Genomic DNA, 72,089 nt, shown 5'->3' on the forward strand with positions numbered 1-72,089 from the left:
ACACGTAATGTTTTTAAATGTTAATACAATCAAATGTGCTTAACTGATAAATGGACGTTTCGTTATGTTTCCTTTCTAATTGTTACATAATAACTGTACTATTTCACGTCTAATTCAATTCCTCAAGCAGAAGTGGATGCGTTAAACATCTAAACTGAAACCGTCGTAGGACGCAAACGGTATTTTTCCGGATATGGGCTCCTATTCAAAATATTATGTACTCACTCCCCTCTACAAGTCCTAGAAGTTTGTAACTGGAATTTTCGAACACCCTGTACACATAAATGACTTGATTGACAGGATTAACAACAATTTATGGCTTTTTCCTGATGACGCTATGGTGTACGGGAAGGTGCCGTCATCGAGTGACTGCAGGAATACGCAAGGTGACTCAGACAAAATTTCTAGTTGATATAATTTGTGTTAGTATTTGGTTCATTATAAGTTATCTACATCTACATCTACATCTACATGGATACACTGCAAATCACATTTAAGCGCCTCGCAGAGGGTTCATCGAACCACCTTCACAATTCTCTTTTATTCCAATCTCGTATAGCGCGCGGAAAAGAATGAACACCTATATCTTTCCGTACGAGCTCTGATTTCCATTATTTTATCTTGCTCTAAATACGGAAAAATGAGAGTTAGTACTGATGCGTACGAAAAACAGTCCTGTAACGTTCGAAAGCAGCACAGTAGGGTGAAACTTTACAGTCTCTTCGATTAAATACACTAACGGAAAAAAATCGAAACGCCAAAAAATAATTAATGCAGGGTAATGACATTTTGGGAATACGCTTGTCTAGGTAACATATTTAAGTAATTAACATTGCAAGATCACAGGTTAATGTAAGCGCGAAGTAAGCCATTGCTGCATTAATAACAGGTGGTAACCGCCAGAAAGTTGAATGGAAGCATGCAAACGTGCATGCACTGTGTTGTCAGGTGCCGGACATCAGTTTGTGGGGTGGAGTTCCATGCCTGTTGCTCTTTGTTGGTCAATATATGAACGGTTAATGCTGGTTGTGAATGACATTGGAGTTATCGTCCGATGTTGCCCCATGTGTGCTCGTTTGGAGACAGATCTGGTGGTCGAGCAGGCCAAGGCAGAATAACGACACTCTGTAGAGCACGTTGTATAACAAAAGCAGTCTGTGGTCGACCGTTATCCTGTTGGAAATCACCGCCTAAAATGCTCTTCATGAATGGCATCACGACAGGCCGAATAACCAGACTGGCGTACAAAATTGCTGTGCTCTTGTAGTCATAACAACATGCTCAGTTGCATTGATGTCTTCGGACTGTGCTGCCCAATGCATTCGGTTGATGTTGTATTTTTGAGGACACCGAGACACTGCTAGAGTGCGGTGTGGTCTTGCATTGTCATCAACTAGAATGAAGTTGTTACTGACTTCACGTCTCTAGGGCTTTAAAATGGTTGGTTGGACCTCTTAGAGGTACTGGGGACCAGTGAAATTGCTGCAGATGGGAATTAGAGGGATCCGCCGTCCCATCCTCATTGCCGCCCAGAACATTACACTTCCACTCACAAACTACCTGAACGTATCGGCGTTCATGGTGTCGTCTAGTGCTTCTCCATGCCCTAACACGTCTAGTGTCCGGTCGCAAACCAATCATGGTCTCGTCAGCAAACATATGACATTACTCCGTTCTGCAATGGTCCAATGCTGATGTTCAAGAACCCAGTTTCTCCGATTGCGTCAGTTCCGTTGGTGCAGTGCAAAACTTCTCATTGGTCTTTTGGAATGAAGACCACCCTTCTTCTGCGCACTATTTGGTCTGACAGACGAATCCCTGTTGCCCGGGAGAAGTCATTTCCAATATTTTTGTCAGCAGACGTTGGGCACCTGCGAGTCCACATTTGAGGAAACGACCCTGCATTAGTGTTGTCATACGACGACAACCACTGTGAGGTCTATCGTTCACATTTCAAGTCTCTATGTACTTTCTCCACAACTTAGACACGACGCTTTGAGTGACATGTAACCGATCGGCAACATCTTGCTTTGTATGACCTGTTGCAAGTAAAGCCACTATCCTGACTTTGTCAAAATGATGTATGCCTCTAGGTGGCGTGTTACTGCAGTGCTGAACACAGACTGAATGGAGCTGTTGTTGATAGCGATGTGCTCGGTGTGTGCCGCTATGGCACTGGGAAATGGTCACAAAGCATGTCAGTAGTAAACATCTTTCAGTATATGGGCTCTAACTGCATAATGCGTGAAATGACCAGGTCAATGAGGCCTCTAGTAACGTAGACCACACTACACGATAGTATTCCAAACTTTCGTAGAGCAGCGTAGATTAGAGAAACATTTGAGCAGCCCCATCTCTGAACATGGTTTTGAGTATAATTCAAAGGCACAGCAAATGTTTCTCTAATCTACACTGCCGGAAAAAAATTAGACACCTCAAAAGACGACGTCGATTTTGACCTGGTTACGGCATATGCCACCTGGGAGATAGTTGTTGTACTGGTAATGGATTCAACATCCTCCGCCAACAGGTAGCATAGTGGCTTAGCATCTAGAGCGCCATCTTTGTCTACAATTTATTAGGGAGTGTTCACAACCAGAAGGCTCAGTGTGCTGCAAACGCGTGAAGCAAGCATCGAGACGCGCATGAAAGTGCTTCCTACAGTCAACTAAATCACTTTGAATGACGTCAAATTGTTGCCTTCCGAGAGGGGGGGGGGGGCGGTCCTTTTGGATAACTGTTACATAAGTTGGACGTGCTGCGTCAGTTCTGCAACTATGCTGGTACCAGTCGCCACGTAAACATTCTCGCACCCATAGACAAGGTTCTGGACGTCCATGCAGCACAGACGCCCACCAGGATCTTTGTATTGTAAGGGCAGCATTGGATGATCATACAGCTACATCAGCAAATACAAGAGGGCTTGTGCACCCAAACACATCAACGCGAACTGTTTCGAACCGGTTAGCACTGGGACTACGGGCACGCACACCTCTATCTCGTCTTCCACTCACGCCACAGAATCAACGTATACGGCTCGACTGGCGGCGTCAGAGGATCACTTGGAAGACGGAATGGCGCGCCGTGGTCTTCAGTGATGAAAGCTGATTCTGCCTGTACGCAAGTGATGGTCGCATGCATGTACGATGTAGTACTGACCAGCACTATCCTGCAAAGAGCATTCATCCAGGACAAACTTACCCCACCCAAGGCATTATGGGCTGGGGTCTGATTAGCTACAACTCTCGTTCACGTTTGGTATACCTGGAGGGGACACTAACCAGCGCTCAGTAAGCGCAAAATATTGTTAGACTCGTTCTTTTGCCGTTATTGATATAGCAAAGTGCGATACTGTTTCAATAGGATAATGCTCGCCCATACATTGCCCATGAAACTCTACGTTCTCCGCAAGACGTGCAATGACTTCCCTGGCCAGCATGATCTCCGGAATTTTCTCCAATCGAGCACATGTGGGATACGATGAGACGAGAAATGACTAGTGTGACTCGTCGACCAATAACTCTTACAGAACTACGTGAGCAGGCCTAGCAGACGTGGAATAACGTATCCCAGTACTACACTCGCCATCTGTGCGATCGACTGGATACCAGAGTCGGCGCCTGTAGAGGCTACAACAAGTACTACTATGGGCGTTCCAGCATGGGTCGATACCTGGTACCTCAGAGCCGCTTGTACTATTAATCTTTAAATGTAGTCATTCCCTATAATCCAGATGCACTGTTGCAACAACAAATCTTGACTGAATAGGAAACCACTAAAAGGATGTACTAATTTTTTCTGGTAGTATATTTATTTCTTACTTTTAGACATATTATTTTACAAAATATTTGACCGTGTTTATTGATTTATTCCTTTTTGAAAAAGATGAACCACGGAAGCACCAGCCAAAATACGTACGCGTTTCTGCCATGTGTAATCGGAAAGTTGGGCACCTTTTTACGGGAGCAGCAGCGGCTAAAGATGCAGTTATTGGCTCAAAGACTGGGCGCCGACGGCGGAGGGAGCGGAAGTTGTCGGCTGCGGACGTGACCTGAAGCTGGCGCTGGTCCGAGAGTAACGCGAAGATTGGCCGGGGTGGCCGCGCGCCATACGTGCTCCGCTGCCGCCGCCGCCGCCGCCAGCTATGCCGCTCTGCGGTCGCCGTGGTGGGCCGTGCCGGAGCGGATACCGCCCGACGCTCGCTGTCGCGTCGGCACGCTCATTCACCACCTGCGCCGATGGAACAGCGGGGTGTTTGCTGCGAGCGAGCTAGGTCTCAGGTTCCGCAGCTTCCTCGATTTCGCTCTTTTCGACTTATCTTACACAGCGAACGTGCGAACACGTACACCGATGTATATTAGGTAGGAAGTCCCATAAGGTTCAGTTTTTGGTCCGCTCCTACTGCTTATACTGCGATGATTCAACTGCCCCTACCATCGCCGTTATATGCAACCCGCAATGGTACATCTATCCTTCGAAAACCACACCTGATATTCTCATACTCGAAAATGGTCAGCTGCTCTAATATGTTGTTCATGGAACTCCTACGACCGCACAAAAAATTGCGATTGCACGAATTATTTCGCACATTCACCCTTTTTCGGTCTCCATTGACTGACCTCATTATGTCACTGGCTTAGTCGAGCACATACAAATTGTAAAATTGACGTTTCTCTTAATTTTATCTAACAGTTTTGTGAATTTTATTAGCATAGAAGAAATAATTACAACGTTGCATTCGTCAGGCTTTCCGAATATAAAACTAATGTGCTTGTAAGCTTTAAGTTTGGATCGAACTGGCAACGTAAATAGTTTTAGCGTAACGTTTACAAAAGTCTCATTCCTTTCATTACCCCCACAGACACGTTTAAATTAATAATCTTAACGAAATAGCTGACTATGCTGGTGGGGTAATAATCCAATCAATAGAGGCCAAAAAAGGTCGAATATCAGGAATAGTTCGCATACTAAGAAATTTTTGTTTAGTAGTAGGAGGGGGTGTAAGGAACAACATACTAGAAATCCTGACTGCTGAGGAACGAGTGTTGGGATGGAAGTGCGTTTTAAGATCACTTCTGTACATTTTTATTGAATAACTCGAAAGTCGTGGATTTTCAAAGCCAGATATAACATTGAGGGCTGCGTAAAACGACAGCGGTATGGGCAGCTGAATCACCCTGTGTATACACCTTCCCCTTAACATTCAGCAAGCAGAGCTGGTGCTTTTTGCATACGATACTAGTGTTTTAATAAGTTCCATTTAAGAGAAAGCAGCAGAAGAGATTGTTGATGACGTTTTCAAAGAACTGTTAAGTAATTCTCGGAAGGTTGACTCTCCCTAAATGTAGGTAAAACACGCTGTTTCAGTTCGACACTACAAATAGTCGCACAAACAAACACAGTGTTTTAATAAGTTCTGTTAGAGAGAAAGTAGCAGAAGAGATTGTTAATGATGTTTTTCAAAGAACTGTTAAGTAATTGTCTGAAAATTGACTCTCCTTAAATGTAGATAAAACACACTGTTTCAGTTCTATACTACAAATAGTCGCACCAACAAACACAGTGTTTTAACAAGTTCCGTTAGAGAGAGCACAATATGAGAACATAGACGTCCATACTTATCCCAAAACAACTTCTGATTGATGGCTGCTTTGCTTAGTCATGACACTATAGTAAAAAAAGGTCATCATTTCTCATTATTAAAGCCGTCAATGGCTCACAAATGAGTTCAATATGCAGGAACAAAAGTTTCTGATTTTTTGCTCAACAATATAAAAAATCTGACAGGTAGCAAAGGAAGTTCTAAACTAAACCTAGAATCATTTCTGCTGGACAACTCGTATTCCATCGATACATTTGTATTTAAAATCTGGTAGCCTGTACAAAAACCTTGTTTTTTGCTTGTAGCTGCTTGAGTAGGACTAGAAAATATTTTCGTTATTGTTAATACTAATCATGTGTACATATCTCGAAAACTGACTCGTTTCATACTATTTCGATAAAAGAATTGTTCAAATTATCTGTAGAACATGCAGCTACCTAACTATACTGTATTTATTATTATGAAGCGAATGGCTGAGGATATTTTAGGTGGGATGGCCATAATGTTTTAACAATCACCTCGAAAAATTCAACTAACGTAAGTTTTCGTTAGTTAACACGTCCCGTAGTCCTGGTACGCGTCGAAATCCCGGTGCCACAGTACAGTGGAATGTCTGTACGGAAGCAAACCAAATTGTTTAATTAATGAATGCATGTTGCGACTGTATCTATAAACAAACTGTACCGTAATGTTTATCAATGTTCCAGTTCCTTCCACTCAAGGGTGTATCTGAACGGTTTTGTATGTCTCTTCTACTGGATGTTAATGCGACTATATCTTCTCAATAACTGAGAAATCCAAGCAAATTGTATTTTTGTTCCACAAAGGCCTATTTATTTATTTGCTAGCTTTGCACCCTCTGCTTTGCTCGCGCAGGCTGTATGGCCTGCCACAATTTTTTGTTTTGTTTTTGTTTTCATTTAAGGGGGGTAGAACGTCAGACTTGGAGCAGGAGAGGCACCACAGGACATTTCGATTTACACTGTCTATAATTTTTCAAATACATCCATAAAACTTTGCCAGAATGACCAGGAAGAATTCAGGATTCACACTCATAGCAGTAGAAGTTCAAAAACATAACAAAATAATTTTTTTCACAATTAAAATTTCATCATTTTTTTCACTTACTATTGGCTGCATTTATTGCTATAGGTATACTTTTCTTCATAAGTAAGAGAGATTCTTTGGCGAATTTTGCACAGCATACAAATCATTCTTACAGATGTATGAAACTAGAATTTATCTAATTTATGAAAAAATTAATGACCTGTTACATTTTAAACTTCATGTTTAGAAAAAACTCAAATTTTATAATTAATTAATTCAATTTTTACCACAGTTTTTAATAGATTTGGAAAATTCTAGAGTTCCATACACCTGTAACTATGTTTTATATGCTATGTAAAATTCATCGAAGTATCTATGTTACTTATAAAGAAAAGTGCACCTATAGCAACAAATGCAGCCAGTAAAAAGCGAAAAAATGATGAAATTTCACATTAAAAAAATTATTTTCTTATGTTTTTGAACTTCCACTGCTATGAAAATGAATCCTGAATCCTTCTTGGTCGTGCTGACAAAGTTTTATGAATTTATTTGTAAAAGTATAGACAGTGGAAATTAAAATGTCCTGTGGCGTCTCTCCTGCTCCAAGTCGGCCCGTTTCACGTCCTACTCCCCTTAATCGAATTTTTATGTCGTTCACAAACTGTAACATCTTCTAAGCTTTTCACACTAATTAAGGTCGTACAAGTTTTGTATTTCCCGAATGTACTTATGACCAAAAAGAGATTCTGGTAGCTGGAATGCAAATTTTTTGTTAATTACGCCTTTTGCGTTCATATGAAAATATTTCCGTAGGATCTTTCATACCCTAACAAATATTTATTTATGTCTAACTGAGAAGTGTAATACCAGTTTCCGTATATTTAGCTTTAAATTTTTTTTTAGTATAACGAAATATTTCATTAAAAAATTTCATCTCCTATTGCACTCCCTTTGAGGTTGAATTTCCAGTAACACTGAAACATTTTTTTTTATTTTTTAAATTTATAACCGAGTCGTCAAATACCAGCTGACACAGACGTAACCTTAACATTCGTTTAGTAATTCTTTAGCAATTATTCAATTTCAAGAAAAATTTCACCCAATATTTTACCCTCTTAGTGGTTGAATTTCCAAAAATGTTGAAAGTTGTACTTTTTATTTTATGACTGAGGAACCAAATACCAGTTTTCGTAGTTCTAGCTTCAAAATTCTTTTAACAGTGACATACTTTCAACAAGCCTTTTTCACCCCCTTATGAGTGGATTTCGGACAATCCCTTCTCAAACGATGGCTACAGTGCAAGATCCACACGCTCTCCACACTTCAAGTTTCTATCCTTAGCGGTTCGGGCTCGGCGATGATGATTCAGTGAATCAGGCTGACCCTCTTTCACCCCCTCAGGGGTTGATTTCCCAAAAACAATGAAAAACATACTTTTTTTTCTCCAACCGAGAAGTCAAACAGCATTTTTCAAAGATTTAACTTTAAAAATGCTTTCGAAATGAAATATTTTCGTAAAACTTTTCACTCCCTATTTCACGCCCTTAGGGGTTGAATTTCCAAAAACAGTGACATGCGTATGTTTTATTTCTAATAGAGAAGCCAAATACAAATTTTCATAGAGTTAGCTTCAAAAATGTTTGCACAATGAAATATTTCCATAAAAACCTTCATCTTCCTTTTCAGCGGCGTAGCGGATGAATTTACAAAAATAGTCAATCAGGACCTCGCCTTTTATGTATAGAGATTTGTCATCATATGTAACGTTTGCTGTCTACTGGCTGTGGCAAACGATACTAACCACGAACGAAAAATCAAAGATATACAACATTTTCATAATACAATCTTCTTGCATCTTTTGCAGCATAATATATCAGTGATCACCTAGAAGATACGCATTATAAATTCCTTATAAAAAATAAAAGTAAAGCCAAATACTAATTATGTATTTCCCTTATTAGCTCTAATGCGTCTTGGTGTTGACAGACTCAGACGTGAACGTGAAGGGAAATTACAGATGAAATGTTTTTAACAAATCTTATAAATTACATTACCTAATAATCTAATACGCTGCTAGCCACTAATTTTCGAACACCATGAAAACGGCAGATTAAAAATGTCAAACCACGAAGAGTGCTATATGTTCATATATATACATATAAACAATCAGTATTTCAGCGCAACTCCACAAAGTAGCTACAAGTAACGCCATCTACAACATGTATGTAAGGAAAGATTACGCAGCGAATTTCTCATTTAGTAGTCGCACTTGAATGCTAGTGTTTGCAAGAACACCGTGTTATGTCTGGTGTAAACAGGAGAAACGCCTACCAGTCATGCGAATATGCGATCGATGCGTTCAGGACGGTCATACCCAACGCCACACATGATCTCAACGGCGTCATGCTACTAGCGCCCGAAAGAACAGACATATTGTTTGCTCGGCCACGCAGATCGTGCACCCACGTCACGGGTCTTGAAACTATAAATGGACTCCTCTGCAGTGAGACACGTGTCCGCATGGACAGGGCGACGGCGTGACGAAGATCATACTCTGTCAGCACGACGACAACTGCAGCATCTTCCCTTGAGTCGACAGCAAAGAGCGGCCCGCCCAAAGACAACGCTAGACACGGAGTACCCTTTTATGACGAGTCCCGGTCCTACGTACAGCACCTTAATGGACGTATCCGTATGTGGAGGCTCCCAGCAGAACAAACTTTGCCGGATATGTATTCGTCACCTTCATACGCGACCAGTACGAGATATGATGCTATGGTGTGCCATTGGACACACTGGTGCCCTTAGGTGATAATCTGGAAGGCAGGCGTTACATTTCTGACGTGTTAAGGCCGATAGCTGTGCTCTGATTTCGAGGTCTCCATGTCGTTCGCTATCTTTCAACAAGATAATGCAACAACACGTGTTGACTGTCCTGTTCTCACCTACTTCGATGCGGAGTGTGTTCGATGGTCACATCGCGCTGGCCGGGACAATCTGCAGATCTCACAGGCACTGAAACCGTTTTGCTCCACCCTAAGCATTATAAATTGTGTGGATTCTCCTTGACTTGCTTTCCGCAAGGGGATCGAAGTGTTATTAAAAAATCTTTTCAACGGCGACCTTAGGCTACCAAGAGTAGGAGGAGCGTTTTAGGTACAATAGGACGTTCCATTCAGTCTGTTCCTGCCACCTGGGGGTATGTGTTTACGATGTCAGCGTGGTGTGCTCGTGCGTTACGAATCCCCACCTTCTACACACACTACAGTGCTGTCTTATGTAGGAGAACGAGGGGAGTCGTGCTGTAGTTCGCAATGGACGCACAGAGGACAAATTGGTCATTAAAAGAGAAATTATTTCCTCGGTAGAAACGAACCACCCAGTTACTTCCAAAGAAGCAGCGCAAACTGATGCTGCATTCACTTCGATGTGCCCACGAGTCATGGTCTGTGGACAGTAGTCATCAGCTGGTAGTGTTGACCACGGGCGACCATGAGGAGATAGATCACCAATAATCATCTTGAGGTTGAAGATCTTCTGTCCGTGTTTGCTTTAACAATATATGTCCTGCGAAGTATGTTGACAGACTGGATAGTTGACACATGACGCATTGTCTCACTCACGATTGCGTATTTAGAAAGGTGGAGCAACGCTCGCTGTGCGGCTTGCAGACAAACGTGCACTTCCTGCCCTGGCCGTGCCTAAAGCATTACATTTATTTCCTACAGCAGGCGTATTTTTCCCTCGCTTGCAGGATCACGAGGGAATAGATACGAAGTAATGATAACTTAAGGACAGAAGACGCTAGCACAATTCTGCAAAAATTATCGTCGACTACGTATTGTTTTAAACATGCGTAATTTAAAAAAAGGAACGATCACAATTACATCAATAACAGAATTCTACAAACAAAAAGGCACTGAAATCGGCTGCAAAACTGCGTTGATGCAAGACGGCGCTGTCAGGACCGAGAGACCATGCTCAGTTAGCCAAGAAAAAGCTGTACACATAAAATATTAACGTACACTTAAAAAAGAGATAAATGAATACGTAACTAAGGGTGAGCGGAGAGATACGGTGTAATAATGGAACAGGGCGGTAGAACAGTTTACCGTTAGCGGTTAAATAGAGACGTCTATGGCCCGTGGCGATTACAGATGCGAGTGGCCATCTTAACTTCAGATTGTCGCAACTAGACCAGGGGTTGACTTTCCATTTACCCTGTAGTTTTAGATCGACCTGCTGGTACCTGTAGCGCTCAGTTAACTACCTCCAAGTGACACCTAGACGGTAGGACCATGTGGTTTGGTCAGAGTGCACTAGCCTCAGAAACGCATACTGCAGAAGAACGCGAGTCCGAACGAGGGGATCTCTTCTGTGTAGGCTATTTAACAGCTCGGGTTTCGAAGAAATCGGCGACTGCGAAAAAACTCTTCATAACCACCCTAAGGGTGTCTATTTTCACACTATGAGACAGGTCACAAAGTCAAGTTTCCTTCCTCCAGCTGTTGGGATCTCCTTTCTGGCGCCCTAGGTGCATCCACGCGAAGACCATTCAAACGAGGCACAAAGCGCTCCCTTGAAACGGAAAACGCTGTCTTGTCGAAAATTAGTATTTATTGAATTGTTAACAACTGCAAGTCATAAGATTTACAGACAATTATCCTGCACCGTGGCATCGCAATATCTTATCAACTGCCCTCACAATACTCATGAAACTGCACAGAAATATCTTTGATAGCCATGCAGACTTGTAGGCTTGTTAGGCTATAATCCAACAGTGGCGATAATAGGTTGCCACTCTTGGAGACTGTAGCATAGATACACTGCGCGCTCTACTCATCTGCACTGGGACTGTGGATTTACTCGTATCTTTACTACACACATGACGACCTATATTGGCCAAAAGAGTATTTGGAACAAGCATAGAGATGTACATAGAGACTCTGTGGTATGGTTTTAGCGCTTCCTGAGGTGCCATGCTGTGCTATTATCGGAAGCCATTGTGAACGAGTGATTAAAATGAGAAAGTACCAACAGTGTGCAGTTGGTGTTCAGTTGAAACCGGAAATCGGTCACGTGGCGTCCATTGACATTGTTGGTTGTTTCACTCGCAGAAAGTCTTCTTTCGCTTTTTAATCACATTGAAGTCACTAAATCGATGAAACATATTCATGATAGAGTGCACTCTTTATGTACACAATTAGCACCGACCATTGCAGAACATATTTGTAGTACATGAATAACGAAGTCCCGGGACTTGTTACAAACGCGAAGATGAAAAAAAGAAAGAAATTAGCATGTACGAGAACGCGAACGTACTTCTTCAAGTCAGTAACCAGGAGTCTCCAACCATGCGACCACAGCGATCGTATACCGTTTCGCATTTCGCACTTTATTATCGTCCTTCTTAGAATCTCCTAAGCAGTTTTGCAGTTGCTGTGTCTTTAGCTGAAATTTAATTGTTACAAATTTTACCAAGAGTGACGTGTTTGTAATATGTCTTCAATGCTCCGTTGCCTTGAAATAACGTACTGTCACAACAAGCAAATTATAGTACGGAAACAACGAAATACTATGAATTCTCTCAAAAGCAGGTGAGAGGGACGTCACATGATCGATTTCCGACGCCAACAGATCGCCAGCCGAAAGAGTTGTGGCGTTCTCACTTTAGCCACTCGTCAATCTACGGTTTCTTTGAAAGACAGATAGAATGTGTGCGAACTTGAAGACAAGCGGAGGCCCACGGGAGAGACAGGTCGTGGCGAGAATGTGACGAAGGTAGGTTGAACTCGCTCAACTCAACTGAGAGACTGCGTTTCTTGTAACTGTTTATGTACAAATGAGAACTGCATCTTCTATTGGAAGCCACTATTATGGAGTGTTGCTGTTATTAGCCCTAAATGACAGGAAGTCCATGAGCAAACTAATAATTTCTTACAGCTGTACTGGGGTGTAATAAAATTAAAATCATGCCAAAATAATTATTTGTTGCATAAGCCACCACATCTTGTATGAACGAGGGCTGTTAAGCAGGAGAGACTAAATGCTACAAACAAGCCTTTATATCTAGAATGAAATTTTCACTCTACAGCTGAGTGTGCGCTGATATGAAACTTCCTGGCAGATTAAAACTGTGTGCCGGACCGAGACTCGAACTCGGGACCTTTGCCTTTCGCGGGCAAGCGCTCTACCAACTGAGCTACCCGAGCACGACTCACGCCCCGTCCTCTCAGCTTTACTTCTGCCAGTACCTCGTCTCAGTCAGAGTGAAAATTTCATTCTAGAAACATCCCCCAGGCTGTGGCTAAGCCATGTCTCCGCAATATCCTTTCTTTCAGGAGTGCTAGTTCTGCAAGGTTCGCAGGAGAGCTTCTGTAAAGTTTGGAAGGCAGGAGACGGGGTACTGGCAGAAGTAAAGATGTGAGGACGTGGCGTGAGTCGTGCTCGGGTAGCTCAGCTGGTACAGCGCTTGCCCGCGAAAGGCAAAGGTCCCGAGTTCGAGTCTCAGTCCGGCACACAGTTTTAATCTGCCAGGAGGTTTCAAGCCTTTATATCATTTATGTCGAGAATTGATCTTAAATTTTGTTGTGCGACTAAGATTTCATGACAACAGATTCCAGTAGAAGTTGCAATTCTCGTCAGTACGCACAGACCCAGTTGCGAGTTATCAGATTTGGAAACGCATTTTGTCTGCTGAGTTGAGCGAGCAACGCGAGCTCAGGCCTACCTTCGTGACCTACGCGCCACTGCCAGTCTTTCTTGTGGGCCTAGAGACAATGTGACGTACGGCTCGTGCCTTACGATCCATCCACACGCCACACTGAGAAAGGCTGCGGGTTGCCACCACCTCAGGCGCCTGTATCGGAACCTCGCCCATTCTGTCCGTGACAGCCGCTGCAGTATTGGGAGCGCCACATCCACCGGATTCAGCCAGCACAAGCTCGCGTCCGCGAGTCACATGACACCAGACAGCTCCCCAATATTCGTCCGTCGGGCGACCTTCATAGGACACCGCCCAGCAGCGTGCCAGTCAGGGATTTTTTCCCATGACACTTGACGTAGCACTTTTTTCCCTCTGCCCTTAAAACAGCTACCCTTCACTTTCTATCATCTAACTCCTTGACGTGACCATGTTAGTCTGTGATCGGACGACATCACATACCCGCATCCTGTGAAGCCTAGATTAGAATACTAACCATATCGCAGAAGTGACAGAAGATTTTTGTGATGGTCCCCGTGCTAGTGGACGCGTGAAGGGGTTCCACTCTTTGATCGCCAGTCAGTGTGAATTTTCCAGACCTCGACGCCTTGACTCAACATTGGAAGTGCCGCGAGTCTATTCGTCAGAGCGTAGCGCTTGCCAGAGAAACCAGAGATATCGCTACTGCCGTGTATACAGACTTTGCCAATGGCAGTGTTTCTCGACAGCGAGAGACAGTTACTGTGCTTGCAGATGCAGAAACTGTTGTCGTGTTTGCTACAAACATTCATTAGATCGAGGCCAACTTTATATTGTTTTTACTCAGGAGCTGTTTCCGTTGTTGTGCACTTTCTCTGTAGTAATAAAGTTCTGTTGTTCTTGGCTACCTGGGCACCTTTCATTGCTTGTGTGTGCGTCTCCTACAATAGAATACTTAAAGTGGTTGCCGAATTTCCTTTCGTTATCATGCTTACCGTTTGTGCAGCATATAACTGCACCCATAAAAGTAATAAAGCTACGAACATAATTGATTTCAAGAGTGTATTGTTTAGAAATATTATTTGTTTGTCGTTTTGCACATTTATGTTATACACTAGCACAGAAAGATCTTTCATGTGTTTAACATTACGTGAATACGAAAACAATATTCAGCGACGGTGGCGCCGTCTATTAGTAGTGCGAATTGTCTATAAGTAGTGCGTCATCCCATATACAGGTCAGTAATCATGTCGTACTGGTCGAAGCAACATCATGAGATCGCGGTTGACTGCTATTTTGGCTACAGCGAATCTGTCGAATGCGTGCAACGTGCCTTTCGTGAGCATTTCAAGATTCAGCCGCGATATCCAATTCCTACTCGTGGAACAATTCTGAATTGGGTAAGAAATTTCCGTGGAACTGCCAGGACATTCATCGAAAGTAAACCATCCCTCGGAAAACCGTCGGAACTCCCAAGAATATCAAATGCGTGCATAGCAGTTTACAGGCAAACCCTCCTTGTTCGTTACGAAAACTTGGTTCCAACAAGACTGCGCGACGTGTCACACATCTATCAAGGGCTTGCAAGTTCTCCGTGAAGCGTTTGGTAACCGTGTAATTTCCAAACGCGCCGTGTCGAGTGGCTAATTTAACCGTCCTAGACTTTTACCTAGAGTTTATATGAAGGTAGCGTGTAGTCTGACCGGCCGAGAAGCTTCCAACAGTTAAAATTCACGATGAAATTTCCAGAATTCCACCAGCAGTTACGAAAGATCAGAAACTGTGTGAAACGCCTCGAGTATTGTGTAGAAGCGAATCCATGTCAACTGTTCAATGTAGTATTTCATAAGTAAACTTGAAAAAAAATTGTACCTTGTGTAAAATATTCAAATTTGTTTCGCGATTAGTTTGTATGATATTCAAATCTGAAATCGCCAGAATATTGTGAAACACCTTGTATTTCATTACGTACTATAATGTACCATTCCCCTCTGTTTTCATATGGCTAGGGGTTGTCCAATTTGCTTCACTCTGGTCGCAGTGTTGCCTCTCTATGGTATTCTGTCTTTCTGAGAATGACGCTATCAGTCCAATAAACACAAAATATGCAAATCATGATACACGTGCAAAACTTTATTTCAAATAGTTGCATAGGTTTCTACAAGTAGGGGAACAACCACAAAAGAAAAGCAAACCAGTTGGTACGGTAGTTTAGTTTCTAGACACCACCATACCACAGTGATACCACAAAACTAGGACATACATCTCACGGCATTGCATTCCGTTTGCCATCTGAATCCAGCGGATACCTGCTTGTTTGGGGGGGGGGGGGGGGAGACAGCTTCGTAAGATATCTCGCGATAATAAAGATTAATGAAATCTTCAAGAGCTCTCAGTCGCATTAAATGTTTAGTTTCCCCGGATTATTGCCCGAGTTATTCATGGCCATCGTCGAGTAATAACAGAAAATCTCTTTCTGCAAAAGGGCAAAGTGGGCTGTTTGAAATCTGGTCTGTTGTGAATCTTTGTACTCTTCACCCAAATCCCGGCTAGTTGCAGAGGGGTTCCCTGTTATGAATAACACAAGCCGCATATGCTCCCGCAGTCGCTCACGATATTAATCAGTGCAGATAAGCAAAGTTTGGCTTGTGAGGTTACAACAGCTTTCGTTTTCAGACACAAAAAGTTTACAAACAGTAAAAAGAACAAACATATGAGAACACTACATTAAAATTATGAGAACAAGAAGTAACACAAAAAACAAAAGCTAATTATCTTGGACTAACTATGGATGCTACGTTAGCATGGAAGCTTGAAATGGACATCATAGCAAAAGCAAGATGGTGACTAGGACATTTAAAACTAATTAAAGATTGCATAAACTGCGTTTCAAATGAAACATTTGTACATAAACGTAAAACTTTCATTAGACTTGAAGTTGAATATGGTGCGCCTGTCTCGATGGCTAATGGAAACCAAACAAAAAGATTATTCAGCACACAAAGAGGAAGATTGAGATTAACTACATGATCAAACACAAAAACGCCAAACAACGCCATATACGAAATATTCAATATAAAATCATTTAAATAGCGCCTCCTCCCAGTTACTAGTAAAAACGGACTGAACAGACTAAGAAACAATACAAAGACAACGGTACCATACAAAGATGAAATCGTTACTTGCACTTACGCGCCACATACAACAGCACAATGCATGAAGAAAACAGTTGAAGTCTACATCGAAACGGAACTGCAAAGAACACCAGCCAGCAATACCAACCATCTCTTATAAGAATAACAAACTGGGAAACAGCTATCAGCTCTACTGTCTGTAACCCAATGTGAGGTTGTAGAGAGGTTTCTCTCACTGTAAGATGAATGGTTGGATTATAATTTACCAACCAAATCCAGAATTTAAAAAAAAATCCAAATTAGAAAATATAAAGCAAAAGACGGTATATTCATATTCAAAATGTCCTTTCTTCTCATCAGTAAATAAGTGGAGCTAAAACAGCAAACAACTAACCCTATGGCTGAAAGATCACAAGATCATCAGCCTACTCTCACCTTTCACGAATGAGATTGGAAGATCAAAAAATAAAGCAGTGACACACACACACACACACACACACACACACACACACACACACATGTATTTATTTTTATTTTTGTCAGGAATAGTAGGTAACATGATCCCGGAAATAAGTTAAAAATAGTTGCGTCCCCTGCTTCCGATCGACTTTCAGCAGGTTCCCTCAGTCGTCAGTCGACAGCCAGAAGTGGTAATCTGCCCCCAGATATTCAAAATTGGGATCCGCTATGCCTCATTTCCAACCTACTGCGATATTCGCGTGAGAAGGACAAAGTTCTAGAACAGCCCGCCCAATGTTCAGGAGTAGGGAATGAAAGACGTGAAAAAGAAACTCGGTCGATAGCGACGTTAGAACGCTGCGCAAGCTACGTAGCTCGTCAGCTTTAAGTGTGTGTACATATACGTGCAAAGGCACTTCACACATACTAGGTTTTCATATTCTTTGCCTGAGACGTATTGCCCCGCAATTAAAATATAATTCCAGCTCCTCCTCCGATTGGGATCAAGGTGTTTGTGAGGTTTATCTTGGTTGTCAGGTAATCCTGCCTCAAATATTCCTAATGAGGAGGTCCTCTGCGGCTCTGCCTTGCTTGTGTGTGTGTGTGTGTGTTTGTGTGTGTTTGTATGTGGTGTGTGTGTGTGTGTGTGTGTGTGTGTGTGTGTGTGTGTGTGTGTTACGTTCCGTGTTTTGTATGATTTTTGGAATTTCTAAGTTTACTCTTCTGTCCGATGTTTGATGGAAATCCTTTTATTTTAACCACAGGAAAGGTATGGGTGATCGTTTTTAAATGTCTGAACCAGGTATGGAGACTATTTTTAATTTTCTTCTGGAACACCATGTCCCAGAGCAAATACGAACTATTGTGTGTTGGCGTATCTCTTTGAATGTAAGAGAGTAAATTCGATGACGTGCTTCTGAGTGCAGAGTTTATATATGTACCGCCATATGGTTCACGTTCTTATCCTTGTACACCCACGCTACCGATAATGAAGTGAATAAATTTTTATTTGTGGAAGATCCAAAACTGTTCTGCAACATTTACGAAGGAAAAGTGACCAAATAGCCATTTGTTTTCACAAATTCTTGTTTTAGTTACACGACAAGATTCGCCATCTCATTAATGCCATGATCAGGCCCCCACATGTTAAAACAACGAGTATACATGTAACATATGTCAAGGTATACTACTAATTGACATTACAGAAAATGAAGCGTAATAACAAAAGTCCTTAAAAACGACAAAATGCGAGATGCAGCATTAAGAAGTGTACCCGTGCACACAAGTCGCATCAAAGCAGAATATACATACGTACTGGTTAGCATTTAAACTATTTTGACACAACAGCGTTATTATAGTACATACCAAATATTATAAAAACAAAAAATAGACAGTATACAAAATATGACGCACAAAAGAATAAAACTTTATCTAGTCTTTTTTTATCTTTATAAAAGATTTTCGTAACTCATAAAGATGAGAATCACCGCAGTTCTTAGGAAAAACTATCCGCATTCAAATTAAAAGTCGCGATTTGATTTATGAAGTACACAACAGCGTACATATCCATCGTCCAAGTAATATGCCCACTAGTGATACCTCAGAATTAGTTGTCACAACATCAAAAATCGCAACGAGGGGTAGAACACAACGGTAGACAAATTATGAAGTGAACAGCAGCAAACAAATAACTTACGAGGAATACTCATAAAATTCCTGAACGTCATAATGTTATATGACAAGTCAAAGAATAAAAATATATCACTTTGAGTCCCCAAAACAAATATCAGGATGGGACAAGCAAGGAATCCCAAATACCAAGGGGGATAACATGGTACTGGGGGTTCTTTGCTTGTTCCACCAACGGCGTTAATATGGCATTTGGAGTTTGTTGCTTGTTGCAGCCTAGTATTTATTCGCCGTTTAATTGACGTTTAAGGGACTCGAAGCCATATCTTTTTATTCTTTGATTTGTCCACTTGCCGTAGCCGCGGTGGTCTCACATGTGTGCTGTATCAGCGTTCGATTTCAGATACATCTGACGATGGGGATAAGATCCCGAAAACGTGGTAGTGTATAGCGACTTCTGTCGTGCATGAATTCGGTCAATAAAAGGTTTTTAAAAATGTGGCGGATTTATTTACCATGAACAATAATGTGAATGTTGCTGAGGTTACCGCCGTAAATGGCAATCTTTCCGTTCCGTGTCCGCACTACTAGCGTCAAACTAGAAATGGATCGGTCCTAAATATTCTCATTTCCTTTTTTAAATTTGTGGCACATCACATATTGTACACTTTAGCTAAGTTTCTTAACATTCTAGTCGTCATTTGTGTGATTCTTGCTTTGCTTATGAGAAGTGTAAATGCTCGCGGATTGAGTGGAGATCGGAGCGTGGGAGGGCGGATCGCGCCGGCTGTCACCGCCAGTGGACGGTGTTTCGCCCTCGCCCTCTCCCTTGCCTGCCCTGCGTGCCGCCAGCCGATAAAGTCTGCGCGGGGCGGCCAACTATCCGCCAAACAAATTAGTCCCGCCGAGACACTTGCAAATTGCCCCGGCCTTTAGAGCCATTGACACGACGTCTTAACGACGCTGTTACGGCAAACTCAAACTTAATCTGATCCTGTGTTAATAAAACCGGCGCGGCCGGCCAGTGTTTCCGACACGTCTATTTTCAAGAAGCCAGCAGATGGCGTAATGGGAACTTCCGTTGTTCTAAACGTGTTTCCACCAAACGGCTGCATTAGGAACCGACAACTTCCGTTCTGGAGGAAAAGTGAGCAAATGGTAAACTTTAACGAAACGAAATAGACTTTCAGTTTAGTCTGCGCAATGAAATTCGTAATTGCTACATTCGAGAAATGTCGGCTATGAAAACTGTTTTCTGTCTACACATGGACAGTAAATAAGTTAATATCATAATTACAATGATGAGGAATTAATTTAGCGGTTGCTGTCGTGGTGTACATTTCTTGTTTCCTCAGCAACTGTACTAATTCAGAATGGTACATAAACGCAATGTCATCATATCTTGAACTGGTACATGTACGTCCATATCTTCATCCATACTCCGCTAGCCACCACAATATGCACGCCGGAGGGTACCTTGTACAACTGCTAGCCATTCCCATTCCCGTTCCATTCGCAAATGGAACAAGCGAAAAACGCATCCGTTGTTGTTGTTGTGGTCTTCAGTCCTGAGACTGGTTTGATGCAGCTCTCCATGCTACTCTATCCTGTGCAAGCTTCTTCATCTCCCAGTACCTACTGCAACCTACATCCTTCTGAATCTGCTTAGTGTATTGATCTCTTGGTCTCCCTCTACGATTTTTACCCTCCACGCTGCCCTCCAATGCTAAATTTGTGATCCCTTGATGCCTCAAAACATGTCCTACCAACCGATCCCTTCTTCTAGTCAAGTTGTGCCACAAACTTCTCTTCTCCCCAATCCTATTCAATACCTCCTCATTAGTTACGTGATCCACCCACCTTATCTTCAGCATTCTTCTGTAGCACCACATTTCGAAAGCTTCTATTCTCTTCTTGTCCAAACTGGTTATCGTCCATGTTTCACTTCCATACATGGCTACACTCCATACAAATACTTTCAGAAACGACTTCCTGACACTTAAATCTATACTCGATGTTAACAAATTTCTCTTCTTCAGAAACGATTTCCTTGCCATTGCCAGTCTACATTTTATATCCTCTCTACTTCGACCATCATCAGTTATTTTACTCCCTAAATAGCAAAACTCCTTTACTACTTTAAGTGTCTCATTGCCTAATCTAATCCCCTCAGCATCACCCGATTTAATTTGACTACATTCCATTATCCTCGTTTTGCTTTTGTTCATGTTCATCTTATATCCTCCTTTCAAGACACTGTCCATTCCATTCAATTGCTCTTCCAAGTCCTTTGCTGTCTCTGACAGAATTACAATGCCATCGGCGATCCTCAAAGTTTTTACTTCTTCTCCATGAATTTTAATACCTACTCCGAATTTTTCTTTTGTTTCCTTTACTGCTTGCTCAATATACAGATTGAATAACATCGGGGAGAGGCTACAACCCTGTCTCACTCCTTTCCCAACCACTGCTTCCCTTTCATGCCCCTCGACTCTTATAACTGCCATCTGGTTTCTGTACAAATTGTAAATAGCCTTTCGCTCCCTGTATTTTACCCCTACCACCTTCAGAATTTGAAAGAGAGTATTCCAGTTAACGTTGCCAAAAGCTTTCACTAAGTCTACAAATGCTAGAAACGTAGGTTTGCCTTTTCTTAATCTTTCTTCTAAGATAAGTCGTAAGGTTAGTATTGCCTCACGTGTTCCAACATTTCTACGGAATCCAAACTGATCCTCCCCGAGGTCCGCTTCTACCAGTTTTTCCATTCGTCTGTAAAGAATTCGTGTTAGTATTTTGCAGCTGTGACTTATTAAACTGATAGTTCGGTAATTTTCACATCTGTCAACACCTGCTTTCTTTGGGATTGGAATTATTATATTCTTCTTGAAGTCTGTAGGTATTTCGCCTGTCTCATACATCTTGCCCACCAGATGGTAGAGTTTTGTCATGACTGGCTCTCCCAAGGCCATCAGTAGTTCTAATGGAATGTTGTCTACTCCCGGGGCCTTGTTTCGACTCAGGTCTTTCAGTGCTCTGTCAAACTCTTCACGCAGTATCATATCTCCCATTTCATCTTCATCTACATCCTCTTCCATTTCCATAATATTGTCCTCAAGTACATCGCCCTTGTATAAACCCTCTATATACTCCTTCCACCTTTCTGCCTTCCCTTCTTTGCTTAGAACTGGGTTGCCATCTGAGCTCTTGATATTCATACAAGCGGTTCTCTTCTCTCCAAAGGTCTCTTTAATTTTCCTGTAGGCTGTATCTATCTTACCCCTAGTGAGACAAGCCTCTAAATCCTTACATTTGTACTCTAGCCATCCCTGCTTAGCCATTTTGCTCTTCCTGTCGATCTCATATTTGAGACGTTTGTATTCCTTTTTGCCTGCTTCATTTACTGCATTTTTATATTTTCTCCTTTCATCAATTAAATTCAATATTTCTTCTGTTACCCAAGGATTTCTATTAGCCCTCGTCTTTTTACCTACTTGATCCTCTGCTGCCTTCACTACTTCATCCCTCAGAGCTACCCATTCATCTTCTACTGTATTTCTTTCCCCCATTCCTGTCAATTGTTCCCTTAGGCTCTCCCTGAAACTCTGTACAACCTCTGGTTTAGTCAGTTTATCCAGGTCCCATCTCCTTAAATTCCCGCCTTTTTGCAGTTTCTTCAGTTTCAATCAGCAGTATGGTGCCTGATTTCTCTTATCTTCGTTGCCTTGGTGGCAGTAGAATCGTTCTTTAGTCTTACAGGAAATGTATTCGCATTTGCGAGTTTGAATTACCATCGGCTGTATGTTGGAATGACGACGATGAAAATTTGTGTCGGACTGGGGCTCGAACCGGATTTCCCGCTTTACACGAGCTTCTCCCATCTGAGTACAAATAACGGCTAGAACCAGACTCCCATATGTCATCGTCCCTGTGTCACAACTTGCACTCGTTTACTTACTGTAATTACCATACAGATGAGGCATTTAACCGAAAATCGCTAGCCTGGTATTGGCGGATAAATACGACATTGTAGTGCCTGTGTTTGTAAAAAGTTCAATCTAGTGTTGCTACTGAAAGGCATGTATGTCCGAAGGACCACTGCATCGTACTTCTTAATAACACAACCGTTGTTATTTTGTGCTATTTTCCAATACCAGGTCCCCGATTCTCAATGAATACGTCCTTCCAGTACGGGAATATACGTTGTGACACAAGGACAACGTCATATGGAAGTGTGGGTATGGCCGTTCTTCGTGATCGGATTGTCGAAGCACTTAAGGTGACCGCTCCTGTAAGCTGCGAAATCCAGATTCGAGACCTGATCCGGTACAAATTTTCGTTGTTGTCAGTCCAATATACAGCCGATGGTGGTTCAGATTCGTAACTGCAAATCCATTCCTCCCTGCAGTGCCCGTTCCTTCGGACATGCATGCACATTCGACTACATCGTACTTTTTAATGACACAGGCACTTCTACTTCGCGTTCTGTGGTCAGCTACAAATGCCAGCTCTCTAAACTTTCTCAGTAGTGTATCGCGAAAAGAACTTCTCTCTAAGGATTCCCACCTGAGTTCCCGAAACATCGCGGTAACAAATATAACAACGCGCCTCTGAATTTACACTACTGGCCATTAAAATTGCTACACCACGAAGATGACGTGCTACAGACGCGAAATCTAACCGACAGGAAGAAGATGCTGTGATATACAAATGATTAGCTTTTCAGAGCATTCACACAAGGTTGGCGCCGGTGGCGACACCTACAACGTGCTGACATGAGGAAAGTTTCCAACCGATTTCTCATACACAAACAGCAGTTGACCGGCGTTGCCTGGTGAAACGTTGTTGTGATGCCTCGTGTAAGGAGGAGAAATGCGTACCATCACGTTTCCGACTTTGATAAACGTCGGATTGTAGCCTGTTGCGATCGCGGTTTAACGTATCGCGACATTGCTGCTGGCGTTGGTCGACATCCAACGACTGTTAGCAGAATATGGAATCGGTGGGTTCAGGAGGGTAATACGGAACGCCGTGCTGGATCCCAATGGCCTCGTATCACTAGCAGTCGAGATGACAGGCATCTTATCCGCATGACTGTAACGGATCGTGCAGCCACGTCTCGATCCCTGAGTCAACAGATGGGGACGTTTGCAAGACAAGAACCATCTGCACGAACAGTTCGACGATGTTTGCAGCAGCATGGACTATCAGCTCGGAGACCATGGCTGCGGTTACCCTTGACGCTGCATCACAGACAGGAACGCCTGCGATGGTGTACTGCGATGATGAACCTGGGTGCACGAATGGCAAAACGTCATTTTTTCGGATGAATCCAGGTTCTGTTTACAGCATCATGATGGTCGCATCCGTGTTTGGCGACATTGCGGTGAACGCACATTGGAAGCGTGTACTCGTCATTGCCATACTGGCGTATCACCCGGTGTGATGGTATGGGGTGCCATTGGTTACACGTCTCGGTCACCTCTTGGTCACACTGACGGCACTTTGAACAGTGGACGTTACATTTCAGATGTGTTACGACCCGTGGCTCTACCCTTCATTCGATCCCAGCGAAACCCTACATTTCAGCAGGATAATGCACGATCGCATGTTGCAGATCCTGTAGTGGCCTTTCTGGATACAGAAAATGTTCGACTGCTGCCCTGGCCAGCACATTCTCCAGATCTCTCACCAACTGAAGGCGTCTGGTCAATGGTGGCCGAGAAACGGGCTTGTCACAATTCGCCAGTCACTACTCTTGATGAACTATGGTATCGTGCTGAAGCTGCATGGGCAGCTGTACCTGTACACGCCATCCAGGCTCTGTTTGACTTAATGCCCAGGCATATCAAGACCGTTATGACGGCCAGAGGTGGTTGTTCTGGGTACTGATTTCTCAGGATCTATGCACCCAAATTGCGTGAAAATGTAATCACATGTCAGTTCTAGTATAATATATCTGTCCAATGAATATTCGTTTAGCATCTGCATTTCTTCTTGGTGTAGCAATTTTAATGGTCAGTAGTGTACTTCGATGTCTTCCTGGAATCCAATGAGATGGAGATCCCAAACGCTCGAGCAATGATGAATGATGTATTGCACAAATGTTCTATATGCTGCTTCCTTCATAGATGATCTAGGTTTCCCTAGATCCTTCCAATAAAGCGAAGTCAACCAATCGCTTATCATACAACTGATCTTATCTGCTCACTCTCTTTCATGTCGCTTCGCAAATTTATGCCTGGATATTAAAAAGCTCTCTACCAATTCTGTGCTTGAACATTACAGGAGTGTTTTTCCTACTCATCTGCATAATCTTCTATTTTTATACATTTACAGCAAGCTGTCATTCATCACACCAAATACCAATAATCAATACACATCCTACAGCATGCGATTCCAATATCTTCCCAACAACCGCTAGTAAAAACGAGATTTTGGGGATCGTACCTCTGGTTCTAGTGTTGTTTTGGATAGCCTTCGGTCGAGGGATCATTTGTATATCCAACAGAAGGATCGTCTTACTGTAACAATCCTACAGTACAGGGTCAAAAGTTGAATATTGCAACCTTCCTCCAGCTTAGCCAAATGGAGCATATCTGTTGGCTCTTTTTGCCTTACAAGGGGAGGCCGCCGATTGTGAAATTCAGATTCGATTCATACTGGGCATAATAAAAGCTCATGGCCCGAGGTGTAATGTGGCAGAGCACGAAGATGCACTTCTCAGCCGTTGTCGAGAAAATCGACAGTTAAAAGAAAGAGTTGCGGTAAAATACTCTCTACGATTAACAATTTTCTAGAGCGTCGTGGCGCAGCGGTAAGCGCTCGGGTTCGTAATCCAAAGGTCGCCGGACTGAATCTCGCGCCATGCAACTTCTTTTTTATTATTTGTTTTTTGTAATTCAAATGTATACACACACACACACACACACACACACACATATATATATATATATATATATATATATATATATATATATATATATATATATATATATAAATTCCCCGCAATCCGTTGCAACAATTATGCATATAATAAGTTATTGAAACTCGTTTGTCGTGGAAAAATAATACTTGAAATAAATCACAATATCACGAATAATATTCAAGTGGATACAATTTATTGAAAAGTCCGGTATACACTGGCACATAATTAACAATTAGTGACCAGAAGTAGCTGGAGTATCGCACGAACCTGAGTGATAGTTATCATAGAAACATGGAAAGCAAAAAACAGCACGACATCGAGCACATCTGATAAACGACGCGTTTTTACAAGAACAATTGTTTTTTAAATTATCTGTTGGCAAACATACCTGATTGACATTCTGAAAAATTGTAGTATCGTTCGTCAGGTTTGATGCATACCACGCGTATCGTATCATATCGGCAAAAATCGGAGAAGACAATTGGTGGTGGACGATGGATTGGATTTTTATACAATCGTCTCTGGAACTGATGTCACGGTTTCGCTCGATTAAAATGGCATAATTTTGAAGGCGCTTCATCAAATTTTTTACCTGCCGCTCAAAATAGACGTCACACGGTTGGATGAGAGGAGTGCACTTTGGAGGGATGACTTTTATAGTGCACGTTGGTAACTTCTTATCGTCCTGGAACACCTCATCGTATAACGCCGGGTTCGTTTGCCCACCCCAAGAGTCAATCAGAAGGAGAAATTGTTTCGTTTGTACGTATGGTTGCAATGCATTACGCAAGAAGTCCATGAACAAACCCGTTGTTAGTTTATCGGATTTGGAGGATGTAATAACAACGTTGGTATACTTCTTGGCGTACTCGTCCACTGTCTTCTGTTCTCTGGGTCCAAATGTACCTGTGGACTCTTGGAGGCATACGAAAACAAGAGGCAAGACTCGTCCAGATATCGTGATTGAATATTGTGCCGTATACGAATGCGTCACCTTGTTCATGTCGTGTCGGGTTTCAGGACAGCCTTTGACCCTTTTTCGGCGAGAGTTCTGTTGAACGTGGACTGGTACTGGCACCCTGACAAACAAAATATAAAAATTTCGTTTATATAAGAAATATATGAAATCTGTGTTGTCTATCATATATCAGATTATCACATTCTATCATCATGTCATATGACATTTGTGAACAGCTCTTTACGTACCTGTTTGATCAGTATTAATTATGAAATCTTTGTCGAAGTTAGTTATCAACGTTCGCGTCTGGATCCGAAATGTGTCCGCTGCGGCCAAAATTTCGTCTTGGGTAGCCGTCTCTTTCAGGGAAACAAATTTTGTGATTTTCCGTTGCCGAATCCCATGCTTCTTTTTAAATTCGGTGACCCATGTTTTTGAAGCTTTGAAGTTGAAATCTGGGAACAGACTTGCAGCGCCCAAGGCCCACTGCTGCAGGTTTCTGGTAGTAACTTGCTGGAAGTTTTGTCGAGCTTCTACGAAGCGATCATGCACCCATGAGTCGATGGTACAATTTTTATCAAATTTGCTACCGCCACGTTTGATTTGCTCTTCCCACCTGGATAAATAGCCCGTATTTGTCAAACGAGAGTACCCCTTTTTTGTAGAGTTTTGAGACTCCAAACTGGATTTTCTTTGGCCAGATTGACAGCTCTAATTTTGTAATCCAGAGAAATATAGCCGTACCCCCTTTTTTTTTTTTCTTCTCGTCCTGCTCGTATTCGTCTGGTGATTCGTTGGCAATGGGACTCGTTTCACCGTCTTCGTAGGCATTATTATCGTCGATTTCATTAATGTCTATCAGTTCCTCATCATGAACGAGGGTTTTTTCGGCGAGCATTTCCAGCGTATTCTGGAACATTTCTTCCCCAGTTACCATGGCTTCTTCGTTGATTGATGTTGACGGTTCGGCTACGATGCGATTACTGTTACGAAGGAGGCTTTCAAAATACACCAAAGCATTTTTCAATTGTTGTTTCGCCACTTCACTGTGTGTAGAATCTTCTTCGATCACATCACTTTCATGCGAAGGGCCCGGATCGCTCTCCAATTGTACCATCTCCATTTTTCCATTTGTTTAACAGGGTGTACCAAAGTTCTCACGTACGCACTGATTTTCGACGATGTTATAAGTTGCCTTAGGGACCGCATCTACCTTCTTTCGAAGTTATCAGGCAACTACGCTGTTATGCGGCGGCTCGTTTCGGCCCATTCAACATCTGTCCTTCAAGTGTAACGAGCGAGTAACGGAGTTTATATTTCATACCCGCCACAGTAAATTTGTGTTCGTGGGGTCTCTATTCTAATTGGAACGTTTGACTTACACTATACGTATTCGTATTCGTTTCGGAATATCATTTCTACGTCTTCCGTTAACTATACGTAGTAAACATTATGAAGACAATTAATAACATTTGTGAAATACAACTTTGCTTGCGGAAAACATGTTGATGTTCGCAGTCGCCAAATACCAAAAAAAAAAAAAAAAAAAAAAAATGCTGCATGGCGCGAGATTCGATCCGGTGACCTTCGGATAATGAACCCGAGCGCTTACCGCTGCGCCACGACGCTCTAGATAGTTATTAATCGTAGAGAGTATTTCACCGCAACGGTTTCTTTTAACAGTCGATTAATCGACAACGGTGGAGAAGTGCGTCTTGGTGCTGTGCCACATTACACCTCTGACCATGAGCTTTTATTATGCGCAGTATGAATCGAATCCGAATTTCACAATTGGCGGCCTCTCCTTGTTAGATGTGCTCTACGTTGAGCTTTAAGGGCTATGACGCTACCACATAGTCCATGGGCGGTTCCTGAGAAAATCCGAAAAAAGCGTTTCTCACCAGTTTTCGCCGTCAGCAGCGAATACCTAAATAATTAACAGCAGCAAAATACTCAAATTTTAACGGTAAAATCTCTAGGCATTCATCTATAAGTTCTATCTTCCCGTTTTCAAACCCCACGCCCACCAAAACCGAGCCGCGGATTGTAAGACGGCTGCGCACAGTAAATGGCTGTAGTTTATACAGTACATTTCTAAGATCCCAATCTCGAACGATCTTGAAAATTTTATTCAAATCTTAACCGTTTCCGATGTGTAGAGGTTTACAGCACTCTACTTGTACTAGTAAAACGAGGCGTGAGGTGAAAACGTAGTTTATAAAGTGACGTAGAACGGAAAAATATGCTGTAAAGTGTCTCAGTTATCATGAAAAGGATTCTGGGAGTCCCATGTTGTAGTACTGAAGCAGACGCAAAGTTTTTGTGCATGTAAATTAACGTCTGACACTTAAAATAAGTTTTGCATTATTTAAATTTTACGTAAGTTAACTATCAAAATATTAGTGGCGACAGCGGCAGTGGGAAAGAGACAGAAAAGTAATAAATACTGGAAGATAATAGACAGTTGTCAAGAGAAGGATAAAGTGGAAGTGGGTGAGAGCCAATGATAAAGAAAGACAGACACAATGACAATAACAACGAAGAAGAGAGAGATAATGACAGTGAGTGGACGCAGTAACAGTAGCACAAAAGGATGGGGACTGTAACTCTGAGACAGGAGACAATCACAATTAGAAAAACAAAGAGATAACGACAATGTGTTGGGCTGAATGAATGAGTGAGAGTGGGCAAATGCAAGTGGATGGGTACTAGCGACTTGCAGCGGTGGACTAATGGGTGTGAACGATTTACAGTGGGAGTGAGAGGTGAAATGCATGTTACTAAGAGCGTGAATACGTTTGCATGCCAAAACTTTTGGAAAATTTGTTGAAGGTGTTGAGGAACGTAGAATGTGGCAGCTGGTACTCCACTTTTCGGTCAGAGACTTTTAAACAGGAGTAAGTTTCTGCTTTTTGTGTTCTGACAGGAGCATTTTTCCGCTGTGTCCAAATCACCCTGTATCGCTCTGAGCGCTATGGGACTTAACAGCTGAGGTCATCAGTCCCCTAGAACTTAGAATTACTTAAACGTAACTAACCTAAGGACATCACACACATCCATGCCCGAGGCAGGATTCGAACCTGCGACCGTAGCGGTCGCGCGGTTCCGTACTGAAGTGCCTAGAACCGCTCGCCCACACCGGCTGGCTCACCCTGTATCCTTCCAAAATCATTCAAAATCACTCAAAGACGACACTTCCCCGAACTCTACAGTGTCATCAACAAACAGTCGTAGAGTGCTGCCCATCCTACCACTAGGCAAAGCTGTGCACGAGATGAGGAAGACACGGGACCTCACTGCATTTGATCGCAAACAAATCAACCAATTCAGACATTATTGGGCGCTATATCTATGAAGTTGTGCAGGAGCAGTATTGAGCTGCTTAGTAAAAAAAAATCCAAATTATTGTATGACACCACGTAAGTGACCTTATTGTCCGTAGCGTTAATGATCTATCGTGCCTAATTATCAAACTAAACTAGACAGTAGTTAACGAAAAAAAATTATTTTTAGGTTAAAACTAAGTGTCACACCGTTGCTCGAAACAAGATTCCTGCCTCTAACAGGTAATGCTCTTAATAAGTCTCTTTTTATTTTTTTAAAGTGTCATTCCTACCCTTAGAGTCTTGAAATTTCTCAAAAATTAGATAGACTTCTCGGTTCGGCTTTCTTGCCACTAATTCTCAAAACTTATATTAAAAATGAAGAAATTTCTCCAGCTGTATTTAAGGTGTCGATTTTATTTTGGCAACTAGTTTCAACGTTGTAACAACGTCAGCTTCAGGCCCATACACTTGTTGACGTCAACTGCGTGCGGCTGATACTAGAAGTCAGTGGTGAGATACGGACGTGCTCCATGTGGAAGGTGGTTACTACCTACTCCGTATCTCACCACTGACCTCTAGTATCAGCCGCACGCAGTTGACGTCAACAAGTGTATGGGCCTGAAGATGACATTGTTACAACGTTGAAACTAGTTGCCAAAATGAAATCGACACCTTAAATACAGATGGAGGAATTTCTTCATTTTTAATACAAATTTATACCAGCAGACGTCCCACTGTCTTCCATTTCAACTATGGATGTACGAAGAATTTTCAAAACATCGTAGATTCCGATGCAGAGTGTATTATCCTCGATCTGAAATATGAAAATTAAACAGATCTATATCAGTTTACCTGCAACACAAACAACAGCCACAAGGTAACTCAATATTAGTTTTATTGTTTCCCGTTTCCGGTAACAGTACGCGAAGCTGCGGCTAAGCAACATCTCCGCGCTCTTCTTCCAGAGAGACCAGTCCCGGATACAATGTAAAGCTGAGGAAACGGGTCATGAGTCACGCCTGTCGGTAAGCATTTCCCGTGGGTATCGAGGCTCCGGGCTCAACTTCCGGTTCAGCACACAGTTTTAATGTGCCAGATGTTTCCAAATGGCGCATATTTCAGAGTGAAATATTCTGTCTGTAGTTAATTGATATCTTTAAATACTATGAACAGATGCGACAAAAATATCAGTGGTAAAGAGTATGTTAACTCTACCTTCATAAACGTGAAGTTCTGCCAGCAATTTCGTATAGACAGTACAGCAAAGTGGTTTAGTCACGATATCGTTAGAATTTTCTATACAGTGTTATGAAGGAGGAACAGTTAATTTAAAAATTCTGCCACAACCTGAGCAATATCGTTTGTAAGCAAATTTCCTTCACGACAGCAAAGGTTACACAGGTTAATTGTCACTGTTTAGCGCGACTAACGCTGCAGCATCCTAGACAGCAAGTGCTGACAACACCACGCGCAGCGAATACATTGTGCGGGTTGTAGCAAGCTCAGCTTCTACAGTTCAAACTACGCTGGACTTTGCAACCCCAGAACTCAGTAGCCAGGCTAGCAGGGCATCAAACAGCGCTCCGGCCAGGCCACCGGGCAGCATACAAGGAGACAACAGAGGTCGTTACAAACCGCACCTCTTCATACATCCACAATGTCACATGCCAAAAAATTGGCCTGCAACCATCCATTCACAAGGCGGCTGTTTAGGTCAGCGCGTGAGCTCTGGACAGCAATTCCATCACAGCCACCAGCCGGAAGATTTCCACCTGCACTGTACCACTGACTCGGGCGCCGCCTTGAACAGCACGCCACCTCCACGACAATGGACTAGCTGTTGCTTGCAATCATTGGACGTATTGTTCTACTGGTCAACAAGATAGTGTCAGCCTTAAAGTTTTCTGTCCTTGGACTTATACGTTTTCGTCACTGTTAGACTCTTGATACCTCAGCAAGTTACGTATCTTTATAAGATTTCGTCAAGTGTTCGTTCTTTCTATAAACTGAAATTGGTTGCGGACTTGTTCACCAAAGGCGAGTACAAGAAAGTATTTTTTTCTGTTCAAGTTAAAATTATGAAAACTGCTTTATATGGTTACGTAAAGTGATTGACTAATTCAAGCGTGGTAGAATTTAATTATTTATTTTGTGAACTTGGAACTCTAAACTAATTCCGTTGGAGAAAAGCTTTCATTTATTTGATTTGTTAGAGACTTTTGATCTATCCAGACTCACAGGAATTTGAGAAGTGCTGGGACTGTGTTTATCCATAAATTTGTGTGATTGTGACTACTTGCTTTCTTTTGTGGGTGTCTCCCTAGAATGGGACACATCAGATAATAACGGCTACAATCAATTTCCTTAAGAACATCCACAACTGAACTCAAAACGTAATGCTTTCGAATGGTTTACTGTTTTACGGTTAAACAAGTAAATTATTTAAGGATCAAATCAAACCATACCAGTTCCGGCCCAAATGATAATTGTACACATCTGAATCAGCTATGCTACAATTGAAGTCTCCCATAAAGGCCAGTATTATTCAAAGTCACGAAAATAAAAGTAGTAATTCTTGTATTACAAATAATTAATACCCATTTACACTGCTTTGTAAAACTTAAGGATAACCTAGATAAAGTAACGTAACATATCAACTAATCGGTGGAAATAAATGAAAGTGATGATCATGTTGCCAATGGTCTCCCAGTTGTGCACGGTTCAGTATCTGACAGTGATTCATACTCCTCACCCAGCCCGATTATAGACAAGGAGATCACGTCAGAGATACTAGGGCTACGTACTCCGGCCGCAGCTTACTCATGTGAGAAGCGTTGCCGCCACCACCTGTACTTCACGTCGGGCCCTACACCGACGTGAGACTGTCTGTAAACACTGCGCCACGGCTCTTGCTAGCCAGTGGCTTACTCGTCTTTGAAGCTTTTATTTACACGTCAATGAACAGTAGAGTTGTGATCTTGCCTGTACTACGATTGTGATATGCAATTGCTCCCTGGACTATTGTCTACGCTCTGGAACTGTTTTTCGTTAGCCGTTCACTTAATAAACTCCGCTGTCATCGATCGCCGGAACTGTCGATTGTTACGCCCGTCTCTGCGTTACCACCAGTGATCGTAAACTGCGTTCTGCCTAAAGGGAATAAGGTAGAAAAGTAGGGACTGTTACTTCTGAGCCATAGCAGTGAATGCGACTTGTTGGTCTGAGTCGGCAATAAGATCTTTGCAAGAATTTCTAGAGGTCGAGTAGAAAAATTAACTTGACCGGTCGGGGTGGCGGCGCGAACGAGGAGACGCGTGCGGACGGCGGTCGCGAGGGGGAGTTGAGAGGAGTTGAGAGGAGTGCAGTGGGCCCTCAAGGGGTGTGGGGGGCGGGCCAGGAGTCAGTTGGCTGCTGCCGCCTTGGTCGGCTACGGTTGTCCTTCGCTGAAGGGGTCGGTGGAGCCGTGAAGTGGTGGTCTCGCGTCTATTGATTCCACTGTGTACGCCGCCCGATGGGACCGATTCCGGCGACTGAGCCTTGCTGCGCACCGGACAAACCTGAGTGCAACGACAGATTGTAATGTGACGAAGTGGATCTGATGAATCGAGCTTAGTGTCTGGAACTGTGTTTCCTGGTTGAAGGTCTCACAACTGTAGTAGGCTCCAGCATACGTTTGGTTCAAATGGCTCTGAGCACTATGGGACTCGACATCTTAGGTCATAAGTCCCCTAGAACTTAGAACTACTTAAACCTAACTAACCTAAGGACATCACACACACCCATGCCCGAGGCAGGATTCGAACCTGCGACCGTAGCAGTCCCGCGGTTCCGGACTGCAGCGCCAGAACCGCACGGCCACCGCGGCCGGCGCATACGTTTGCATTTGACTTTGTGGCATAGCTTGGTCAGCTGAATTACATGATCTACTATGTTAGCATTCACATCTGTAAACGCTCCCTTGCCGTAATTACATATATTGAGCCTTATTAGTACAGGTACGTAACAGTCGTGTGAAAGTTATTATGTTTAAAGGTTTGTTAAAGTGCCTCGCTTAATTTACTGTGTGTAAGTGCGTGCCCAGCAGTATTTTCTTACATTTCGTGCGAGTGCACGAAATTCATGTAATCAAGTTTTAATCTCCGTAAATTATGACTAGCCAGTTACTGAATATGGGTTTTACGATTTTAGCCACTTGTGAGTCTTGAGAAATGATTGATTGTTCCTGAAATGAAATGACTAACGGTCTTATTTGTGTTGGCATTCTTGATATTACAGTATAAATGTAATCAGTCATTTTCTTAACGTCAGTATTTGTTAGCCTCAAGTTTTGGAAAAAATTCAGGTAGTTGCTAGTATTTCTAGATGTTGATTTTCTTAATAATGGCTAAATATGTAAACCAGACATCTTACTTAAAATACAATTCCTTAATGACATTTATGATAGCGTTTTTGAGAAAATATTTCTTTTTAAAACAGATCTTTATTTTAAATATATCTGAGGTTGTTCAAGCTGAGTGAGACCTGAAAAGAATTTCCTTAAGATTTCATTATCATAAATACATGTCATATTAAATTACGCTTGCCAGTTGTTAAACAAATTTTCTGTTAAAAGTTTTTAACTGTGAATGGTGTTGCCCTTGGTTCCCCTTCCACACCACAGCCCCTCTGCTGGCCTTTATGTTTCCCCTGGTAAAACGCTTTTCAACTCCTTCGCAACGCAAATATCCCTGTGAGGCAGCAGCGCTTGCAACAGCAGCAACAACTGCAACAACAGCAATAGCTGTAAAAACTATGGGAACTTCAGCAGCAGTTACAGCAGCATCAACAACAGCAACAGCGCGAACAGCAGTGGAAATTTCACCAGCAACAACAGAAATTTCTGTTACAACTACTGCAAAACCAACAACAATCTGCACCTACAGTTTCCTCGCTTCCCTCTGCTCCATTCGCTTGCATGGTAAATCAAGTAACTGACCCAGACCGCCACAGTCATGCATACTGTCTTCTAGTAATAAACTGTACGAAGTGGTACAAAAACGACTGCTACGGCCGCAGGTTCGAATCCTGCCTCGGGCATGGATGTGTGTGATGTCTTAGCTTAGTTAGGTTTAAGTAGTTTTAAGTCTAGGGGACTGATGACCACGGATGTTAAGTCCCATAGTGCTCAGAGCCATTTGACCCATTTTTTGGTACAAAAACTACGACTACTCTCGAACCTTAGTAGCCTGAGCTATTCTAATGTTTGTGGTTTTCTGACTTACTATTACGGTCACCAAACCGACCTATTGGCAAATAAGCTCAAATTTAACAAGATTTAAGCAGATGCGCTGCTGACTTGAAAAGCTTAGCACGCAAGTATGATTTTCCCTATAAACAGTGTAGCATGTTGTATTCCGAGTCATTAATCGTTCATGTTGTTATACCTCTTACTCCTGATAGAGAAGTTAGTGCGAAGGCTTTAGAATCGTCTGATCTAACCCTGTGCGATGTGCTAAGACGTGCCAAATTACGTCAGCGCAAGCTATGCTGCACGATTCTTTTGGTGTTGACGTTGTTAGTAGCATTAATAGCCGTTGTGCTCTGCAACCAACTGACGACTTCCAATCAACGTCGTCATCCTCTTCACCAAGCGCTCGTTGGTCCGGAAGTCCGGCGACGCGACATTCTGTAGTTAGTGTAGTAGTTCGCAACCTGTAACTGCACAAAAACGGGAACGCTTTGATCGCCGTCGGTGTCTCCAAAAGCTAGCGAAGGTTCACACAGTGATTCTTCTCCCCTCCCCCCCGTCGTTGTCGAAGATTCCAAGAAAAGTTCGTGCCATCGAATCATGCCCAGATTGAAGCCCATAGCGGCTTTACAGCCCATTCCGTGAAGGCACCTGTTTCGCATCGAGGCCCACGAGAAAGAGAGGCCACGGCACATTTAAATGCATGGAGCTCTCGGTAACACAGGAAAAAATTTTTAGCGGGCATCATTTCGTTGACGTGTTGACTTCCTTTGGAACGTACATGGAGCCTAGCGTACGTGAAGCATGGCGGACAATGCGCACGCCTCAGGTTGGTTGAGGGGCCCCGTTTTGCATGCCACGTATCAGGACACCTAGCGATTTTCTTTACTACAATTACGGGCATAGCGCATTGGCTAGACGACACTAGGGATACAACTCTCTTGCTTTGTAACCTATCTACTTCTGCTTTAACTTGCATGTGTATGTGCATGGCAAAACGTAGGCACTGCCAGTTGCTTTAATGGTAGGTGGACCTGGAACCCTACTGCACAACCTAATGTAGCTTTCAACATTTGCTTAAACTGAGCACATAGCGTAGCAAGTTCCGTGAATGGTATCGCAGTGGAAACTAGATCCACCTGGTCCTGAATTTGAAAAGCGAAAAGCATTAAACCATGATTTTTAGTCGTCGTCCAAGAGTTGACTACTAGCAGTGTTAGTTGCCGAGTTACGTTGGACTCCAGCCTGACGTCGCAACCGGATCGACTGGCCATTGTACGTCACCACCTTGCACTGAGGGGATGGCGTGCATCAACACCATCAGCCTTCAATGCTCTACACACTATCTTGCCGCTGCAGGTAGGATGCAGAGGCTCATGCTGCAAATGGACTTTAAAGAAGAGATGGAAGATCTCCAGTAAGATACAGGGGCGGTCGTGTCTCTGATTAATAAGGACACATAGTAGCGCAATGGCTCCCTGCAGACGAGATCCCCGAAGTGCAGAGTGATCACTCGACTCCACTGTGGGGTCAGATCGTAGTATAGCAACATAACTCGGCAGCTAACCCTGCTAGTAGTCATCTCTTCGATGACAACTATAATTTTCAACTTAGACACTTTTAGCTGTTTGCTTCTCTAATTCAGGATCAGGATCAGTTTCAACTGCGATACCAAATTGTGCGCAAATTTAGCAACTATTTAAACTTATTTTAGGTTGTACAACAGTTTCGGGACCACGTATCCTTGAAAGGACTGCGCAATGATTAAGTTTTGTAGAGCTTCTCTATGGTTTCCACCATGTGCAAATTAAAGCAGAACCAGATAGGCTGCTAAGTATGACATTTTTATCCCCAATGTCGTCCCGCCAGTGGGTTATATCCTTAGTCTAATGCTCAAACAGATGTCGAGCTCTGTCCAATTCCTAGGCTAGAGGAATTGCTGGCAAAATTGGCTGGGGCTAAATTTTTAAAGATACAGATGACTTACTGACTGCTGGGGCCATGCTGGAAGATCACCTGCGCAACCTACAGATGTTTCAGGGGCTCCAGGCCCATCATCTGCACTGTCGCTACATCAAAAATAATTTATTTGATCAAAGAGCGAAGAACCTTGGACATACGTTACGTAATGAAGGGCTCATGCCCGTGCAGGGTCAAGCGGAAGTAATCACTAACTTACCAGCTCCTAAGAAACTCAGAAAACTACAGTGGTGTCTCGGCAAAGAAAATTATTGTTCGAAGTTTATCTCAATTCGGTCAGGATTTCCCATCCGCTTAATCAATTCAAAAAGAAGATGTTACATTTATGTGGTCACTGACGTATCAGAAGGTATTCTTGCAACTTAAAAAGTGCGTAAGATCGACTCCTTGTTTAACAACATTCCATTCTCGCAAACATTTAAAGATTGCCACTGTTGAATCAGTTTTTATCGTTGTTGCCAGGCTGTCCCACAAATACGCCGAGGGCACGGAACAGCCTACTGCCTTTGCATCTGAAACATTGGAAACACAGGGGGAGTATTTGCAAATTGAGAAAGAGGCTCTGGCTTCATATATGGCGTCAGTCACTAAGCTCCACCTGAACACCGATCACTAGCTGTTGATTTCACTGTTCGGACCTTATTCGAAACTCTCTGCTGCCATATCAAAGCGCATGGTTCCTCTGTCCTTACGAGTATACCTACGAGATCTCTTATTGGCCCACCACGCAGTACGCAAATGCTGACACACTTTCTCGTTTGCCGTGCGGCAGAGTTTGACAGGCATGAGGCAGATATCAGCGACACACTCTTCATAAATTTCCCGTTACGGGGCGCGAAGTAGCAGCAGAAACGGACCGCGATCCACTACTCCGCAGGGTGTTGTTTGCTGTCCGTCGGGGTTGACTGGAGCCCCTTCCTATGGCACTGACACAAAATGGCGCACCTATTTTTCGTTGCGGTGCAGACTTAACGTCACTAAGGGTGTCATATTACTACCTACGAACGACTTTAAATGTCACGTGGTAGTTTCTCCCACCCTCCGCCCCACATAAAGAATCTCCTTCATACGTCTACACCCCGTCTCCACCACATTGGGGAATGTGCAGAATGAAGGCAATAGCGCGGCATCATTTGTGTTGGCCTTGTGTTAACCCCGTCATGCACACTCCGTCCGAGAGTGCCAGGCCAGTGCCCACAATCAGTCAGCACAGAACAGCGTTCCCTCCCTTGGCCGCACCCTGACCGCACTTGGCAAAGAGTGTATGTTTATTTCACCAGACCATTACATGCGTATGCTAATTGCTATATCCTCTCTAGCTTTCCATATGTAGCACAAATTGCTACCACTACCTCAGCAGCTACTGCTCGTGGCTTGTTCATCACATCTGCAATAGAGCGAACACCTTCCTCCCTGGTTTCCGACAACAGCTCTCAATTCACGGCATCTGCACTTCAGAATTTTTGTAAACGCACTGGCATTGAGCATCTGACAATCACCCATTTACAACTCGCAACCATTTCGAAAGCCGAGCGGATGGCAAGATGCGCATGATAATGACGACGGCCAAATCCGGGGAAGCACTTACCACCTTCCTTGCCACCTACCTGTGGCCGAATGTTTATACGGGCATAGAACCCGCACCCTTTCCAACCTGCTGCGCCCTACTCATCAGACCCACCACCCACGCAAGTACCCATATTACCACGTGGGCTCAGACGCGAGGAGTTGTACCTTCGGCCGGGACCTCGGGTGGACCCAAGGCGTCATCGTGAGCAGTGAGGGATGGCAACTGAGGTTACAGCTGGTCTTGAGCGGCTGTTTTGGCATCGGAATCAGCTTAGTCTGCAATATGACGTTCGTCCCCATCCCTCCCTCCTTAAACGCTGATTGGGGGTGATCTGCACAGTCACACCAGCTACAAGCCTGCCAAACTGCTTGCCTGCTGCTGCCACAATCTCCTCCTTCATGTACCATGTTGTCAGGGGATCTACAGTGATTAGCGATGGCTGCCAATAAAGGCGGGACCACTTGCTCCCGGTAAGCCATTGCCTGCTCCCACTACGGCCATTGGCAGCCCCGTCATCACCCCCTCAACAGAGGTTGAGTTTATTCAGACAGGTGCCCACGAGGCCAAACTACTGGTTCCATCTCCACCACAGCTCGCAACCATTTGCCTGCAGGCTGGTCTAAGTTGCAACCCTGGAAACTATCGATTGCCAGTCTCCCACAGACAACGCCGACTTCATGCCCAGCCGATGACGTACAGGAATTACCACAGGAGCCTTTGGCAGGGATGACTTTCCTCAATGAAGTTTGCACAATCTGAGCCATTTTCGACCCCACATGCTGATTAAAAATGTGAGAGCTTACTATTCGACCATGATGCGTATTCGCTACGCAGCCCATGTACGGCTAGGGAGAACTCAAGCTATGTATTCCAGCTTGAGCTTACTGCTGTGTGAAGTGCTACCGTCACTGTCAGTACGTCACGTGGAGCCAGTCACTGATGAGAGTATGCTGGTAAATACTGTGGGGTGGCTCTTGACAGCCGGCGTCACTCTAGTCGTTGAAGCCTTAAGTTAGTTGCCACTGAACAGTAGAGTGCTGATCTACCATGTACTACGTTTGTGATGTGGATGTGGGTTTCTTCCTGGACTGTTGTATACGCTTAGACGACTTTGCTACGCTCTGGACTTATTTTTGCTTAGCTGTTCATTTTGTGAACTCCATCGTCATCGAGTGCACCACTGTGTTCCCTGCCGTTGGCGTATTTGTGGGACAGCATGGTTCAAATGGCTCTGAGCACTATGGGACTCAACTGCTGAGGTCATTAGTCCCCTAGAACTTAGAACTAGTTAAACCTAACTAACCTAAGGACATCACAAACATCCATGCCCGAGGCAGGATTCGAACCTGCGACCGTAGCGGCCTTGCGGTTCCAGACTGCAGCGCCTTTAACCGCACGGCCACTTCGGCCGGCCTGGGACAGCATGTTCCAGCAGTCTCTATCTTACCGCCAGTACACGTGATCAAAAACTGTGTTCTACCTACGAAGCTTGAGGTAGAAAACACAGAACGTTGGACGTCACATGGCATGAGGACATCATGACTGTAGGGCTGGCCACTCAGCACGTGGCAGTTGAAGGTACAAGAAAAGACAGTTTGTGTCAACTAGCGATCAGTTAGTTTGCACTGCGGTGGTGCTCTTCAACACAAAATCGCCTGGAGACAACGTCTGAATGACTTCAAATCGAGAAGAATCATCGAGAAATTGGGAGAAGGACGAAGTGTGACGCGAATAACCCAGAAGTTTGTAATCAACTACAGCACTGTTTCACGTGCTTGGAGAGCATTCAAAACCATAATCACTTCTGCCCAAAGGAGAGGACGTGGTTGACCACGGTCAACTACAGCACCAGTTGACCGCTACATTGTGTAAGAGGCAAGAAGGGACCCACGTCCAACATTGGGTGCAATTGCAGCCACATTTAACAGGACTGCAAGGCCACGCAGTCTTGCCCTCCACAGTAGCAGGAAGACTGCCTGCAGGTGGTCTCTTTGTTCCAGTTACCACCCTCACATCGGTGGCATTGTTTGCTATGGTGCCACGAGCAGTAAGCCTGGATCAACGAGGAGTGGGGTTATGTGCTCGTTTCAGATGAGAGCGATTCTGTCTGAATAGTGATTTTGGACGTCCTCAAATGGTGAGAGGTGCGATCGCGTAATTCACTCAGGAATATGGTCCAACATGATCGTTTTGGTGACTAGTATTATGATGTGGTGGGGGGGGCATAATGTTGGATGGGCGTACCGACCTCCAAATCATTGTACACGGCACACTCACCAGTCGACATTATTGTGACACTATACTCCCTCCCCATACGTGAGCGCATCGAACAGCTTAGGTAGAGCAGTTCTTGGAAAGAGAGGATAATCGGCGAAGAGAATGGCTTGCCCGTTGCGCCGACTTAAATTTTATGAAGCACGTGTGGGTTGCCATTGGGGACGTATTGCAGGATGTCCATATGCACCAACGACCATCGAACAGTTATCAAGTACGCTAGTGGAGGAATGGAACAATCTATTACAAGGAATCTTAGCAACCTTGTCCGTAGTGATCACGCACCCTATTAACAACTATGTCGAGAGACCGTCATATATCGCGGTGCCTTCAGTGTAATTATTGTCTTTGAATAAAAGAATCATTTTTGTTCGTCTCATTGAGTACTTCCTTAGTTACCTTCTGCACTGCACTGCAGCTGTTCTTTCTATGTATGGTCAAAGTCTCATCGAGCTATGTTACTTAGCAGCGACATATCATGCGAAAGTTACTTTCGTCCTTACGTTTTGCACAACAGTGTACTCGTATTTCGAAAGGGCTATGGGCTGAATACATCTACTGAGTTTTAGAAACCGATCAACTCAGGTTTAGTTTTACTTCAAGTTTCCTCTTCAGTCGTCCCATCAAAACGTAATCTGATAATAAATATGAACGTTCCTCTTCGCCCTTCAAGAATTACGGAGCCCTTAATACAAGCGACTGTTTCTTTTTGTATTTGCAGGACATTTTTCTTAAACGTAGCAACGAATGGAAACCTATGCTTGTCTGTAGGGAAAAAACGTCGCTAAGGAAGTTACCCTCCGCAGCCCGCTCGGATAGCCGCGCGGTCTAACGGACTGCTTTCCAGGCGGGAAGGCGTGCCGGTCCCTGGCACGAATCCGTCCGGCGGATTAGTGTCGAGGTCAGGTGTGCCGGCCAGTCTGTGGGTGGTTTTTAAGGCGATTTTCCATCTGCTCTGGCGAATGTGGGCTGGTTCCCCATATTCCGCCACAGTTACACTGTGTCGGCGATTGCTGCGCAAACACTTTCTCCACGTAAGCGTACACAATAATCACTCTACTAGGGAAACATTGGGGTTACACTCGTTTGGTGTGAGACGTTCCCGGAGGGGGTCCACTAAGGGCCGTAACGCACTATAATCCTGGGTTCAGTGTGGAGCGGCAGTGGGGTGAGTGGACTGCTGTAGCCTGTTGTGGGGTTGTGAACCACTGAGGGCTACGGCGGGGACGAAGCCTCTCCGTCGTTTCTAGGTCCTCATTTCAATACAGTACAATATCATCCGCAACGGTACGATCTGTTATTTTTATGGGAAAATTATTTGCTCAATAACATTACGTTTTGCGGCACTATTGTAAGGCTTTTCAGGGGCTACAATAAATTTCTAAATTACTTATGTAACGTCCCCTTGGAAAAATTATGATTTACTGTGCTGGTAAACCCCTTACGTTATTTGATTTTCAAACAGCTGACCAAAACTGAACGTACTGAGACATTTCTGTCTTTACTTATTCTGATCATCAATAAACTGACACACAGTACTTTTAGCGCAACGCAATCTGACTTTCAATAATCCCTACAAAAGAATGGCCCTGACTAACAATAACCTATACCTTTCATGAATCACTTACCTCAGAAAAATCTTCGTTATTCGAACTACTGCAATACAGCGAGCGCCAATACTGCCAGCTAAATAAAGGATTCTAACTACTGAAGGCACTAACTACTGATAGGCATAGTTAGCAAATGAAATATTTTGACGGAGAACAAACAATGTATTTACCTTAATAGTGTTCAAAAGTCATTATATATATATATATATATATATATATATATATATATATATATATATATATATAATGACTTTTGAACACTATGACATACAGTCTTACAAATTTCGTTTTTCTGACGGACACACGTCCAGATCGTCCGCTCTCAAAACTCTGTCATCTCTCTTCCCACATTCACCACTGCTGGCGGCTCACCTCCAACTGCGCAACGCTACGCGCTGTTCACATCCAACTGCCCAACACTACAATAGCAAATATTCCAACAATGCAAACCAGCCACAGGCTGCACACAGCACAGTCAGTGATTTTCATACAGAGAGTTACCAACATAAAAACCTAAACAGCTTTCTTACACTAACACGAAACAATCTGAAATCTACCAAAGTAAATATTTTATCCCATACTCCATGAAGTTTAAAGGATTGTGTTGTGTGAAACTGCACTGACGACGAAAACCATGGAGTCTACCGTCGATGGTAGCGTTTTAACTAATTGAGTGGCATATCATAACGTTGTTTACTACAATAAAAAGTAGGAAAATCAGAGGAACCTCAAATTGCTGTAAGGCGACCAGTTTCCTTTCTAGCAGACTGTTCCTTTGTCATCGAATCTTAAACATCATAGAATAAATCCTAATCTTCTTAATCCAAAGTCAGTTAAAAACATTTCAATTCAGAAGCCATTTCAATACAACATTTCATTGATATTCATTCGCCCTGCTTTTTGTGATCCCCGCCTGTTACAATAATCCCGCGAGAGCCTTTATTCCAATTAAATCAGTGAAGCTTGGGTCTCTTGCACAAATGAAATTCGCTTTCACAGTTAAATGTATTGATTTTTGTAAGACATTTTCGTTTGTAAAATTTTTCCATCGACCAGGCAACACGAAATAGCGAAACTTCTGCTTCACACTTGAAAGAAAAGCAAGGAAAGGATTGTGAAAAATATGGTCTTTTTCATAACAAGAAATTCTATGATTCACGGCTCTTACAGGTCTGTAAAATTCTTATTTCTCATCTCCGGCTTGACTCAATGAACTGAAACACACGTCACTGTGTTCCGACTCTGAACTCTCCCTTTTCTCCTCGATCACCTAGAAGCGCCTGTGTAGTAGTCTCCCCGGTCGTTCCCCCCTTCGTCTTCGCCTGTGAGAGAATCAACCAATACGAATTCATTAATTTCCTAAAAATCGTCTTCACTATGCCGATTATGTACTTTCCTAGATGTTTCGTTTTATAAACAAAGACAGCAGTCAATATTTTGCAAAAATTTGAAACTGGGACTCATATATATATATCGAGTTGTGAATATGTGACGCAGATTTAATGAAACAATTTTAGTCGCGGAGATCTTGCAGATAAACTGAAGTTTTCTATCCTTAATTGAACTGAATTACTAATTTAATATGGTGATGGCCTTATAAAATGAAATCCCAATTACGAGTTACCAGAATACCTAATTTTCTCTGAATAATGTTTCATAGTGTCTGTCGTAGATGCAATGCATCTGCATAAGCGGTAATGCGTCGTTCACAACATCAAAAAATTGTTGAAATATACTTCCAGGCACAAGAAGAGAGACGAGGGGGGAAGGAGAGGGCGGACGATGTGAGACTGGTGATGTTCCTAAGTTTTATGATAAAATACAATCTTTTGAACGTGTCAAATAATCATATCTAACGGAGTGTGATGCGATTTAGGGGAACAATGCTTAATCTAAATCTGGGTGCCCAGATGGGGATTTGAACTTTCTCCTTCCAAATGGGAACCAAATGTCTTAACTATTGTAGCACCTCGCTCGGTGAGTATAATAAATGAAACAATAGAACAAATGAGGAGGCTGAGGAATCAGTGTGTGAAGGACGGTGAAAATTGTATAGTCTGAGGAGACTGGAAGGAGGAGAATAGAAGAATTTATGGAGAATGTGGGTGAATACGGTAGGTAGAAAGGCTTCCAGAGCTCTGTAGCAGATTTCAAAAATCTGTAGTAAAACCCACTTCCAAAAAATAACAAAAATAAGAACTTCTCCGTAGCATTGCGGTCCTAGTTGAGCCTTAGACAATATAACGCGGCATAAGATGTTCGTACCAGGGCGAACTGTATACAGTACAGAGACAAAAGTCTACAAAAGAAGTGGGAGAAAAAATTGGAAAGTGAAGAAAGATAAGCCGGTGTTAAGAACATCTGAGGTAGGGTTGCAACGTATCGACAATGTTGTTTAGCCTGTACGCGCGTAGGTTGAGGAAGAAATGGAAGAAGCGAAAAAAATTTCAAAAGATAATAAAAGTGTAGGTACTCGTAGTAATGTCCGCCCTCGGTAGCTGAGTGGTTGTTTCAGGTTACAAAGACGTGTTGAATGTGGCTCCAGAAAACGCGTGTGGAACAGCCATCCTTGCTAAAGAAGGGATCGAGATGAAAATCGTGTGCCTTTTAGACTCGGGGAGGGGAATTAGCTGCAAAATTTTTAACACCACTTTTATAAACCTATGCGCACCTTCAGGCGACAATGCGAGACGAGAGAGGGCAGCCTTTTTTAAAAGTAACATTTTATTTCTACTCCAAGAAAACCCTGCAGAAATTGTCATAGGTGGAGATTTTAATTGCGTTTTAAATAAAAAGGATCAGCGACCAAATTTTAACTTCTCCCAAGAACTGCAGGCGTTGGTCACCAACATGAACTGGTTTGACGCGTGGGAAATAAAATATCCGACACTGGTTCGCTTCACATATATCACTGGTGCTACACAGAGCAGAATCGACAGAATATATGTCACACCCACTTTAGACACTAAAGTCAGTAGTATCGAAGTGATACCAGCTGCCTTCTCTAACTACCTCGGAGTGAGGTGCAGTATCAAATTAACCAGGCAAAAGACGTATTGGGGTCGCCCACTATGGAAATTAAACATCAATACCCTCTCTGAAAACGCTCTAGCTTTAAAGATGCGAGAAACTTGGCAGTCTGTTTTAAGGATGCGTGCTAAATATAGAACAACTGTTGAATGGTGGACTATGGCCGCTAAAAAAAAGATAAGAGCAGCGCTGATATCTTACGCCAAAGAAAGGGCAATGTGGTCAAGACACACAATGGAGTTTTATTACTGTTGCTTAAGAGACCTTTACGACCAACCAATGTCTCAAGACGTCTTTATCAATATTAAAAACGGTGAAGCCAAAATGATAAGTATCAAAAGGGTACATTTGGAGGGATTACAAATCAAATCACACACCAGAACGACGGTGGAGGCAGAAAACACCTCCATCTACCACTTGATACAACACACAAAAAACAAGAAGAAATTTTATTGCCAGCCTCAGAACGGAAGATAACAGAGTCCTGACAGAACAAAGGGATATCTTAGTTGCGCGTGTAATTAAAGAACGAATGGGACCGATTTTAGAAAAAGTCGTTGGATGCCACCAGACGTGTCTCCCTCGACGTACCATTTTTAAGACTGTATGTGAATATCGAGACATTATTTCTATTTTCTCATCATCGTCAGCGAATGGAGGCATTGCCTTCATTGATTTTGCTAAAGCGTTTGACAGAGTCAACTACGGATATCTGTTCAGAACCTTGAAACACATACGTTTCAATGATGGCAACTTAGCGGTTTTAATGAACATCGTCAGAGGCATACGAACCAAAATCTCGATCAATGGACACTATACTAATGAAGTATTGATATCTAGTGGAGTTCCTCAGGGAAGTCCCTTGTTCATGTTGTTTTATGTGGTTTCTCTGGAACCCCTTTTACGGCTTTTGAACACAACCTTAGAAGGCATAACAATAGCTGGGCTGAAGACGGTTACAAATGCATACGCTGACGATGTGGGGGTTCTAGTAAGGAGCGACGATGACTGTGCCCGGCTAACGGCCAAGTTATTGCTTTATAGCAGGGTAACTGGTGCTAGGATAAATGAAACGAAAAGTTCCTTTTTAAATTTTTCAGGGTCTTGACAATGTGCAGCTACCGTGGGCAAACAGGGTGGACCGTCACACTGCTTTGGGCATAACGTTTTACAATTGCCCATGAAGAACAACGGCTGCTAATTGGAAACAGCTTTTAGGAAAAATCAGAGGCAGCTTAATACTGCATGAAACGTGAGACTTAAATATCAAGCAAAGAATTAAACTAATAAACTGTGCAGTTCTTTCGAAAGCTGCATATGTCGCTCAGATTTCACCAACACCTCCAGACATAGCGAAATCTATAATGAGCACAATCTGTCGATACGTATGGAAAGGCCATATTTTTAGAGTAGCAGTAGGAACGACTACATCGTAACCCGAAAACGGAGGCCTAGGGCTGACAGACCTTCCGAGGAAAAACACTGCCTTCTTCATTAAAAGAACGCTACAACTTATAGAGACTCAGCCGAACAGCATAACTGCCGCTCTATTTGACCTTCTCAAACCCGGAAGCATGCAGCCGCCAGAAGATGTTCACAACATAAATTATAACCTAAAGCATATTAAGGATTTTTATGTAGAATTAAGCTACTTGACATGCATTTTAACAGACAAAAATAAGAGGACAAGTAAATATATAGTAGAGAAGTTACAATCACTCGAAAACCAAAATAAAATGGAGCTGAAGTATCCCAACAAAAACTGGGAAAAAATATGGACTAATATAAATAACAAAACACTGACTACGGAAGTGCAAGCGACATGGTACAGAGTTCTCAACAACATTATTAGTACCAATGAAAAACTGTCTTCAATAGGACTACATGCAACTAATGTGTGCCAAAAATGCCACAATTTGGGCTCCTTAAAGCATCGCTTCATCTGTAATGGATACAAGAATATTTGGAATGACATTGTATTGCAAGTCGCTTTTCTCAAACGGACCGATGGAAGAGAAATCGCACTAAACGATATACTCTTCCCAGAAGAAATTTCCTATCTACCACAAAAAAACAATGTCATCTTGTGGCTATTCGGAAATTTTGTCAATTATGTTGTTAACAACAAAGGCAATAACAATCTACAAGAATATCGAGAATATATGAAAGACGAATACTTCAAAATATACCAGAACAAAGATCATAAAAAGAAGTTCGGGAATATGATGCAAATTTTGTTTCAGAAACAAGGCATCGGTTAATACCTAAATAATATGAAAGACTGTCAAAGCAGGGGATTTCTGTTGAGGGTGAAGTACGGCAGGGACTTCGTGTGCCCCGGGACCGATACGGTAGCCGTGAAGGCCTCAACAGAACCCCGAAAAAGCATGTTTTCCCAAAAAGCAACAGGAGTCACGTCACAGCACAAGAACAGTAAGTAAAACTATTCTCATGCATAAGACGCACATTACTGAAGAAGTTTAATTTCCTCTCTTAATTTTTACTTTTGGTTCTCTCTCATTTTTGTTTAAATTCTAATGGAAGAATATTTTGCGTTCTGTCAATGCAGTCAATAGTATTATAGAGAGGGTTATTTTCACCGTAATCAATTCGGGTTACAATTTTCTAACATTGTCTTCATAGGAAAAAAAAAACACAAAAAAAAATTTGGCGGATTACGCCACCTCCGTACCGTATGTTTACAGAATGGATTTTCTGAACTGGACATTCACAGTGCATTACTCGCGGCTGTTTTTAGACAAAGTGAGGAGCTGGAAGGAAGTGAAGAAGAAATAGGAATTTCGTCTTGCAATACGCCAGCGGTAACTCATCGAAAATGGGACATAACAAAACTGCACTGGGTATCCATTTAGCAGAAACTGGCCACACTATAGGCAATACTGAGAACTGTATACGTGTTCTACAGAGGGCAGGGAAGATGCGTGCTCTCGACTTGTTGGAGACTTACAAGGCCAAAAAGCATGAGCCCACAAGGGTACTCAATGGCCAAAGCGATTTAAAAAAAAAAAAAAAAAAAAAGTTGGTGGAGCACTTTCCCACGAAAGGCAAAGGTCCCGAGTTCGAGTCTCGGTCCGGCACACAGTTTTAATATTCCAGGAAGTTTCATATCAGCGCATACTAAAAAAAAAAAAAAAAAAAAATGTGGTCAGCGCGACAGAATGTCAATCTTAAGGGCCCGGGGTCGATTCCCGGCTGGGTCGGAGATTTTCTCCGCTCAGGGCCTGGGTGTTGTGTTGTCCTAATCATCATCATTTCATCCCCATCGACGCGCAAGTCGCCGAAGTGGCGTCAACTCAAAAAACTTGCACCAGGCGAACGGTCTACCCGACGGTAGGCCCTAGTCACACGACATTTTATTACTCATAGTAATACTAAGGCTTACAGATGATATAGTCCTTTTGCCAGAAAGTAGGAGAAATTAGGAAATTGCCTTAGTGGAGTTAAAATATGATATGGATAAGGGGAAGAAGTTAAGGAGAAAATAATTGGGACAAGTAAAAAAAAAAAAAAGGGAACTTATGTAGCATCCAAGTTCATGAGGGCTCAGTGGGTACAGGTTCGGAGAAAGCGACGATAATTTTCATCGAGAATAAAATTTTAAAATTTTCGCCTGTTGCCATAGAAAATTGTCTATTAAACAACCTCCTTCAATTTATCTGAGATATGCTTTCACTATTTCATAAAATTGTCTTTGTTGATAATTTTCAAATATGTTTCTATAGATCTTTGAGTTTTCTGTCCGAGATGTTCGGCGGAAGCTTTCTGTCAAGAGTTTCCGGGTGATGAGGCAATCAGCATATAGCCAGTTGACAGACCATGATTTTCGAATAGCTTTGAAATACATTGTTTCTCAAGGGTGTTTTGTATGGTCAGACGGCTTGGCTGAAATTGGATACTACGGCAGCTGGTTTCCAGTATTGATGAGAAAGTTTCATTTATTGCGATTATTCGAAGTTGTTGCTTATATGCAAAGTTTTCTATTAGATACTGCGTGTGGTGTTGGTTTCCCACTTCCTGTGCTAAGCTTGCTGTGAAATGGGAAGTGAGCTGATGTCTATCTGCATGGTGTTACGAAAGCTTCGGGTCTCTGTGATGCTAGTAGACTTGAAGCTGGTTACAGAATTGTATTTTTGTTATTTAAACCAAAACACTGTGTTGTCAGTTCAGTCTCTCTCCCTTTCAATTTCGTTTATTCTATGGTTATCTGTAAGCCGTTCATAGAACTGGACTTACGTGATTGTTACTACATCCGACTTAGGTCGCATGTGTATTTCGAAGTCAGATAACTTGCGTATTTCGATCACTTGATTTAGTACCAATTATATGATGTAATTACATATGCCAGTTCTCATTCCTGTTTTCCTAGGTTAATCAGCGAAGATTCGAGTACACTGTGGCGTGTTCTTAGTCTACGCCACTTCTTGATCACGTGTTCAATCTTTGTCTCAACCAGCTATTGCACATGATACACTGTGCCACGTCTTTAATATCTGAAATAGTTCCCCCTATTTACAGCTAAGCGTGCCCAGTTCTTATGAATGGTGAAGTAATTTTGGGTAGAGAAAAGTCCCAGAGTCGGTCGCTGAGCGTAGAGATGCTCTGGCTGTTCCTATAAAGTGTATTTGTTCACGTTGCACAGACGAAACTACCTGCAGTGTTACTTCTACGTGGCTGGTATTACCTGGCAACTGACGCAGTTAAAATCTTTTGGATGCCAACCTCATTCAGGAGATTCTCAGTCGAATTTCTACCAGTTATTCTCTTTTCATGTCTGGGCATTGTGATTACATTAAAGGGTACAAGTACCCAATGCACAATGTTCGACAATAATTTGTTCGCCATCACACTTTGGTGGCTTTGGTAGGATCTTAAGACTAATTTTCATGTTTGTTAATGTCCTGTTATTCATACAACACCTGTCTAAATAAGTTCAGTGAATTACGTAAGCTTGAACTGAGAATGAAGTCAATAAAACTGATCAAAAACTAAAAATAAAAAGTCAGTAGGCTTAGATGAAGTACCAATGTGTGTACTAAAACAACGCATAGAGATTATACAAGGCCCCTTAACAAATATAATAAATGAATCCTTAACATCAGGGACATTTCCAGAGCAGTTAAAACAGGCAGGATTTGTGCCTTTACTTAAGAAAGGTAATGCAGAAGACATAGAAATTTACCAGCCCATTTTCCTGTTGTCACCGTTCTCAAAAATAATAGAAGCGACTATGAAAGACAGATTAATGAATTACCTGAATAAATACAATCTTTTAAGCGAATCATAGTTTGGTTTCCGAAGTGGCAAAAATACTGAGTGAGGCATAGTAGAATTCACGAAAGTTGTACTTGATACTCTTCATAAAGATGAGTGTGTCACAGGCATATTTTTGGATCTTTCTAAGGCCTTTGATACAGTCGACCACAAGATTCTACTAAATAAGTTAGAAGTATTAGGAATAAGAGGGGTAGCTAATGACTGGTTTCAATCATACCTAGGAGATAGGGTACAAAGAGTATAGAGGTAACACTTACTTCAAATAGATCAAAACATTTTGTAAAACCCTTATCAGAACCAAAATACATTAATATAGGGGTTCCACAAGGTAGCATATTAGGACCAATACTATTCCTGATATACAATGACTTTCCCAGTAGTGTTACTCACGGTGAAAAACTTCTCTTCGCTGATGGCAGCAATACTATAGTCACTGAGAAAACAAAAGAACTCCTCGCAGAGAAAGCAAATGAAACTCTAAAGGAAGTTTACGACTGCTCAATAAGCAATAAAGTGACATTGAACATAAAGGAAACTAATGCCATGAATTTCAGTTTGAAGAGGGAAAATGACAATGTTAAATTAAATATAGATGTAACTGTGTAACAAATGCAAATTTTCAAGGAATGTATATTTATTCTCAGTTGAAGTGGCGTGAACACATAAAGGTACTTGCAAACAGAAAGTCATCAGCATATTATGCCCTTAGAATCCTATCATCAGTGTGTAACATGCAGTGTCTTTTAGTTCCATACTATTCATGTGTACACCCAATTCTTAGCCATGGCGTTCTGTTTTAGGAAACAAATGCACATTATATGAACACAATTTTCAAACTCCAGAAAAGAGCCATGAGAATAATAACCGAAAGCAGCAGTCGAGCTCATTATAAAGATTGTTCAAAACACTGTGGATTTTAGCCACACCATGAGAATACATCTACCAGTCAGCTGAACACATCAAAAATAACATTGGTAATTATTTCACAAACAGCTCTGTCCATGGTCATGGAATAAGAGCTAGACTCAACTTACTTTTACCAAGAAAAATAAACATAAAACTCTAAACAGCATTTTCTACCAAGGAATGAAACTGTACAATAAATTGCCAAAAGAGATTAAAGAAATTGCAAAAATACACTTATTTAAAAAGGCAGCTAAAAAGTACCTGTTTTGCAATATGTTTTGTACATTGAAGAATTACTTAGCTAAAACAGAGTAGGGGTTTGGTAAAAAAATGTTATACAAATAAATAATAACATTGATGATAAAACATCCAACATTCCACATAACACATTCACACTATTTTTATCCTTCATTTTTCCTTTTCTATAAATACTTACCCCCAAGCTACGCATAGCACAGCACTAACACCCCTTCCTCTTTCTGAGCTCAACATGTCACTCATTATAGAGGGACACTGACTCAATTTTTCAGGATAGCAAATGGAAAGTTGTGGTATAGGAAATGGCCCATAGATCATCGGTGTGTGTGTGTGTGTGTGTGTGTTTGTGTGTTTGTGTGTGTAGTGAGTGAAGTGTTACAAAGCAATGTGTGTATAGTGTGAGCAGTGACTGTTAGTGAGAAATGAGTGAACAATGTGGCATTACATTATTTAATAAGTTATTCGTAAAAATAGTATTGTATATCAGGAGTTAATGTAATGATTATCTCTAACTAGATGTCTGTATATATAGCTGTTTACATGAATTAGCTTATTTTAAATTGGTCTAAACTTGTAAATACTTTGACATGTCATATATCCTTTTAAAAAGAGACATATGAATGAAAATAGCTACTACTACTACTACTACTGATCATTTAACTTTTTCATTATAGTAGTCAGACAGTGTTCAGTAATTGATTATGGCAGATACATTTGTTTATCACAAGGCATTAGTTCTCTAATACAGAGTTACATGGTTCCACTTACACTAGTAGTTCAGTTGCAAATGAGTTGCTAGTTTATACTATAGGGTTCAGAAACAAGTTTCTGGATGATTATGTGTGGGATACCACATTATATTTAAGTGAAAAGACAGCCATAAGAAATTAGGATAGGAAAAAATAAATGTGCTTGAAAAGTGTTGCCATAAAAACCTTTTAAATTATATACATAAACCAGCTTTGTAAAATTAGACCATATAATTGTTTTAAGAAAAGCAGTTACTAATAGGTACAATTCAAAAGACACAACTTACAGGGTTTTTTTCTACAATGGAATGCAAACCAACTAAACAATGTAATAGGAATCAAAGCTATCACTATTCTGAAAATATGATGATGTTTATTATTTACATAGTTATGACATATTTATACTCACTCAGCACAAAATTTTGGCATATTAATGTCCCATAGTGTATCCAGCGCTAAGTGTTGCATTACTACACTATCTACTCAAAAGTATCCCGACAGTCCTAGGTAATGTGGAATTGACTACTAGATGTCATGGGAGCCAGACCCGCCAATATAAAAGAAGGTGGCGAGTTTTGTGTTGTCAGTAGAGAAGCGTTAACAGCAGAAAGAGTCGGTCATGAGACCTTAGTAACTTCGAAAGTGGTCTAGTTGATGGATGTCACCTAAGTAAGTAATCCATCAGGGACATTTCAGCCCTACTAAAGCAGCCCAACACTGTTGGTGGATGTGACTCTGAAGTGGAAACGCGAAGGAAGAACCACAGCTGAACCAGGATCAGGCAGATCACGTGTGTTGACGGACAGGGACCATCGACATTGCGGACAGTGGTTGTAATAAATCGCATGAAGTCAGCGGAAGGAATCACTCGTGAGTTCCAAAATGCTACCCATCTGTGTAGCTACCACAATCACAGTGTTTCCGGAGTTAAAAAGAATGGGTGCAACGGTCGAAAGCTTATGCTAAACGCCGTTGAGGTGGTGTAAGAGGCGACGCCACTGGACAGTGTGGCTGAAAACGGTTTGGAGTGGTGGATCACACTGTTTCCTACGGCTATCCGATCAAAGAATTTGGGTTTGGTAGGAGCTGGCGAATGTTACCTTTCATCATGTGTAGTGCCATCAGTGAACTACAGAGGAACTGGTGTTCCAGTATAAGTGTGCTTCTTGTGATTAAGGTATGGCGTCCGTATTGCGCTCAGGAATACGCTAACTGGGGAAGGGTATTAACACAGTTTACAGTATTGTGTGCCGCGTACGATAGAGAAACAGTTCGGAGATGGTGACTGTATCAGCTTGACAACACGTCCTGTCATAGAGCAGAATCTTTGAGGAAACGGTTTATGGCAATAATATTCCTGAAATGGACTGGCCTGCCCGCAGTCCTAAGCTATACCCAATGGAATACCTTTGTGATGAGTTAGACCGTCGACTTCGCTCCAGACCCTAGTGTCCGAAATCACTACCTTCTTCGGTTTCTGGTCTTGAGGAACAATGGCTTGCCCTTCCTCCACAGACATTGACGTACCCGATTGAAACTGTTCCCAGCAGAGTTCAAGCCGTCGTTACTGCGAAGGATGGATGCACCGATTATTAATATGCACTACCAGATGTCCGGATACTTTTGACCAGTTAGTGTTTCTGGACATTCATTGTAAGCACTGTCGTCTGGGACTTGCCTCATCTACACTGCGTCTCTCACAAGAAGCCAAATGATTTCATATTTTCTTGTATCTTCCGATGTCTGTTCAGATAATGATATGCAATTTCTGTGAAGTCCAGGATTATTAATGACCAGGGACAATCTGTCTTCAAGGTCTGCACGTTCAAGTCAGTTGAAAAATTTTCATTTCTTTCCTAGACATTAGTTTTCTTTGCATTTGCATTAAGGGATAATAAAGAGTGAGGAAAGTTATTTTTACACTGTAGTCGAGATGGTACGAACAATGTGAACCGGAAATTTTTAAATGTGTACTGCATCCTATCACCAGAGATTGTCACTCGCTGCGGTATATACAGGGTCTTTCAAAAAGGACTTAACAACTTTCAAATTCATATAAATTTATTGAAGGAAGACATAGAGCTGGGTTTAGTATTTTTTGTACGGAAACACATCAAGAATTTTTTTTATCTTAAACTGAAGATGTTATATGTGGCTTCTGTTGGTTATCCTTCACACATCCCATCGGAAGTCAGTTTCTTCCCAAAATCGCTGTAGCATTGCAGGTGTAACTTGCTCAGTGAGGGTGTAAATTCTTGCTCTAAGTTCAGGTAGAAAGTCGACACAGGAGGAACAAACACGACATCCTTGATGAATCCCCATAAAAAAAAAAAAAAAGAAAAATCGAGTGTCGTCGGGTCTGGGGAACGTGGGGGCCAAGCAATTGGCGCATCACGGTCAATCCATTGACCTGGAAAGCGGTCACTGAGAAAATCCCGGACATCAGCCAGGTAGTGGGGTGGTGCACCATCTCGCATGAAGTAAACATTTCGTTCTTGGTCGTCCTCATCGGTCTGTGGTATCAAAACTTGTTGTAACATATCCATTGATGGTTCTGTCATGGAAAAAAAGGTTCCATACGCTTTGCTCTTGCTCAATGCACAAAAAACTTTCAGTTTCGGGCTATCACGAACAGGTTGCAATGTCTGATGCGGATTTTCACTGCCCCAAATCCTACAGTTATGTGTATTAGCGTTGCCACTTAAGTGAGAAGTCGTCAGAAAAGATGACTTTGTCCAAGAAATGTTCATCCTCATGTAATAGATTTGACATAGACACACAGAAGTTCTTGACAGCAATTTTATCAGTGTCTTTTATTGCTTGTACGATCGTCAATCTGTATGGTTTCAAATACAAACGGCTTCGCAACACATGCCAAACAGTCGTCTGTGGGATTTGCAGCTCGCGAGGTGCACGCCGGCTCGATTTCGTAGGGCTGTTTACAAATCGTTGTCTCACTCACTCAAGGACGTCGTCAAATGTGCTTGGACCACCTGACGAGCACCCTGTTTCTACAAAAGATTTGTGCCACACATAAATTGTAGGCCTACTAGGAAGATCTTTAGCGTACGTGGTACGGAAATTACGCCGAACTGTTGTCGCCGATTTCGATTCTTCAAACCAAAACACACAGCTAGCACGCTCGAGTCCAATGCAGGTAGCCATCTTTAACGCCACTGCCGCTAGCGCTCCTTACGGTGCTATTCGGCACTAGCGAACTACGTGGGTCAAAACTTGATGTATTTCCTTACAGATTGACCCTCCAGTCACCTCTGTAGGTACTATGAATTAATTTTTATATGGGTTTTCAAAGTTGTAAAGTCCTTTTTGAAACAGCCTGTATTTATAAATTCATGGAGAACCAATCTGCCCATGTAACTAATGGTTATATGGACACTGTTAGACTTCCCGCACCTGCAGAAGCCTCACAGTGGCAGTCACATGGTTCCAAGTCCTTTAGGAATTCTGTCATGCGTCGGGATTAGGTATCTGACAGCCTGTGACCGATCTGTATACTTAATGTAGCTCACCGCCGACCTCTCTAATGTGGGCAGGTGCGTTCCACAAGGGACAAGCGTTTTCCCTAGACCAAGAGAGGAGTGCTAGAGCTGTTCTCCTGTTCGCCAGAGCCAAGTTCCATCAATTTCAGAAGCGGGAATTGCGAGATGATACCTTTATCTCAATGTCAGTGTGATTCTGAAATATCAGTGATCAGTCGAAGGTTACACCAAAATATTTGGGCGGATTACTACGTTCTCGGTCTTCACTACTAGCTTCTTTAATACTTCACTGTTTGTTAAACACATATACCTGAATTTGCAATTGATTTGATTTGCCGTGATCATCCACATAATTATTGTAGGGGATGCTGAGGTGAAGTGTCCACTCTAAGGAAACCGAATTTTCGCCAAACTGTGGTTATCGATAGAAGCATACCACCTACACTTTTGAATGTACATGCAAGTGAAAATGAAAATAAAATATAAGAGCTATATGCATTTTTCTGAAGGCTTACGAAGTCGCCACTTTTCCCTACCTAGAGTGTTATGTGGTCAGTTCCACTGCAGTAGGAGCCCATGAATGCTGTTCTGATTTTCAAGAGATCTTGATGTCCTAGTATCTGCAACAGTACCATGCGCCTGGGCCAGATCGTTTTCAATCGGATATTTGTAATAGACTACATATAACAGAACGGAAATGGTTTAAAATAAGGTAAATTAAATGAGGACATAGAATGACAGCCGATAGCTTTTTATACAAAAGGGGTTGGAGTAAATCTGACCCGAAGTATTACGCATGGTGTATGGAAGTAACTAACTCTTACACAGGTAAATAACTTTGCCTTTCCCCTATCGGATATCATGCTGCCATTACTGGCTCACAGATGAAACTATCAAAGAGAAACAATCAACAATGAATTACATTTGTAGTCCAAAAGACTGTTGAAACATTGATATTTAAAAAAAGTATTACACTGAATATAAATGAGGTAACAAGACTGGTGTAACTTACTTACATTACATCAAACGACTGAAAAATCAGAAAAGTTGTTACTAGAACATAACGGAACAAACGTTCTCAATCAGACTCACTGACAACAGTAATGGTGTACTTTAAAAAAGTTTGACCACTTCTCGGAAGTCAGCAGCAGTACTATTCAAGGTAAAAAATATGCAATGGTCACTTTTGCCGTCCTGGTCTCTTTACCCCACCTTCCCCAACAGTGTATCGGAAGTAGAAATAAGCCTCCAGAATGAAATTTTCACTCTGCAGTGGAGTGTGCGCTGACATGAAACTTCATGCCAGACCAAGACTCGAACTTGGGACCTTTGCCTTTTGCGGGCAAGCTGAGCTACCCAAGCACGACTCAGGCCTCGTCCTCACAGCTTTACTTCCGCCAGTACTTACTCCTCAGAGAGAAAATTTTATTCTGGAAACTTGCCTCCGACTGTGGCTAAGTCATATCTCCACTGTATCCTTTCTTCCGGGAGTGCTAGTTCTGCGAGTTTCGCAGGAGAGCTTCTGAGAAGTTTGGAAGGTAGGAGACGAGGTACTCGCAGAAGTAAAGCTATGAGGACGATCTCTGAGTCGCGCTTGGGTAGCTCAGTTGGTAGAGCACTTACCTCCGAAGGGCAAAGGTCCTGAGTTCGAGTATCGGGCCGGTGTACAGTTTTGATCTGCCAGGAAGTTTCAGAAATAAGTCTGTTTCCCACTGTTTTAAAGCTCTTACTGAGTTGAAAGTGTTAGAGTTTTTCTTAAAGGCTGAGAAAACTTTTTCTTTCAAGAGATGTCTGGTCAACGTCGATACACCCTGACACTCCAGCTGCGTGCTGGTTGCCACTATGATTAAGTATGGGGAGAAGAAATGTTAAATAGATATGAGAAAATTCAAAACTGTGGAAAACTCTCATCAGAAAAAAGGGCAGTTGGAAATGATAGTACACACACTGTTCATTTACCTATGAAAGAGATAATCTGCAAAACTCTCATTCGAATCGAGTCTTAAATACAGCTTGTTGGATCCTTCAGAGCTGAGTTTAACATAGGAGACGGAGAAAATGTAAAGAACACTGGTGAGTTCAGACACGGACTCGCTCGGCAAGCTCGAGAGCGTTATGGAGATGTTCAGCAAAAGCCAGTGGTAGACGCTGTAAGGGCAGAGTGTTGTGCGGCATGGATAGATTTACTATTGTAATTACTAAAGCGCACGTTTCAGAATGAATAAGGCAGCGTATTACATTTTCCAACATTCGTTTCGCTAAGTGAAGATAATGGGAAAATTAAAAAATAATTTGAGCTCATGTGAAGAAGCCTTATCGACCGTCGACTTTCTCGCGCACCATTCGTACTCGAAGTACCCTCTGCCTTACGCCGTAAGTGGCTTGCGGAGTATAAATGTAAGTAAATCAAGATGTAGATTTCAATCCGGCAACGACAGAAGTAATAGAGGGTAAATACTGTAGCACGCAACAAAAATTGGAGTACGTAAAGTAGGTTCCAGAAGGCTTTAGATGTCCTCACAAGAGACTTCCAATCAAACTGCGTGCCTGTGGAGCATCGTCTCAGTTGTGCAGCTGAAGTTTTGATTTCTTCCAAGGAAGGCCACGATTCGTAGTAATCGACAGAAAGTTATCGAGTAAAACACTGAGATTTCTGGTATTCATCAAGGAAGTATTACAAGCCTTCTGCTGTTCCTAATATATATAAACGATTTAGAAGATAATCTTAACAGCCCTCTTAGATATTTTGCAGGTCATGCTGCCATTTACCGTCTAGTAAGGTCATTAGAAGATCAAAATCAATTACAAAATGACCTAGACACCGTATCTGTATGGTACAAAATGCGGCAATTGACTCTAAACAAGGAAAAAGTCTGAGGTTACCCACACTACTAAAAGGAATCCGTTAAATCTCGGTTACACAATGAATCATACGTATCTAAAGTCTGTCATTTCATCTAAATACCTAGCAGTTACAATTACGAATGACTCAAATTGGAAACATCACATAGATAATATTGCTGGAATGCAAACTAAAGACTGCATTTTATTAGCGGAACACATAGAAGATGCAATATGCCTACTAAAGAGGCTGCCTGTACTACATTTGTCCGTCCTCTGCTACAGTACTGCTGTGCGGTATGGCGTCCTTACCAGAATAGGACTCTATAGAAGAGCGAAATAGGGGAGATAATGTCACGGATATGATAAGCGAGTTGGGTTGACAATCATTAAAACAAAGGCGTTTTTCTTTGATGCGAGATCTTTCCCATTACATTTCAATCATCAAGTATCTCCTCTGAATGCGAAAGTATTTTATTGAACGCCAATCTGCGTAAGAAGAAATGATCGTCTTAATAAAATAAGAGAAATCAGAGTTCGTACGGACGGATTCAAGTGTTCATTTTTCCCAAGAACTGTTCGAGAGTGGAACGGTAGAGAAATAGTCTGAAGGTGGTTCGATGAACCCTCTGCTGTACACTTAAGTGTGAATTGCAGAGTACTCGTGTAGACGTAGATACTTACTGCGCACGTGTGGTACAAAAAGAGCAGGTTACACAGAAATGAACGATAGGGTCAAACTAGTGGACGGAGTGAAAACTAGGCAAAACTCAGCAAGGTAAATAGCGAGGAGGGGTAGATACGACAGGTTTTTATCATCGGCGCATCCGCTCATGTGCCACCAGTGATGATTTCACCTTATGTCATATGTTATCACACAGTCTTGGTCACTCCTGAGTCAATCTATGTGTTTTAGTTACGCAGTTTTTAGGCAAAACCCTGTAGCGATCGACCGCAGAATACATGCGTATCATTTGACGTCACAGAACATTTGTTAAGTAACGAGGAGCCGTTGTAAAAGAGAACCATCTAGTCCATAGCGGCTCATCCAATCCATGCATAAAAGCGTAGTGCGTCACAAAGGAAGTGATAAATGAATGTTCAGATCGATCTGACGCAAATTGCTATTCAGAGGAGAAGCGGGAACACCGGCGCTGAACCGTGTAGCTGCTTCTGAATTCGCATTCAGGAGTAAAGTGCGCGAAATCTGCCGTGAATGCGCGGCTCATTCGAGCCCGCGTACGCTGAGTGGGCGTGTCGGACGAAGCGCGTTTTACGCCCGCGGCGTATTTGATAACCAATATTTATTTTGCTTGTCTGTAGGCTACCGATAATACGAGGGAATGAACACAACTACGAACGTTGGCAAACGTCTCATTTAAAACCATGTCCGTCTGAAGGGAACTCTTCGACTGCTTACCGGTCAAACGATGTACGAAAATAAATATGCTTCATATGCGGCCGGTGGAACTCCATCTCTACGTCTTTCTCATTTGTTTCTTGAAATGGATCCGCCGATCATGATAGAAACGTATCTCTACGTCCTTCTCATTTGTTTCGTGAAATGGATCCGCCGATCATGATAGAAACGTAGCTATAACAGACTGGGAAACAATTTAATTTCCTTAACGTAGTTTAGCAACATACGAAAGTTGAACTACAGCTACAGGGTAATTTTCTGGCTCAGACAGTAAGAAACAAGGTACAGACTAAGCACTACCGAGAATGGCACACACACCTCATGACGTTTGTGTAACATAACTTGATCAAGTGTTTACAGTACACTGTAAACAGATCTGTTAGCGACCAAGGAGCAGGGACACAATATAATGTTATTCTTACGTCTATATTACTAGAGACGGATGACTAGAATGACGGAACATAGATGAATAAAGCGAAATGAATTCTCTCAATCTGTAAGAGGTAATCATTGCGATAACTGTGTGTTTTAAGTTAAAAATATGTGCAAGACCGGGACTCGAACCCACAGTCGAATCCTGACCTGGCACACAATTCCAGCTTGTCACACAATCTTATGTAGGAAGGATTTAAATGTCACCTTGTTCGGAAAACCAGTAAGCACTGGCCTGAAGACATGTGAAACCACAGAAACGTAAATACAAATGGACACATTGAAATTAGACCTTACCTCTCGAAAACAGTATCCAGAACCAATGCTCGTGCCCAAGATCACTACAACTACGGCCACTATATTGTCAGTTGATCTCTCACTGTTGTTGTTCTTATCGTCAGTTTATGTTATAGTCCGTTGTGCAGCTGATATTCAGAATGTATATTTACGCGGCATGAATTTCCGTTTTTATTTGCAAAGCATCATCAGTTGCATAGAAACTAGTAAACACTTTATATAATCTTTTGCACATATATATGGACGTTTTGATCTACAGTTTATTTGTTTCGTTCATTTGCACGAATTTTTTAAAGTATTTAGGCGTCTCTACTATACACCAAAATTTATGCTAATTGCAAATAGGTCTTTCTGGTATAGAATCTCGTCAGTGTAATTTTCCTTTACATAATAGCACCACCTTAGACTACTTCTTGGTACTCTTTTATACAACATAAGGCTGAATACATACAAATAAATTAAAATATTTAAGCCTAAAACAACAATACATATGATAATAGAATTAAAGAAAACTATCTTCATCTATATTGGCATATCAGCCCATTAGTGATGTTTTTGAAAATGAAAATGAAACACCTATTGAGAAAAATGAAAATGAACGTAAAACTCTCTCAGGCACCCGTCTTTCGACTTTGGATATTTTCCAGAAGACGAATAAATGCGCTGAGAATGTATGCACATTGTAGATTGTATGAACCGTAGCGTTAATTTTCTATCTGAAGCAGATAAGAACCTTAAAGTGAAACATATTGTGTCAAATAAGATATAAATTCGTTCAGTCACCCATTTTTAAGACGGAAGACGTATTGAGTCATTTAACTAGAAGCAACGGGAAACATAGGACTTTTTATTACCTTTAACAGTACTTGTGAACAAAATCTTGTGGTACTAAGGTTCGAATGAATCTAGAAACTTACAAAATTTGTTGTCGAACATAACTATTCGTTTTAGGTGTACAGCATAGTGGCGAGGGATATTTCGTCAAACGATATCAAACCTTAAATCATCAGATGAGGCGTGAGCATTCAGCGGGATCTGAATATCTGAAGGATAGTGAAAACTGATTGATTGCTTCATAACGAAATTAGTGCCATAAAGTTACTCGTACATCGCACATTGCGGGGATAGAATTCTTGACTCGACTACGTGCGTCTTGATGTGTAGTGGAGTGTTATTCAGAGGCACAAATAGGACAAGAATCGGACAGCCGCTCCCTCTCCTGTTCAGGGAGAAATTCACATCTCTTCAAAATGGAGCCGAAAAATCAGTGCTCAAAAAGTAGAATCTTAATTCATCAAAATGAGAATGATGATATCTGAAACTAAAGTGAGTAATTAGTACAAATTAAGACTGTCATGAACATGAAGCATGGAGTCGTTAAGTAAATAGCCAGAAGACTCGGTATCAACTGCTGAATAACGAAATAACGCGGAAATCTTTTGGACATGGCTGTTGCAAACGGTGAAAGTAGGTGTAACATTTATGGATATGGGCTAGCAGATACAAACTTATTTTCCAACAGGAAAATGGTCGAAAGTGCATTGTCCAAAATTTCATGACATTGTCAGTGAACGAGAAACCAATACAAGTGCAGACACGTCTACAGTATCTTTGTTTAAATCAGTCAATTTCTGGACTGTTTCAAAATGTAACTTTGTAAGACAACATATTTTAAAGAAAAGTGAGTGACACACAAACTTCAAGAAGAAAAGTGGAAAAAGCAACCAGTGGAAATGTAGAAACTGTTGAAATAAGCCGGCTGCTTTGGTCGAGAGGCTCTAGCGCTTCAGTCCGGAACCGCGCTGCTGCTAGGGTCGCAGGTTCGAATCCTGCCTCGAGCATGGATGTGTGTGATGTCCTAAGGTTAATTAGGTTTAAGTAGTTCTATGTGCAGGGGACTGATAACCTCAGATGTTAAGTCCCATAGTGCTTAGTGCCATTTGAACCATTTGTTGCAACAATGAGTAAAGGTCTAGGAAGAATATCTCTCAGAAGAAACGAAAAACTGTTCACGGTGGTGTACGTTTAACAGAATGTGTATTTAATTTTTAGTTTTCAGTGCCTATTTTTGTAAATAAACATTGCGCCCTTTCGAGTTTCCAGCCTTCTCTCTATGTTAACACCGATCATTTAATCTGTCCCAAGAAATCCTATAACGTCAAGATATCTTTGTAACTGACATTATTTTGTTAGTTCCTATTACATGCGACCCATCTTAGTACAAGAATTAGGCCATAAATATAACTAAAAGAATAGTAAGTCCAAGCTATACGAATATTCTTGTTGAACGTTCGAATACTTGATGCGCGCGAAAAACAAAAGTTTTCATCGTCTGTACAATGTGCTTAATTTTGAATCTTTATATTTCATAAACAAAAGAATCCTAGAGTCTCTAACAATCCTACTATCTATAAAACCAGCTTTAGTACGGTGATTACTCTCTCACAGGAGCGTCAGAGCTGAAATACCTGGGCAGGTGAGTACTTTTAAGAGTCGCTGCACATCGTGTACTGCAGTGACGGCGGCCCCTGAAGACAATAATATAAACATGGTGATTTATACTTTAGTACATAATGAGTAGTGAATATCTTGCCTGTGCCACGTATTTATGGATAATATAAGAAGCGATGTACACTGTTGGCCACTGAAATTACTGCTATAGGAACAACAGGAAAACGAAACTTTTGCAACACAATATAGTAGGAATAAGACATGAACCAATTTGTATTTCGTTTGAGGTACACGAGTGCAAAGTGTATACTACTCGAAAAAAAAGAGCTGAGAGCTCCCAGAAGCGGTGGAGGAAAAAAAATGAAACCTCACGGTTTGAGAGGATCTCTGATGTTATTTCAATAGTTAACAATATCGAGTCATATTTAAGAAAAAACTTGACTGTATGAGCCCACCTACCGGTATAACGTTGCACAACCTCTGATCTGGATGCGTCCACAGTGTCAGTTGGAAAGGGTGTCACAAGCTCGTCTTACCCTCTTCTGAGACATGCTTGTCCACAACTGTTGTAACTGGTCCTTGATGTTCTGGATGCAGGCATTCGGACAGAGTTGGCCTCCGAACTGGTCTTGCACATGTTCCATAGGAACAAATATGAGGATCTTGCTGGCCATTGGAGTACCCCAGCATCACGCAGACAGTTCATAGAGACACTTGTCATATGAGGACAACCACTGCCCTGTTGGAAAATGGCAGAACGATACTGCCGCTTGAGAGGCAACGAGGGCGCAGGATTTCCGTGACCTACTATTATGCCGTCAGAGTTTCTTCAGTCACTATTAGCCGTAACCTGAAGTCATGCCCGATGGCTCCCCACACTATGACGCCAGAAGTATGCCCCTCTAAAACTTTGGAACAATGGGAACTCGTCCCAGCAGCACGCCATGCTCGCCGACGATGGTCATCTGGGATATTGTAGAATCGCAATCCATAACTGACTACAATGCGGCGTCTTTCGTAAGTAGTCCATGCTTCCTGGTTACGGCCCCATTACAAACGCACCCGTTTGTGTTGACGTGTTAACGGCAGCCTACGCATAGGACGGCAATTCACTAGCCCGGCTGGAGCTGGTCTCCGAACAATCATGCAAAATGACACAGAAAGTTGCAGACAGCTCAGTACTTGTTCTCGGATGGAGACGTAGATGTGAACGTGTTAGGATGTGCTGGGTACACAATACAATGATACTCCCCTAGGGTAGTCAGACGTGACCGACCGGAACCTTGACGACTAGTATGCCTGTTCTCATGTTTCGACCAGCTCGCCAAATTGAGACCCACAATTATGAGTCTTTCAAACTATATTAGGTACTAATAACGCTGTCTCACATGAGTACGCGGCATTTCTGTGCTCTTCACAGTCTTAGAATTTCAGCAGTATTATGTGTCTTTGATATGGACTAATATGCTTTAATCAATGACTGGTTTATAAGACCAGATAAACGTCATTCAGACTATGACATGTCACTGACGCATCGACGTTTCTGATTGCACTTGAGAATGGTCATAAAATCGAAATCATGATTATGTGAGCCGGCAACTGTGGCCGAGGGGTTCCAGGCGCTTCCACCCGGAACAGCGCTGCTCTTACAGTCGCAGGTTCGAATCCTGCCTCGGGCATGGATGTGTGTGATGTCCTTAGATTAGTTAGGTTTAAGTAGTTCTAAGTGTAGGGGACTGATGACCTCAGATGTTAAGTCCCACAGTGCTTAGAGCCATTTGAACCATGATTATGTGAAAGAAATGAATACAAATCTACCGTAAAATTTCTTTCAAAAAGTTCTATGTGACTGTGGTCACCTGCGAAGGAGAACATGATTAAGAAGCTTTCAGATCCCAAAATTACGAAAACGAAGAAGGAATATATGTTAATATGCCATCTTCGTTTTGTCGACAAGGTAGTATTTGCCTATAGTGATGGTGTCCTGGGACGAATAGAATAACTTTATAGAATAATTTTATTCACGCTCTGCATTGTGTTGCCACACCTGTTGATACAATAAGGTATATTTAAAGGGTCATCTCAGCTGCTTAGCAATGCTTTATTTCCATTACCGGTTACGTCAATTGAACGTCTTCAGGCGACAGTATCTGAAGCGGTTTTCATGGGTACCATAGCTCTCCACGAAATCTTAGGCACTTGTCGGCTGAAGATGTTCACTTGACATAAGCGGTAATGGAAATTAAAGCATTGCTTAAAAGCAGCTGAGATGGTGTTCCACATAAACATTAAAAGAGCAAATTAGAAGGTAACCGATTACAGTACGACTAAAATGTGTCATTACGAGGGCTATTCATAAATTAACCTCTGATTTGGTATTAACAATAAATAAATGCTTCTACCTTTGTTGTGTCACTCTGCTCTCTATTTTGTTTGTCAATCTGTAAACAGCAAGTGACTGTAACAGACTGTGTTACTTCGTCTCCCGCCAGGTGCGAGCCACGTCCTGCCATTCGCTTCCTGTAAGCAAAAAGAGTCAATGGCGCCGAAATTCACCGTCAGTTGAGTAGTGCGTGTGGGGATCGGGTTATCAGTTATGTTATTGTGAAGGACTGGTGCAGAAGCTGGTCGCGCAGATGAGCAGTTTATGTGTTCGAGGAAGACATTCATATATGACTGCTGAAACTGTGCAACATGTTGACGAAATATGTGCCTCATATTTCAAAGACAATCACCCTTAACACTGTCACGGAGAGGTTAGGTTACCACAAGTTTTGTGCATGGTGGGGACGAAAATGTCTGATAACCATTAAACTGAAAGAATAGCTTCGGCCTTGTCAATTCTTCAGATGTATCATGAAAAGGCGGAGTATTCATGGCCGTGGACGAGACATGGGCACAGTACGCGGTAACAAACGGCGCGAGATGATTACCGAAGGAATCATTCTCGTTCACGACAATGTGAAACCTATACTGTGAATCGAATGAAGGAAAAACTCAGACTGTTTGGCTGGGAGGTTCTTCAACATCCCTATCGCGCTAAGCGACTTCCATCTCTTCCCGAAGGTGAATGAGTGGCTGGTTATACAGTCATTCAAGACCGACTATGATATCAAATGGTTCAAATGGCTCTGAGCACTATGAGACTTAACATCTGAGGTCATCAGTCCCCTAGAACATAGAACTACTTAAACCTAACTAACCTAAGGACATCACACACATCCATGCCCGAGGCAGGATTCGAATCTGCCGGCCGGCGACTATGATATCAGGGATGCTGCCAACAACTGGCTGGAGCCCAAGATGACGCCATTCTTTGATGAAGGGATAAAGAAGCAAATGTCGCGGTAAGGCACATGTTCGCATTTGGGTGGCGACTGTGTGGAGAAGTAATGTCAAATACAACTGTACGTAAAAAAAAAAAAAAAAAAAAAAAAAAAAAAAAAAAAAAAAAAAAAAAAAAAAAAATTAATTAATGGGCTGTCAGAGATTAATTTATCAGTAGCCCTCTTATTTAAAATAATATTGTAAAAATAAACGATGATATTATCGAACCAGCTGACCGTGTACTGTACTTGTAGTATGTGAAGACAACATGTTGGACAGGAAAAGAGATAAACATATGAGTTAAAAAAAGCTAGCACAGTTTTTGGTAAATTAAGTAACTAAGCTTTCTTTGTGCCTACAACGGAAAGTTGGCTGTAACGATGTGTTAACAGTTTTTACATACGACAGTGAGACATGGACCTTTAACGAGAAAACCATCAAAATCATGCTCACCGAGTAATGGAGAGATGCATGCTGAGACTGGGAAATAAGCAAACGGAACAGAGAAAATATCAACGGAAGACGTAAACATGAAGCTGGGTGGGAAACGTGGCAACACGGATGGATGTCAAGTGGAACATAAAAATTTCTTTCTTGATTTTAAAGACAGGGACGGAGATCTAACGCAAGGTAGGTAAATGTCATTACTAAAAATACAGGAGCAACGCGGATTCATATGTATCAAATCCGTAACGCATAGAAAAGTCTAGAGGATACTAGGATACTGTTATCTCAAGCGCAGTTCGCACCGCCTGAAAAAAAAATTATAACATTGCCGCATGTCAGTGTAACTTCGTTGATGTACACACCGTCGACGGGCATGTAAATGATTAGAGTTGCTATTGTCTCCAACAGGTAGAACAGCCACCAGAGTGCATTAATGTTCTTCGTGTTCAGTGTTGTTATTCGGCCTGGTAAGGTATATCAGGGGTGTTAACAACGCCAGATGTGGATTGCTACCGTGAAGGACACAAAGATGCCACGTTCTCCTGTGAGACTGCATTATTAATATCCGGCAGTGTTTGAAAGGCTCTCATTGTGTGTGTGTCTCCGTTTGACCAATACATAGATTTGTGAGGCATTCGGGTGTTTGACTCCGTGAGAACGTGACGACAGGCATAAAAAAATGGTTCAAATGGCTCTGAGCACTATGGGACTCAACTGCTGAGGTCATTAGTCCCCTAGAACTTAGAACTAGTTAAACCTAAGGACATCACAAACATCCATGCCCGAGGCAGGATTCGAACCTGCGACCGTAGCGGTCTTGCGGTTCCAGACTGCAGCGCCTTTAACCATACCAATCGTAAAGTTTGTGGTCGATCACGTCTGACCACCACAAGGGATGATCACGGTATCGTGAACCAAAAAACCCTTACATCTGCGTCTGCTATCCGAGAGCAAGCAATGGACTGCGTCTACACCTATATCTACATGGATACTCTGCAGAGGGTTCATCGAACCACCATCACCATTCCCCGTATGTAGGTCGGCATTAACAAAATATTTTCATATTCGGAGGAGAAAGTTGCTGAGAGAAACTTCGTGAGAAGATCCGACCGCAACGAGAAGCGCCTTTCCTTTAATGATGTACACTGCAAACTCCGTATCATGTCAGTGACACTCTCCGCCTATTTCTCGGTAACATAAAACGTGCTGCCCTTCTTTCAACTTTCTCGATGTACACTGTTAATCCGATCTCGTAAGGATCCCAAACCGATCAGCAGTACTCCAAAAGAGGACGGACAAACTTAGTGAAGGCAGTCTCTTTAGTAGATCTGTTGCATCTTCTGAGTAATCTGCCAATAAAACGCAGTCTTTCGTTTGTCTTCACCAAACATTTTCTACGTGTTCTTTTTATTTTAAGTTGTACCTCATTGTAATTCCTAGGTATTTAATTGAATTTACGGCCTTCAGATTTGACTGATTTATCGTGTAACCGAAGTTTAACGGATTCCTTTTAGCACTCAGGCGAATGACCTCACACTTTTCATTATTTAGGGTCAATTTCCGCACCATTCAGATAACTTATCTAAATCGTATTGAAATTGGTTTTGATCATTTGATGTCTTTACTAGATGGTAAACGACAGTATTATCTGCAAACACCCAAGACAGCTGTTCAAATAGTCTCCTAAATCGCTTATATACACTGAAGAGGCAAAGAAACGGGTACATCTGCCTAATATCGTGTATGGCCCCCACGAGCACGCAGAAATGCCACAGCACGACGTGACGTGGACTCAACTAATGTCTGAAATAGTGCTGGAGGGAATAGACGAATAGACACCATGATGAATCCTGCGGGGCTGTCCATAAATCCGTAAGAATACGAAGGGGGGGGGGGGGGGGGGGTGGGGGGGGGGGGTGGAGATCTCTACTGAACATGTGCTCATCCCAGATGTGCTCAACAATGTTCGTGTCTGGGAAGTTAGATGGCCAGCGGACGTGCTTAAACACAGAAATGTGTTCCTGGAGCCACGCTGTAGCAATTCTGGACGTGCGGGAAGTCGCATTGTTCTGCTGGAATTGCGCAAGTCCATCGGAATGCACAATGTACATGAATCAGACAGGATGCTTACGTATGTGTAACCTGTCAGAGTCTTAACTCGACGTATCAGGGGTTCCATATCACTCCAGCTGCACACGCCCCACACCATTACAGAGTCTCCGAGCAGTATGGGACTCAACATCTGAGGTCATCTGTACCCCAGACGTAGAACTACTTAAACCTAAGCAACCTAAGGCCATCACACACATCCATGCCCGAGGTAGAACTCGAACCTGCGACCGCAGCAGCAGCGCGCTTCCGGACTGAAGCGACCGGAACCGCTGGGCCACAGCGGCCGGCACAGAGCCTCCGCCAGCTTGAACAGTCTTCTGCTGACATGCAGGGCCCATGGATTCATAAGGTTGTCTCCATACCCGTACAGTCCATGCGCTCGATACAATTTGAAATGAGACTCATACGACCAGGGAATATGTATCCAGTTATCAAAAGTCCAATGACGGTGTTGACGGAACCAGGAGAGGCGTAAAGCTTTGTGTCGTATGGCCATGAGTGAGCCTTCGACTCCGAAAGGCCATATAGATGATGTTTCGTAGAATAGATCGCACGCTGACACTTGCTGACGACTTAGCATTGCAATCTGCAGCAATTTACGGAAGGGTTGCACTTCTACGACGCTGAGCGACTCTCTTCAGTCGTCATTGGTCCCGTTCTCGCGAGATCTTTTTCCGGCCGCTGCCATGTCGGAGATTTAATGTTTTACCGAATTCCTGATATTCACAGTACACTCGTGAAATGGTCGTACGGGAAAATCCCTACACCGTCGTTACCTCAGAGATGCTGTGTCCCATCGCTCGTGCGCCGATTGTAACACCATATTCAAACTGACTTAAATCTTGATAGCCTGCCACTGAATTAACAACTGCGTCAGACAGTTGTTGTCTTATATAGGCGTTCGCGACCGCAGTGCCGTATTCTGCCTGTTTACATATTTCTGTGTTTGAATACGCATGCCTATACCGTTTTGTTTGGCGCTTCTGTGTAGATAAGGAACAGCACAGGGACTACTACAACGCTACCTTGGGGAATGCCAGAAATCACTTCTGCTTTACTCGATGAGTTCCCGTCGGTTAGTACGAACTGTGACCTATCTGACAGGAAATCACGAAACTAGTCGCACAACTGAGTCGATATTCCACAAGCACGCAATTTGATTACACGCCGCTTGTGAGGTACGGTGTCAAAACCCATTTGGAAATCTAGAACTACGAAATCAATTTCAAATCCTTTGTCGATACCACTCAACACTTCGTGTGACTGAAGAGCTAGTTGTGTTTCACAAGAACTACGTTTTTTAAGTCGGTGTATTTTTTTATAAGTACATAGACTTGTTTATTTCTACAATGATTTACATCAGTATAAAGCTTGAACATTTAGCTATTTTTCGACATAATCTCCATTTCTGTCGATGAATTTTTGTAGATGCTGTGACAGTTTTTGTATGCCCATGTCATACCAGCTCGCCGCCATGCTGTTCAGAAAGTTACGAACCTCTTCTTTCACCTCGTCGTCGGAGCTGAATCGCTTTCCGGCCAAATGTTCTTTTAACCTAGGGAACAGGTGATAGTCACTGGCCTCGCGGGATTAGCCGAGCGGTCTAGGGCGCTGCAGTCATGGACTGTGCGGCTGGTCCCGGGGGAGGTTCGAATCCTCCCTCGGGCATGGATGTTTGTGTTTGTCCTTAGGATAATTTAGGTTAAGATGTGTGTAAGCTTAGGGACTGATGACCTTAGCAGTTAAGTCCAGTAAGATTTCACACAGATTTGAACATTTTGATAGTCACTGGGCGCCAAGTCAGGACTATAGGGTGGGTGGGTGATTATGTTCCACTGAAACTGTTGCAGGAGAGCAACGGTTTGCCGACCGATGTGTGGGCGAGCGTTGTCATGGAGAATGTGTACGCCCTTCTCAACATTCCTCTTCTCCCGTTCTGAATTGCCCGTTTGAGTTTTTTCAGAGTCTCACAGTACCTGTCAGCGTTAATTGTAGCCCCAGCGATTCAGCTCCGACGACGAGGTGAAAGAAGAGGTTCATAACTTTCTAAACAGCATGGCGGCGAGCTGGTATGACATTGGCATGCAAAAACTGCCACAGCGTCTACAAAAATGCATCGACAGAAATCGTGATTATGTCGAAAAATAGCTAAATGTTCAAGCTGTAAACTGATGTCAACCATTGTAGAAATAAACAGTTCTATGTATTTACAAAAAAATAGGAGACCTTACTTTTGGGATTACCCTCGTACTTCATTTCCTGTTGGGAAGTGTAGCGTATGATGATGATGATGACGATGATGATAATTTCATAATGAGTGCCGCCGTTTAGGTCGATTGTCAGTGTCAGAGGGTCAGTTTGTTTTGACATGGTCAAGCTGTTCGACGGAGACAATTCCCGTGCTGACGCAGCCTCTCATCGGTCTGTAGTGGGCCGCAACGTTAAGGCGGCAGTGCGCTGTCTCTGCGACTGCGGCCCACCACAAGACGGCGACCCTGACTGGTGGCCGAGATCTCTGGCCGCTACTGCCCGCTGTCTGCTGTCCGCCGTCCCGCGCGGCTTAATGGACCGCGAGTAAAGGCGCTCGACCGTACACTACTG

The 72,089-nt window shown here is 42.4% G+C and overlaps 1 non-coding gene across 1 annotated transcript; it reads right to left on the reverse strand.

Moving 5' to 3' along the window:
* Positions 1-12,787: 12,787 nt before the first annotated feature.
* Trnas-cga lies at positions 12,788-12,862 on the reverse strand. The gene has a single exon. It is a non-coding gene; the product is annotated as a tRNA-Ser (tRNA).
* Positions 12,863-72,089: the final 59,227 nt, after the last annotated feature.

The sequence above is a fragment of the Schistocerca americana genome, chromosome 1 (assembly GCF_021461395.2).
Source record: "Schistocerca americana isolate TAMUIC-IGC-003095 chromosome 1, iqSchAmer2.1, whole genome shotgun sequence".
NCBI classification, from domain to species: Eukaryota; Metazoa; Arthropoda; class Insecta; order Orthoptera; family Acrididae; genus Schistocerca; species Schistocerca americana.